The 71,365-nt window shown below is 37.2% G+C and overlaps 5 protein-coding genes and 2 pseudogenes across 7 annotated transcripts; 4 read left to right on the top strand and 3 right to left on the bottom strand.

Annotated features, from left to right (window-relative positions):
• The first annotated feature begins 24,458 nt into the window (after positions 1–24,458).
• Positions 24,459–27,386, top strand: LOC143615536 (uncharacterized protein At2g24330-like). The gene is made up of 5 exons (XM_077088639.1): positions 24,459–24,699; positions 25,718–25,859; positions 25,926–26,035; positions 26,106–26,511; positions 26,585–27,386. Exons 1-5 carry the CDS (start codon positions 24,466–24,468, stop codon positions 27,358–27,360), a joined length of 1,668 nt encoding a protein of 555 aa, XP_076944754.1. The 5' UTR covers positions 24,459–24,465; the 3' UTR covers positions 27,361–27,386.
• A 1,890-nt stretch (positions 27,387–29,276) lies between these two features.
• LOC143615538 (transcription factor IIIA-like) lies at positions 29,277–31,039 on the top strand (annotated as a pseudogene). Its single transcript, XR_013150495.1, has 5 exons — positions 29,277–29,470; positions 29,824–30,106; positions 30,193–30,428; positions 30,513–30,654; positions 30,746–31,039. The product of XR_013150495.1 is annotated as a transcription factor IIIA-like (transcript).
• A 4,318-nt stretch (positions 31,040–35,357) lies between these two features.
• LOC143615535 (pentatricopeptide repeat-containing protein At3g49240, mitochondrial pseudogene) lies at positions 35,358–37,429 on the bottom strand (annotated as a pseudogene).
• Positions 37,430–38,764: 1,335 nt separating this feature from the next.
• LOC143615537 (protein DJ-1 homolog B-like) lies at positions 38,765–41,723 on the top strand. The gene is made up of 8 exons (XM_077088640.1): positions 38,765–38,816; positions 38,894–39,094; positions 40,083–40,232; positions 40,338–40,520; positions 40,607–40,687; positions 40,767–40,967; positions 41,057–41,197; positions 41,295–41,723. Exons 1-8 carry the CDS (start codon positions 38,796–38,798, stop codon positions 41,493–41,495), a joined length of 1,179 nt encoding a protein of 392 aa, XP_076944755.1. The 5' UTR covers positions 38,765–38,795; the 3' UTR covers positions 41,496–41,723.
• Positions 41,724–44,005: 2,282 nt separating this feature from the next.
• LOC143615532 (uncharacterized) lies at positions 44,006–47,655 on the top strand. 2 transcript variants are annotated; one of them, XM_077088636.1, is made up of 5 exons: positions 44,006–44,103; positions 45,275–45,425; positions 45,529–46,465; positions 47,085–47,203; positions 47,295–47,655. In XM_077088636.1, exons 2-5 carry the CDS (start codon positions 45,339–45,341, stop codon positions 47,466–47,468), a joined length of 1,317 nt encoding a protein of 438 aa, XP_076944751.1. In that variant the 5' UTR covers positions 44,006–44,103; positions 45,275–45,338; the 3' UTR covers positions 47,469–47,655. The 2 variants fall into 2 exon arrangements, with proteins under 2 accessions (XP_076944751.1, XP_076944752.1); XM_077088637.1 differs by having other exon boundaries at positions 44,007–44,103; positions 45,347–45,425.
• Positions 47,656–49,992: 2,337 nt separating this feature from the next.
• On the bottom strand, positions 49,993–53,386 carry LOC143615540 (transcription factor GTE4-like). The gene is made up of 6 exons (XM_077088641.1): positions 52,426–53,386; positions 51,189–52,380; positions 51,069–51,114; positions 50,865–50,963; positions 50,677–50,748; positions 49,993–50,435 (listed from the first exon to the last, which is right to left on the bottom strand). Exons 1-5 carry the CDS (start codon positions 52,929–52,931, stop codon positions 50,708–50,710), a joined length of 1,884 nt encoding a protein of 627 aa, XP_076944756.1. The 5' UTR covers positions 52,932–53,386; the 3' UTR covers positions 49,993–50,435; positions 50,677–50,707.
• Positions 53,387–56,417: 3,031 nt separating this feature from the next.
• On the bottom strand, positions 56,418–57,442 carry LOC143615533 (protein IQ-DOMAIN 10-like). The gene is made up of 3 exons (XM_077088638.1): positions 57,085–57,442; positions 56,898–57,011; positions 56,418–56,778 (listed from the first exon to the last, which is right to left on the bottom strand). The coding sequence occupies exons 1-3, from the start codon at positions 57,142–57,144 to the stop codon at positions 56,563–56,565; spliced, it is 390 nt and encodes a 129-aa protein (XP_076944753.1). The 5' UTR covers positions 57,145–57,442; the 3' UTR covers positions 56,418–56,562.
• Between the last annotated feature and the right edge of the window lie 13,923 nt (positions 57,443–71,365).

Below are 71,365 nucleotides of genomic sequence, written 5' to 3'. Positions count from 1 at the left end.
CGTTATCTCCGGCTGGCTCGTTCCCCGTATTATCTCCGGCTGGCTCCTTTCTTCATCAATTAACACCGGATGTCTCAATCCAAGTCAAGTCAATACTCCTCGGGGTCACCTACCAAGCCTTCCCGTGCAGACGACTCTTGTGTGAGATTCCCATGTGGCGTCGGGACATGTTACCGGATATCCAGGACCAATGCAAACCCGGGTCGTCGATTCTTGTGATGTGTAAGTGTTTAATTACTCACGGATTAGGGTTCTAGTCTGTTAATCGATGCTGATTCCTTTATGGCTTAGGTCGATTTTAGGGGTAATTGTTCTAGTCTGTTAATCGAATTAGGGTTGTTTGTTTTAGTTGATATATTAAGTCCATTACAAAAGGGGAGTTGTGGATGACTAAAATGGGCTGATGATCCCACATGCCCTAGTTGTGAAAAGGTAATTCAAGCAATGGTGAAGATGATGAACAAGAAAGATGAGTTTTCAAGAATGAAAACCAAAGAAGTAACAAGCTTGAAGATGTTGCTAGGATTTAGTTGGTTTTTGTACTTTGTTTATGTTTGTGTTTATTGATTAGTTGTTAACATTGTATTTGTAGTATGGGATAATGTAATCTTTGTTGTTGTTGTTATTCTAGTTTATGTTAAATGTTTAGAGTTTCTTGTTTTGTCTATTTACTTTAAATTTATATTCCACATTATCAGTCATGTTGCAGCCATGATGAAACTGAGAATGATGAAATTGAGAATGTTGAGTTTGGGAAGGATGTAGTGCAGTTTGACAATGAAGCAAGTCAAATGGAAGATAAAGAATGTCAATTGGGAGAATATGAGTTGATGGTTTATTTGGTGCAAGAGGGTGAATTATTTAGACCAAGTGAAGAACATGAAATGGACCTGGGTGATGATTATGACCCTGAGGTTTTCAAAGCAGCTTTCGACTACACCAGTGAGCCGGAGGAAGATTACTATCATGATCCATATGAGACGATCCAGTGTGGGACTCTAACTGGTCAAATGATGATTGCCATTGGAAGTAGCATTGTACTTGGTTTGCATTTGAAATGTATTGTAATGTGTTACTTGAAATTGACATGATTAAATGTATTGTAATGTTTGCATGATTTGAGTACATACTACAAGTTTTAAAAGCATTAAACACAAACTGTCAAAATAACATACAAACCATCATATCCCAAATCAAACATACATGCCACAAGTCTTAAATTGTTTCAAACACAAACCATGATGGTTGACTTAAATTGTCTTAAAACCACACCATCAATCTTACTCAAACACACCATTATGGTTGACTTGGTGCCCTGCAAGTTCTGATGTTGTGTCCGTAAACTCCACATCTTCAACAACTCTCTTCATGCCCCATCCTAGTAAGTCTACCTCCTGCAGAAAACACTTCCTGAACCTCTTCAATCTTCATCTTCCTCTTCTTGCTAGCTGCCAATTTCTTCTTCTCACTTAGTGCCTTCTTCCTGCTCTTCTTCGGTCTGCCAATATGAGTATGATGTTTATGTGGAGTTAATATTGTTAGGCATTTTGAGGGCGTTCACATATCAGGGCCTGGTATGGGTCTGATTTGGTGGTTATACACCTTCTTCCAAGTGTCTAACCAGTAAGCTTCATCAACCCACTTCTCCAATGGACCGATAGGCATGTTATTTTCTACCATGTCATATAGGGCTGACACCGCATGTTTGCATGGCATACCTGTCAAGTTCCATCTTTTGCATGTGCAAGTCCTATCCTCCACATTCACCCACATTGGCTTCTCATACTTTTAACCTATGAACATAATTGCATATTAACAAATGTTTGGTTGTAATATCATAATAAGGTAAGTCAAGATACCTGGTAAGTCACTTCATCAACCATCATAACCGACAATTTGATTGCTTCTGTTTGGATTTCATCCCATGCTTTTGTTGCTTGCGGTGTTAATGGGCCCCTGGCAGTGGCTTGCATCTTCTTCACATTCACAATCCCCATGGTCAAATTATCTCTAATATACTCCAAACATGTAATGATTGGCTTGTCTCTTGCTCCAACAAGTTGCTTGTTGAAAGATTCACAAAGGTTGTTCAGCAGCATATCACTTTTTGCCCTGCCTGAAAAATGTGATCTTGACCATCTTGCTGCCGGGATGTCACTAAGCCAGAGAAACATATCAAGATTTGTTTTCTTAATCTCCTCCATTGCCATGTTGAAGTATGGAACAGAAGTGGCCAATGCTGCCCTATAAAACAAGCCTTTATACAAATCTCCCCTCCAGGTTTGCCTCAAGTTCTCATGGATGTGTCTACAACAAAACCGATGCTCAGCCCTAGGGAAAACCCTCTCAACTGCTTGAATGAGTCCCTAAAATAGTCAAATCAACATAATTAGTGTACATGAGTTAGCCTATAAAATATATATGCCAGGTGTACATACCTTTTGTCGGTCACTTTTGAAAGTGAAATTGGCATCATGAGGCAAGTCAAGATCATCTCCAAGGAGATCTAAAAACCATTTCCATGAGTCTGTGCATTCGGCTTCCACTATTGCAAAGGCAACAGAATACAAGCAATTGTTACCATCCGTCCTGACAGCAGTCAAAATTTGTCCGGGGTATTTCCCTTTCATAAAACAACCATCCAACCCAAGAAGTTTTCTACCAAGAAATTTAAATCCTCTAACCAAAGCAACATAACACACATATATTCTTTTAAATTGCCTAGTTTTAAGGTTAGGGTTAGCACATGGTTCAACATCTAATTTAATGGAACTACCTGGGTTTGCTTTAAGAAGCTCATCAATATAGGATTTGAGGTTGGTGTATTGTTTGGTGTGGTCACCATCCTTCCTTTGCTAAGCTATTGTCTTAGCTCTTCGCATCTTGGATTCAGAAAGTTGTATTTGATGCCTCTGCTGGAATTTGGCCTTCAATTTGTTGATGCATAAATGTCAGTAGTTCATATGTCTAATGTCTGTAATCGAGTCTGTAATATTGTTTATGTATTTGTTTGTATACAGCGAAGTTGTTGACAAGTTCGCTTAGGCGAACTTGTTAACCAAGCGAAGTTGTTGACAAGTTCGCCTAGGCGAACTTGTTGAACAAGCGAAGTTAAGGACAACTTCGCCTGAGGCGAAGTTGTCGTGTATTTATATAGTGTACGGCTGATCGTTTTAGGGTTGGTTTTAGAGTTCGAGTTACGTGTAATTCAGTGAGTCAAGTGACGTGAGGTCGAGAGTCTGTAAGTATCACGTGTTGGGTTATTAAATAACGTGTGTTTGTTCGTATCGTATTCGTGTGTTCGTGTGATTGTGTTCTACGTCCGTAACGATCTACACAGGGATTCCGCACCTGTGTATATCGGGATATCTCGTGTGATCCGTCCAGGGAACCTACAATTGGTATCAGAGCTTTTGCTCGATTGTGTGGTTCGGGATATTCACGCGGGTGTAGAATTCGTCCCATTTCGGGTATTCACGGGACGAGTTTTTGGTGTTTTTGCACATTCTAGCCTCCTACCAGTGTGTTTAAGCCTTTAAACCGTCAAAAACGTCGTTAAAATCCGATTTTCAGATCTGCAGAAAGTTTAAGTTCGTCAGGCGAAGTTGCTGTTCATCAGGCGAAGTTGCCGTCAGGATACGTAGGGTTTCAGCGAAGATATAAGGAGAAGCGAAGTTATTTACAACTTCGCCTACCTCCTCAACTTCGCCTAACTCAGCGAAGTTCTCCTCAAGTTCGCCTAGCTCAGCGAAGTTTTCATCAAGTTCGCCTACTCTCTAAGTTCGCTTACCCTAAGCGAAGTTATTCTTAACTTCGCCCAGTCACGCGAATTTAAGAAAGATCCAGCGAAGTTATTACTTAAGCGAAGTTATCCTTAACTTCGCCTACAGTACTGTTCAGAGGAATTTTTTTAACTTCGCCTACTCATAATTTTTTGGGTTTCTTAGTCTTCAAGAAGGATGTCGTCGATCAACATTTCGGAGCTTGTTAAGATGGAAGTTGAAGCGGGGTCAGCTACAAAGGCCCCAAGGTTGCTGAAGGGAACCGATTTTGTCGCGTGGAAGGATCGGTTCATACAATACGTTAAGTACCAGGATGCGAAAATGTGGGTATGCATCCAAGATGGATATATTCCACCAGTCATGGAGTATGAGGGTCGAGACCAAATCAAGAAATACAGTAAAATGGAAGAGGAGGAGAAAAAGATGTATGAAGCCGAGAGCAAGGCTCATGCTACAATCACAATGGCTCTTCCACAGGAGATCCTCCATACGTTCAGAAAGTATACATCAGCTAGAGAGCTTTGGGAAGCTCTTGAGAACAGATTTGAGGGGAATATAGGTATTCGGGCTTCAAAGATAAAGTTGCTCAAAACTCAATTTTCAGTCTTTAAGTACTTGAAGAACGAATCTCTTGATGATATTATCACTCGATATTATCATCTAATGACTGAATTGAGTAACTACTCCATTTCCTACCGAGAAGAAGAGATTGTGGAAAATCTTCTCGATGCCCTCCCACCAAAATGGGAGATGTATACTGTACTGATGAGGGAAGACAAGGACTTCCCTACTTATGATCTTGAAACCACTGTCAACAAGCTCAGAACTTTTGAGCTTAATATGGTAAGAAAAGAAACATCTATGGATCAGGTTCAAGATCCAGGCATGTACGGTGCTAAGGTAAACTCCAATTCAAGTTCAAAGACTGATTCTGCCGCCTACTACTCGAAGGGTGAGTCGGGTGCCAATTCTTCACAGGAGGGGCATGTGTCAGTAAACTCAAATGGGGATGTTTGCTTTGTTGCGGGTGGATCAAGTGGTACTCAACAGACAGCAAGCAAGAGTAATGGATCTTCAAGTTCCTCAAGCAATAATTACTCTAAGATGCCAATGAGCGTCAAATCTGCTGAAGAGCAGTTTGGCCTCTATGCTTCGTTTATTGCTTCATATGAAAACTACATTCAAGGAAAGGTTGTTGATCCAGCGATGCTGGATGAAGACTATGACCAGATCGATGCTGATGATCTGGAGGAAATGGATTTACAATGGCAGATGGCCATGATAGTGAGGAGAGTGAAGAAGTTTATGAGAAAGACGGGGAGAAAGTTTGTTGGTGGCAGGCCAGGGTTCGACAAGTCTAAGGTGAGGTGCTATAACTGTCAACAAAACGGGCACTTTGCCAAAGAGTGCAGAAACGAGCGAGTTGAACGTGGTCATGGACGGTCTGCACAGCACACTGGGAATAGTAAGGAAATCAATGCCATGATGTCCAGAGAAGCAGGTGAATACAACTGGAACCTGCATTCGAATGAAACTAGTGAGCAGGCAAATATGGCTAAGGTTGAGAATGAAGATTGTGAGAAGATTAACGGAGAAGAGAAAGCTACGGGTAAGGAAAAATCTTTCATGGCAGATAACAATGATCAACTCTCCGAGGTAAGTTCTAAATCTATTTGTACTAAATGTGAGAATTTGTCTGAGCAACTTGCTACCATAACTGATCAGTATGTTCGTTTAGATGCTGAATTTAAAACTCTTAAAGAAGATCATCACTTTATGAAAGCAAGAGAAAACAGTTACAAAGTTAAAATAAAAGCGTGTGAAAAAGATGTTAAAAGCTTAAAAACAAAACTTGCTGAAAAAATTGAAGTAATTGATCTAAGTTATGAGGTTTTAGAAGAAAAGACTAAACTGATTGCTGAACGAGAAAAGCAGATGCTGACCACCAGGTGAAAGTGGTGGAACTGAACCGAAAACTTGAACAGTTCAGAAATTCCTCGGCTATTCTTGATCACCTTGTTAGTGATCAAGGTACCTCTACAAAGAGGGGAGGAATTGGTTATCACGAGGTTCCACCACCTTATAACCACAATTACACTTTTAACCCTAGTGTTCAGAAATCTGTTGATTTTGAAGTTCCTCAGACAGTTCCAATCAAGGTTACGAGTAAAGAACCAAGTGTTAGTAGTGGCGAAACGAGTTCGCCTGTTTCAAGTGAGAAAATTTCTGTTACGAGTCCAGTCTCATCAGATTCGGATAAGTTGTCCGAATCGGGTAAGACAAAAGAGAAGGTAGTGTTACCCACTGGTGGAGAAAAAGATAAAACTTATAAAAAGAGTACTCCACTCAACCCGTACGTCCCACCTTATGTGAGACGAACGGCCGGTAACACAGCCTCAACATCCAAAACAACCTTTGAAAAGAAAATGGAACATAGGTGTTGTTTTAGGTGTAATAAGTTAGGACATCTTGTTGCAGATTGCCCTCTGACACCGAAATTCAGAGGTGTGAGGCCTATTAAAACTGAGCACAAGCCTAACGGTAATTTTAATACTGCTAAAAATGAAAACCCTTCAAAGTTCCGAAATGTAACTAATTCAGGTTTTCACAGAAACAAACCTCAGTTTAACAATGCTAATAACCAAACCACAAGATATAATACTTTCAATGTACATAGGTTTGGAAGGCCTCACACTCAATTTCCAAGGAGATTTCCTAATAGGACTGACAGGAATTATCCAGATGCTAACTTTGGAAAGCAGAAGTACGGGATGTATAGATCCAAGACCAATTGGTCTTGGGTCCCTAGATTCTAATCCTTTGCTTTATTGTGCAGGAACAGTTGAACAGGGCTGCCCACAGTCTTTGGATTGTAGATAGCGGCTGTTCCCGGCACATGACGGGTAACAAATACTTGTTGCACGACTTAAAACCTGTTCAAGGAGCGAGAGTTAGCTTTGCCGGTGAAAGTGGAGGCATAATTACTGGAAGAGGAACGGTGTCCAATGGGAAAATAACTCTTGAGAATGTGAACTTTGTAGAAGAGTTGAAGCACAATCTACTGAGTGTGTCGCAGATTTGTGATAAGGAGTACACTGTTCATTTCACGAAGAATGAGGCGATCGTGTTGAAGCCTGGTTTTCAGATACCAGACGAGTGGATAGTGATGAAAGCTCCACGTGATACAAATACTTATGTGATGGATATGAGGTCTACTGAAATGGCCACGGAAGAATCATGTTTAATGACGAAAGCAAGCGAATCAGAATCCGAATTGTGGCACAGGAGGATGGGGCACATTCATCTTCGGAAGATGAACCACATTGTCAGGAATGGACTTGTGATGGGCGTTCCCTTGAAAAGTTTTAACTTTGAAGACAAATGTATTGCATGCAAGAAGGGAAAGCAACACAAGAAATCCCATCTCACCAAGAAGGTCAACTCAATTGCCAGTACTCTAGAACTGCTTCACATGGATCTCTTCGGTCCCGTGAATGTAAAAAGTCTAGGAGGTACTTCTTACTGCTTAGTGATCACTGATGACTACTCGCGATATTCGTGGGTATATTTTCTGAAATCGAAAGATGAGACGGCTCAAATGGTGAAGAATTTGATTACCAACGTTGAGAACGTCATGGGTAAAACAGTTAAGTTCATCAGAAGTGACAATGGGACGGAGTTCAAGAATTTTGAAATGGAGATCTTCTGTCTTCAGAAAGGAATTGAACATCAATACAGCGCACCGTATACTCCGCAACAGAATGGAGTGGCTGAAAGGAAGAACCGAACTTTAATTGAAGGAGCCAGAACTATGCTGGCAGATTCGAAGCTTCCTGTGATGTTCTGGGCTGAAGCAGTTGCTACAGCCTGCTATGTTCTGAATAGAGTGTTAACCGTTAAGAGACTTGGTAAAACGTGTTACGAGCTTATGCATGGAAGGAAGCCCAACTTGAGTGGTCTTGAACCATTCGGGTCCCCTTGTTCGATCTTGAAGACAAATTCTAAATTTGGCGAAGTAGCCGATGAAGGAATATTAGTCGGTTATGTTGTTGGTACTCCCAACAGACGTGTCTTCAATACTTCGACTTGCAAGGTGGAGGTGGTGTGTAACACCGACATCACAAGTTACCAACCGCCAAAACCAAGCAATGGACCTGCTGAGCTTTTCGACTATGTTAAGCTTTTTAAGTCGTTTAACGTACCGGATTTGGAAATTTCTGAAGAAGAAGAAAGAGCTGCGACGAAGATGATACTTGATGAGGAAGAAAATCTATTGCAAAGACAGCTGATTGATAAATGTCAACCTTCCTCATCAAACACTATCGGTACCCCTGCTGCCTCAGCTGAAGAAGAATTTATCAATCCTTTTCACTCTCAGCATGAAACAACCATTGATGAGATCTTTTCTAATTTGGAAGATAATTTGCATGTCGGTTCTGTTCCGACCACGAGTATTCATAAAGATCACCCTTTGGATAATGTGATTGGTGATGTGTCCTCAGGTGTACAAACGAGAAGTAGCTTGAATGAACACACCTGTGTTTATACAAGCATTAAGGAGACAGGAATAATCAATGAATGCCTGTACATCTGCTTTATAAGCCAGATTGAACCGAAGAATTATCAAATGGCTTTAAAGGACAGCTCGTGGGTCGAGGCCATGCAAGAAGAGTTGGCTCAATTCGAGAAGATGGAAGTTTGGACTTTGGTTGAAAAACCAAAGAATGTGCATGCGATAGGCACAAAATGGGTGTTCAAGTGCAAGAGAGATGATAAGGGGATTATTATAAGAAACAAGGCGAGGCTAGTCGTTAAAGGTTTTAATCAACAAGAGGGGATTGATTATAACGAAGTGTTCGCTCCTGTCGCCAGGTTGGAAGCCATAAGATTGTTTTTGGCGTTTGCTGCTTATGAAAAGATGAAGGTGTTTCAGCTAGATGTGAAGAGTGCGTTTTTGAATGGGAAAGTTGATGAGGTTGTGTATGTTGAGCAACCTCCGGGTTTTCCTGACCCAGACTTTCCAGATCACGTGTACAGGTTGAGCAAGGCGTTGTATGGATTACATCAGGCACCTCGTGTCTGGTATTCAACTTTATCGGATTACTTGCTCGAGAATGGTTTTGAAAGAGGGAAAATTGATAGCACGTTGTTCTTCAAAAGAGATGGAAGCGACTTCCTGCTGGTACAAGTCTACGTGGATGACATTATATTTGCTGCGTCAAAAGTCTCCATGTGTCAGGAGTTTGAAGCCGTCATGAAGAAAAGGTTTGAAATGAGTGCTATGGGTGAACTAACTTTCTTTCTAGGATTGCAGGTTGATCAGAAGAAGGACGGGATGTTCATTCATCAGACGAAGTATGTTCATGATGTGCTCAAGCGCTTCAAGATGGAGGACAGTTCTCCATATGATACTCCAATCTGCGTCAATCACAAATTGGGTGCTGAAGTAGACGGTGATGCAGATGTGGACCCAACTCAATATCGGGCAATAATAGGTTCTTTAATGTACTTAACTGCATCTAGGCCTGATATAATGTTTGCTGTTTGTCTTTGTGCACGTTTTCAGGCAAATCCAAAAGAATCTCATTTGAAAGGTGCAAAGAGGATACTGCGGTATCTCAAGGGCAAGCCGAAGCTGGGGTTGTGGTACCCGAGAGGAGGAGACGTGGAGTTGGTCGCTTACACAGATTCTGATTATGGAGGGTGCAATCAGAGTCGGAAGTCAACAACTGGAGGATGTCAGTTTCTTGGTGGCAGATTGGTGTCGTGGCAATGCAAGAAGCAGACTTCAGTCGCAATTTCAACCTGTGAGGCAGAATACATGGCAGCATCCAACTGCTGCTCTCAGGTTCTTTGGATACAACAACAGTTGCGCGACTATGGTCGGAATTTCTTACTTACTCCTATTTGCATTGATAACACAGCTGCTATCTCAGTAACTAACAATCCCGTGAAACATAGTAAAACCAAACACATTGACATACGTCATCATTTTATACGGGATTGTGCTGAGAAGAAATTGATTGTGCTTGAAAAGGTGGATACGCTTGATAATTTCGCTGATTTATATACTAAAGCGTTTGACAAATCCAGATTTCAAAACCTTATTGAACTGAATGGGATGATCAATCCCGAGTAACCATACTTTACTTGTGCTTTAAAAAAAAAAAAAAACAACGTCACTAATCGCTTAAAAATATGTCGGTTACATCAGTTTGAAGGACTTGTCTTCGGATATGTTTTGGTCCTCATTTTCTACTTGTAGATTTTGAGGATAGCCATTAACCAGATTACTGATAGTGACCGGGGCGGTTTATGATGAGTTTTTCTTTCTTTCGCTTAAAATTAGTCGATCATACTTAGTTAGAAGAACACATACTAGTATGTGGTCGGTCCAGCTGATCCATTGGATCTTCGGGATAGCCGTTTACCTGAAGACTTTGTTTTGGTCGGGGCGATTAATGTTAAAATTTTGAAAGAAAAAGGGAAATGAAATTATTTTTCAAGTCTGTTACTTCGTAAGAAGTTCGTTAGCTATGTTTAACAGAAAATTGATCCAACCTTAGAAAATGATAGATATACTGATTCTGTGTGCTTAACTAGTGAAGTTATTAGGCTTAAAAGGCTTTAGGACAGTCATTGTATGTCATGGTAACTTTTTATGGTGCGTAAAAGTAGATGTGATACAAACTAAATTTACTTGATTTTACGTGGAAACTCCTTAAGAGTTTTGCATGTCTTCAGATATATCTTTCCGAATGATAGGCAGAAAAGCGATTACCCAGTCGTACACGAGCCCATGTGTGTTCTGATTCCCGTGAAGATAGCGTCTCAAGATACTGCAGTGATCCAGATTCGGGACTTGCAGTTAATTTCTACTTTGAAGTCTATGTTTATTTGAAAAAAAAAATAATAATAATAATAATAATATTTGGAGTTATTGAAACATATTAGAGATGACAAAATCAAGACTTCACAATCATTGAGTAAGAGAGAATAACGGGAAGGAGATCAAGAATACTTACAACTTAATCAGACACTATGGGTCGAAGTCAATTCGGGGTGACTTGGGGAAAGCCAAATATGCTTTGAGGAGAGATAGGAGGCATCAATATTTCTGAGTTGTTGCCCACTTGAATTTTGAGGCATAATTGAACCTAACTCGTATCACAGAAATGATGAAAACCATCTTAAGTATATTACCTGCTTACAACCTGTCTCTTTATGTCATAATACAGCTAAACACGGATCTATGTGACAGTCACATACTTAGTATGAACCTGTTCGGATCTTTTCTAAAACGTAGCAGTCCCTATCGAGACTGAAATTTGATCCCTTATACTTTAAATTTTTTAAGTTTTTGTACTTAGATAGTTTTATGATTTTTTAACTGGTTACTTAGAATTGATCATGTCATTTATTTCTTAAAGGAAAGTTTTATAACTTAATTGGAAAAATGTTCAAATTATAAGGTTTAATTCTGTAAATATACAGGCGATGTTGTTGAACAGGCGAAGTTGTGGATAACTTCGCCTAAGCGAAGTTATCCGTAACTTCGCCTGTATAACAGAGCCCCTATATAAAGGATTTTAAGGGTCAACAGTGTTCATTACCAGCGAACTTATTCAATCTTTTCCGGCGAACTTACTGATTTTCCGGTGAACTTATCGTTTATTTCGATTCCGAGTTATTTTTCCCAGATTTCATTAAGTTCAAGGTTCGAGATGTCGATTTATCGTCTAGATAACCTTAACATCATGTTTTCAGGATTCCTTAATCACGAAAACATCAACTGCACGTTGTTCCATAATCCTCACTGTCGCCGATTCAGATTCAGGCGAAGTTAGGGTTTAGGCGAAGTTATCAGTAACTTCGCCTGAAACTTAAGTTCGCCTGAGGCGAAGTTATCCGTAACTTCGCCCGAAGCTTAAGTTCTCCTGAGGCGAAGTTATCCGTAACTTCGCCTGAAACTTAAATTCGCCTGAGGCGATGTTGTGATGAGGCGAAGTTAACATTAACTTCGCCTAAGATCATTTTTACTTAATATTAATTAGACGAACTTAAAGCTGAAGCGAAGTTGTTCCCAACTTCGCCTCAACTTTAACTTCGCCTATACAGAGTTTATCACAACTTCGCTCATGGTAACCAGCGAACTTGTGTTATTCTTTAACGTTTATCTAACTTGGTTAGTTTGTTGCAGATATGGCTGCGGTAGCTGGTGCTGGAGGTGCAGGAGGAGACGATGGTGATAACCAACGTCAATTTTTCCCGGGTCACAATATGTACATCACTTTAGACCCGGAGGCGAGCAGTGTGGACGATTATCGCGAGATCATAACTTTCCTCCTACGCTCGAGGATTTTTCATGCCATCACAAACACTCTGCCGATATCTCTACCAAATATCGAAGACTTCTGGCAGACGGTCGAATACGACTGTCGTGTTGAGCCCCCGGTCATGCGAGCGACTGTGAACAATCAGCAAGTTCAGTTCAATTCTGAACAGATACGGGTGGCTTTACGATTCGGTGAAGAGACTAGGGATGACCCTACAGAGTTTGTGGCTCCGTTCCGTGATGGAGCGTTTCTCCGAATGGGCTACTCTGGTCCATTAGGTGATACCCAGAGGAGGAAGGGTTTCCTTCTAGATCAGTGGCGCTTCCTCATGCACGTTATGATAGTTTGCATGTCTGGGAGGAAGGCGGGCACTGACGGTATGGGTGCGACCATGCAGTCTGCAATGACTGCACTGACTTACAATAAACGCTACAGTTTCAGTCAGATGGTCTTTTACGAGATAGACAGACAGAGGAGGGCGATGTCTCGGGAGCGGTTCATTATGTACCCACGTTTTATCTAGATGATATTGAACCATGTGGCTCCGAATCTACCTCAGAGACGCCCGATAAGATACGTGGAATCTGTGAGCAAACGTATCTTTGCTCAATGCCGCACTTCAAGTGCGAGGAGCAACCCTGAACGTCGTCCCAGGCATACTCCACTGTTTGGGTTTTTAATTAACCCAGAGTATGTTCCTGCTGGTGGGGACGAGTTCAGAGATCCTCAACCGCGACAGGCAAGAGCAACTCAAGCTGCACCTGCTGTGCCTGTTGTGTCGGCTGCAGAGGATATAGATCTTGACGCTGTCATTGGAGGTCAAGGTTATTTTGATATGGATCAAGTTGAAGAGGTGCAGGTCTCGGCTGCACAAGGTTCGGGTGTAAGTGTTACTAGATCAGCAACTTCTATAGCTGACTCAGATTTGGATGAGATCATGGATGAGGGGAGACGGTTGATGGTGTCTCGAGAGAGAACGTTTGGGAAAAGAAAGAGAACGGAGGATGATGAAGAGTCAGAAGAGGAAGAAGATATACATAAGCTGATAAGAAGATCAAGACGGGAAAGGACAGGTGCTGGCATGGGAGCTGGAGAGACTTCAAGGATGGTACGTTTTGCTCCGGCCGCACTGTCTGGTATGTCTATTGTTCCTTCTTCTGTACTGGTTACAAGTACAAGCGCTGCGGATGTTCCCGTGGTGGCTACATCATCTGCTGGCACTCCATCCATCACTGCTATCCAGACGTCGACTCCGGAGATCGTGTCTCTACCGCCTCCAACGCTTACTCAGTCGGTGGTAGCTGCACGATTTGTAGAGTCAACGGTCGTTACTACTGCAGGGTTATCAGGTATGGTACCACCTGCGGTTACGCCTGCTTCTGATGTCTCGCCTACGCCTATGTCAGACTCAGAGAGAATAGCTTCACTAGAGCGGATCGTGGCAGAGCAATCGAAGACTATTCAACGCCTAGTGGAAGCAAATCAACTACAGTCATCCCTCCTGGTTGAGCATGGGAAAATTATAGATGCCTTGAAGGAGTTCTTGGCATCTCAGGGGGAGATGAGCTGTAAGGGCGACGAGCTCAGGACAAAAAGAAGAAATGACCGAGACGATGATCCCAATGCATCGAAAGATGCAGGTGGTGAGCTGCCAAGAACTTCTGAAGCTCTTGGTACTTCCACAGCTGAGGGGGAGTCTACCGACGCGGCTGGTGGTGATGATGTGGTGTTGGTGGAGGATGACGTGATTGATGCGTTGAAAGAACTTGACGATGATATGTTCAGCGATGATGTGTTGTTTGATGAAGATGTGCTGCCGAGTGATGTGATTGAGAAGATCGGTGAGCAGATTGAGATTGAGAGTGAGATTGAGGAAGGAGAGATAGTAGTAGAAGACGTTGAACACGAGATCCCTGATGTTGAGAAAGCCGACATGGGTACTGAGATGGATGAGACTGAGTGGGAGGAGCAGCCTAGGTGGAAGGAAGGCTGTGCTCATTGGTTTATTAAGACCAAGAAGCCTGCTGTTCCAGCCATGTTCAAGAAGAATTATAACATCAAAGGCTATGCTGAGTCGAAGAAGGGAATTATCTGTTGGATATATGATGAACAGATAAAGTTGTTTGTGGTGAAGCGTTATGATGGTATTCAATACTTCAAAAGAATGTTGAGATCTCTCAATACATTGCCGGAATGTGAGGTGAAGGATTTGGCCAGGTTGGGCTTGATAAATAGAAGTGACGACAACATGGCAAGAGTGATTGGGAAGATCGTGTGGAAAGAAAGCATAAAAGAAAAGAAGTTTGAATTATTAAAGCCACAGAAGGGAAAGCTCGTGGAGGATACAGAAAGGGGAATGAGAGCAGATGGCAAGCCATGGATGGTGATGAAGTACAAACCGATCCGATGCATCAAGGAGGTTCCAATGAAGACTATGCCTCAAGATGTGTTGAAGAATCTAAAATGGTGGTACGTTGATTGCCAGACTGCTGAAGCCGTGATGGAAGACGAAGACGAACAAGAAGTGCCGAGGGTGTATGATCCGATGCATCTTGTTAACTTATCGAAAGCTGATCTGCAAGTGTTGAATGAAAAGAAGATATTCTATATTCCTGCTTGGAAGGATGAAGCAAGGAAATATCAGCGAGTAGTCACGGTGTGTGTTAGAGAAGGAGTGCACGCGTGAAGATACAGGATTACGAGACAAGAGCTGAAAGATCAAGATATGAAGCTACTGCCAAGGGGGAGTCTGTTGATGCATAAATGTCAGTAGTTCATATGTCTAATGTCTGTAATCGAGTCTGTAATATTGTTTATGTATTTGTTTGTATACAGCGAAGTTGTTGACAAGTTCGCTTAGGCGAACTTGTTAACCAAGCGAAGTTGTTGACAAGTTCGCCTAGGCGAACTTGTTGAACAAGCGAAGTTAAGGACAACTTCGCCTGAGGCGAAGTTGTCGTGTATTTATATAGTGTACGGCTGATCGTTTTAGGGTTGGTTTTAGAGTTCGAGTTACGTGTAATTCAGTGAGTCAAGTGACGTGAGGTCGAGAGTCTGTAAGTATCACGTGTTGGGTTATTAATATAACGTGTGTTTGTTCGTATCGTATTCGTGTGTTCGTGTGATTGTGTTCTACGTCCGTAACGATCTACACAGGGATTCCGCACCTGTGTATATCGGGATATCTCGTGTGATCCGTCCAGGGAACCTACACAATTCCTTGGCCGCTATGTTGGGGGTGGTTTGTAGCTCAACCTCAATCTCTTTGACAATAGTAGACATTGTGTACAGACCAATTGATTTACTTCTGAGACACTTGTGTTTTTTTGGAATGGTCTTCACACACCAATTATCCTCAACAGATGATCTTGAGATGTGCATAGTCCAAGGACAAGTGGGTTTCATATCCCTTTTTCTTACCTTCAACTTTTCCTGACTTGTCACATTTGACCCCTCACCAGCAACCAACTTCGGATTGGTCCCCAAAGAAATCACCCTAAACCTTAAAGGATCATTCTTCTTGATATACAAATCTCTTCTGCCATGAAGAGCATAACTCTTAACCATCTCATTCAATGTTTCCTTTGATGGTATTAACTGGCCAACAAAAAATGGACACTCATCATCATTATTCCTTTCCTTCCCCTTGAACTTTCTTAGCATGCTATTCAAAACACTCAAGCCCTCATCATTAGAGCTCTCATAGGTATCCATGCAAGGATATAAACCATCATCATCACTAATATGATCACCTACTACCTCATCCACATCAGAATCTACAATAGCTTTATACAACCTCATGTCAACTTCTACATCCTCCAAGGGTGTTTGAAAGGCAGCCGTATACTCAGGATCACTTTCATGTGATCGATCACTATCATAACTGTCATCATCTTCCTCTTCATCACTACCTACACCCTCACTAGAACTCTCTTCATCAACACTCACTTCATGAACACTTTCAAAACCAGGTACAAATCCATAATCATATACCACACTTTCAGTACCACTAGTTCTGCCATGTTCTACAAAAATCTCAACAATGTGACTACCTACACCATCACTACCTCTAACCATAGCACAAACATCTTGAAAATGATAATCTTCAATCAATGGATTTAAACCCAAATCCAAACTGACAAGCGGATGTTTGCAATGAAAACAACATGATGTACCACAACCGTATTGTAACTTACAAAGTATTCCAACCAACAAACTTTTACAAATTTCAGAAACTTGAACTTCATCGACGTAAGTTATCTTCCCCCTACGTATCTTCGCTCCCAGTCGGTAGTGAAATACCCTCCATGGAAAAGTTTTATGGTGAACGCATATGAATAATTTTCACCTATAATAACCGTCCAGCCAGTTAACAACATACAAGAAAAAACCCAAAATGTTTGAGCAAATAGTAAAACCTTACCCTGTAGGTCTTCCGGGTCAAAATACTCACAGTCCGGCCTAATAGAATACGAGCTCGCCATTGCGATTTCTAAAGATTTGTAGTACGATCGGAAAATTTTGGGGGTTCAATGATATAATGTATGTTGCGAATTCAAAATCTGAACACAATTGCCCTAATTCGGGGGTTATAATGGATCAGGGGATCAAAGGATGTACAAAGACGAGTTTACCTTTCACCATTAACGATCAACGCTAAGTCAACTGACGGCATGAGTTAGAAAAACCCACCAGAGAAACATAGGTGCGCAACATGCGCAAATTCTTTTTCAGTGGTTATTCCATCTCGCGACGATATATTATAGGGAGGCAAATTGGAATTTTCTCTTCTAAAAATACTTCCCCTCTCTACATTTATTGTAAAAGCAACTCTTAAGATGTTGGAGCGCTCAACCTTCGAAGCTAGCAATTCAGTGATGGAACCAGGAGTTTTTTTATCGGAGGGTTAAACCAATTTTCTTTTACATATATAATATTTAAGTTTACTTTTTTCTACGCTAGCAATTGGTTATTCTAACGCTACTCTTTTCTACGCCCCATGCCAGTGTCAATATTACCAATTTTACTATTTACTAAACAAAAAATAATATTTAAGTTTACTTTTATTGATTTTTTGTTTCAGTTTAGCTAAAGTTAAAATATGAAGTGCAGTCTTCTTTCTTCTTCATTTCACAGCAAAACTTTGCAACACTTAAAAACACCATCGTCGGAAAACTAAAACTTTAGGATTAAGTTGTTTTTCTTCCTTCTCTTCACTCTAACTACTCTATCAAATATAATTTGAGGGTCAAAGTACCAAAATATGGCAAACTTGCATACCTTTACTAATAAAGAGTTCCGGCCGCCGGAGGTTCAGATGACCCCCTGACCCTCCTGTGGTTCCGTCTCTTTCTAGCATACTCATGTTGCTGAAGCATCACCATGGTGCTTGGAGCCAAGTTAGTTCTTTATAGGTTGATCCCTATTTCCTTGGAAGCGCATGAGTTGTTTGCAGCTAGCCCAAACGATCTCTCGCTCTATGATCCTTACAATATATATATGTGTATATATATATTAAAAACCAAAATTTCTCCCTTTCACATTTCTCACTATTCATCAAATATGCCTACTTTTTGAAAGTCTCTACTTTAGTTCACTAAGTGTTGTCACTCAAGTTTAATGAATATATTTATTAGCCCTCTACTTTAATTAATCAAAATTTACTTCACTAAACTTTTACTATGTAAGTTTAGTAAATATGATTTTTTGCTCTCTACTTTATTTGCGAACTTTGTTTTATTACACTTCTTTCACAAAAAATTCATATATATACTTTTTGATCTCTCAATTTTGGTAATATATAGAAATTTCACCATTTCAACTTAAATCTTTACGTTTTGGACCATCGACTTTGATACTGAAACTTTTGTCACAATAATTTTAATATAACAAACCAAACTGATTTCGATCAACTTTACGATGCGTACCGCCACAACGCACGATAATTTTTGAATATGCATGTAATACATTTAACCCGTTCCACCGCAATGCAGGGACAAAAATACTAGTTAATATATATATATATATATATATATATATATATAGGGAGATGTTATTGTAAAAAGAGGTGTGTGTCTAAAAAGTGTAGGAAGGAATGTGAGTGGTAGGATCTTGATAATCAATGTCTAAGATTGAATGTAGGATGAAATAGAGGAGTGTTTTATTTTAAAGGCTAAAATTGATGTGTTAAAGGGTATTTATGTCATACAATATTTGGTAATAATCATGGAAGCTCCTATTTTTATGCAATTTTTTTTTAAACTTCCAAAATATACTCAACTACCTAAAATCTTTTAATTATTCAACCCAATTCACATGCCAATATATGAACAACATTATGAACTAAAACACAATAATTTGAATACGAAGAATTAAAACACACTATCTTAAACATTATAAACTATATTCCAGCGTGCTTTTGATCCAAGAACAATGAACGCAATCATATAAAAAACACATATAAAAAAACACGATTATTCAAGAACTAAAACACACTATCTTAAGCATTAGAAAACTAGATTAATTAGAAATTATATTATTTATTTATGCACACATGAATACATTCCATTACCCACCACGACCAAATCACACCCACCACCGTGAACCAGCAACAAACACCACCACCACTCTTCCTTCTCCTGCCATCATCTCCTTCTCCGATTATATCTACTGATTTCTTGTCCTGTGGGTAGAAAAAAAAGCGCTTATCGCCTAAACCCACAGATCTGAAAACCTACTCGACCCTCGCCGCCACAAAAATATCGTGGAAGGTGAGTTATTGGCTCCGATTGATGAAAAATGGTCTGTAATTTGAGCAAATGGCCTGTAATTTGATAACCCTAAAATCTAAAATCTATCTTGGGTCGCCGTTTTCTATGGAAATTGAACGTGTGGTGGTGTTTGTCGAAAACTACGGTGGCTGGTTTGGAGGTGTTCACCGGAAAATGGGGGATGGAGGGTGGACGATTGATTGAGCCTGGGACTACAAAAACACATTATTAATGCAATCTCTTTTGTTTCAAAAACACACTTAATTTCATTTAAGTGTAGTGTGTTATAAATTCCAGCAAAGAACTCGAATATGTTAGGACACACGTGACTAGTGTCATAGTTCATATGTTTGTAGTGTGTTATAAATCCTCAGTTTTTAGAGTTTATTTTGTTTTGATTCGATGGGTTTTGGTGTTTTCTTGACTTTGAAACAGAAACATGTTATGAAAGCGATCTTGTTTGTTATAGAAACACACTGAATTTTGATATTCGTTGTGTTTCTGAAATTCAAATTTTATGCCATGCTAGAAGAAATAGGTAAGGATGCATTGTGTTATGAAAGTTCAATTTGAAACAAAAACACACTAGAATAGTGGTCTCCTTTGTTAAAGAAACACTCTATTTATTCCGAAAATTATGGTGAGTTAGTTAATACAGATATTTATTCCATAATTAAAACATTTTATAGATGACGATCATACCCCTGTGTGTTTTATTAAATCCAAAGGTTCATATCTCTTCCTACACTTTTTAGGAAATATTAGCTTTTTATTATAACCTTGCTCTCTCTCTCTCTCTCTCTCTCTCTCTATATATATATATATATATATATGGTTGATATCGTTTAAGAACTCTAAAAAAGTTAAGAACTTTTAGGAACTCTAAACAACCAAACATTTTTTTTAATTTTTTTATATATTAACATTATTTAAGAGTAGTTTTATCATATTTTATATAAAAATTTTTGATTACATATATTAATCACAAGTTTACATATGCGTAAAATTTATGAACTAACAAATTTGCATATGTCTAAAACAAAACATAGATATGTATAAAAACTAATTTTCAAAATTGTAATCATAAATATAGATATAAAAAATGATAAAACTACACTCAAATGACATTAGCATATAATTTTTTTTTATAAAAACATTAGTTATTAAGGGTTCCTTCAAGTTTTTAACAGTTCTGTAATGATACTAATCATATATATATATATATGTATATATATGTGTGTGTGTGTGTGTGTGTGCGTGTGTTGTGTATTTTAATTATATACTCATATCATATAAATGATTCATGTTGAGTATTGGAGGGTGGTTCCAGTGCCGTCTCAACGTCCTTGGAGGTCTAAAGCGAACAAAAAGTTGAGGCTTTTTTTAAAACAATTTGATATAAACCCTCCTCCATTACCCGAGTTTGGGATCGACAATAATAGACTACTAAGTTTATAGTTGACGAAGTTAAATTTTTTATTTTTATTTTTCTTTGTTTGTAAATATATTCATATGAAATTTACTTCTGAGTTCTGTCCATCAGTCCAGTCCTTTTGTTTTGTAAGGTTTTCTTTTATTATTATTATTTTTTCCTATCACGCTTACATAAATCATAATCAAAGAATTAGGCATGATTTTAACCTTTTAAAAACATATAGTACATAGCTGCAATAATTTGGAGGCCTAACAAAGGTGGAGGCCCAAGGCAATGGCCTGACTTGGCTAGCCCATGGGCCGGGCCTGGGTGGTTCAGATACTCTGGTCTTTGGTCAACTTCTAACTAGTTCCTTTATGTTAAGAGTTTCAAGCGAAGGAGGTTACGAAGCTGAAAACCTCTCGAACGTTGGACCTCTCTTTTGTTCCATTATATGTTGTAGCAACAAGTAACGATATCGTGATGTACGGTTTCAGTGTTTCACACTCCCATGGCAACGTGAGTCGTAACACCTGGTTATCTATCTATTCTAATAAAAGACTACTATTTTTGCCACTTGTCAATCTCATAGCCCCCCTCACATTTTTTTCAACCAATTTCAATATATGGTCCTTATCTTTTATGTAATTTTAATATGTGAATTCAAGTTTATTTTTATTAAATGTAAATACTAATTGATTAATTCATTAACATTAATGGTGAAATAATGAAATATCAAAATTAAAGTTGCATGTTAAAATAAAATTTGAAAGCCACATGTAATTGCAAATAAAAAAAGGCGCATCATTGTCGAAAAATTTGGATTTGTATGGTAAACTACAAATTGTCTTTAAGCAGGGATTCGAATAGCAGTGCATAATTTTTTATATAAGATTGGTTTCAAATTTGTATTTTAAATTTTCTTGTATGGATTTGAACTCTGAAATGTGTATTTTTTTAATTTTCTACAAACATTTTGTATAAATATTACAAACATGGAGAATACATATTATATATATGTTGGTATTTAGCATTAAATCATTGAAGTTGAATATTATAATTATAATCTATATGTATAACGATTTACTATATGAACTATCTGTCATATATAATATGACTCTTTTGTGTAGTATAAAGATTTTTAGCAGTAAGAAGATTAATATTTAGTTTTCAATATTTTCTTCCATAATTCAGACCAAAATGTTTTAGAAACATACGTTTTATGACTTGATTTATACTTTTCTATTCATTTAAATATATTTAATTTTATATCCCTTACAAGATAAATTATTTAATTAAAAGCATTTGATATTTTAAACCAAAAATTTGTTCCCATTCTATTATTTTCGTTTTTCAAAAATCATTTAGGATTTTGAAACCTAGAATATCGTTTTCATCAGTTATTTATATAATTCCAATATTATATTAACTTATTAATTTTATTTTTATAGAAATACAATGAATTGAGGTTATGTATGTAACGTTATGTTAGTGTTACATGTTTGTTAGTACATAATTAAAGTGTTTATTATGGTTTATATTTATAATAATAAACAATAACCAATCAATTAACGCTCGCATCGCAGCGAGCCGCCTTAGTATTTTTGGACAATGGGAGTTAGATCCAGAAGTGACAAGCTAACAAAAGATAAGGGACCAAAAGTGAAAATTTTGAATTCAGGAAGCCATCGCGCTACGCGATGAGCCCAGGACAAAGGTCATCGCGTATCGCGATGGACCTTGATGAGTCAGTGGACACGTGTCAACTTGTAGTATGGCGGCGGAGAAAATACGGCGTCGCGATACGCGACTGGATTACCAAGACCCATCGCGTATCGTGATGGGCTGCGAAATCAGCCTATAAATAGGAGGCTCACGGCCCATTCATCTCTCACACCAAAATCCTCTCTCTCTATAATTACTCTCTCTACCTCGATTTCCGTGCCACGACCCAACAACCGTCACCTCGTAATTCGTGCCATATACCGACAATACCTCGAAGTACGTGCCACCCAAAAATAACCTGACGCTCTATCTCGAAGTAAGTGCACGACACGACGACCACCATATGCCGCCTCGTTTTGCGTGCCGAGCATTGTAGTGCGTACCAAGCTTTGAGGTTCCGACAGTTTAAGCTCTAGAACGCGATAGAGAATTGAAGTGTTGCTCGATCAATCTTAGTAATAGAACTTCGAATACCCGTGTAAGGTAGGGGTTATGCCTAAGTCATTATTTTATTGTTATATTATATAGCTTAGACCATAGTCAGGGGTATAGCCCAAACCTTGATCATAATTATGTTTACATAAGCTTTAAACATACAAAGAATTATAGTAATGTTTCTTTACAATTAAGAAACACGTAATTTTTCATTCATAAGGATATAGTCAATATAGTTTCTTCACAATTAAAAAACATAACATTTTATATACATGGAATATAGTTAAAATATTGTTTATTAATAATTAAGAAACATAAGATTTTACATTCAAAGCTAGCAGTCAATGAATGTTTCTTCTTAGAAGAAACAGATTATAGATGTTTCTTCATGAAGAATAAACTCAACATATGATTAGCAAATAACCAAAAAGACTACAAGTCTAAATATTTCATTCAAACAAATGATCAATCAAGGTTTAAAGCTATTCAAAACCAGACTAAAGGTCTGTAGCTGGATCAATAGACGATCCAGATATTTATATATAAACCTATTTTATAGGTCAATCATCAATCAATCAATCAGTCAATCATTCACAGTCAAGGTTTCAAACGCACACCGACGGTACAAGTGAATGCGTTAACCTTTTTAATTTGTCAAAACATATTTATACTCAATAAATATGAACAGGTGCTTGTCTTAACGAGTCAGTCAACGTTTACATTAGACTACGTGTTCTCTAAAATGTTATAATACAAGACAAAAAATAAAAGCAACTCAGACCGATTACACATGTGTCTGGATCCAAACATACATGTTCAGCCTAATCAGTCAAAGGCCAGGTGGCCGCGGGCTAAAGCTCATAACTAGTTCTCCATGCAGGGGCTACATGGCTCGGGGAACACTGGTGTGTGTGTAGGGTAGTGGTACAAAGCCCAAAAGTAGCAATACTTCTGATGAGTGTACAGAAAACTATAATTGTATTGTAATCGTCATTCAAATATTTTATAGAGTCATACGTGTTCACCAGCATATCACTGATGTATTTTTTCCCACATTTCAGGGAAACAGATTAGCACATGTAGCAGGGAATATAATCATTCATGAAGATAGACGCTCGTAAGGTAAAGATAGCTCAGTTTTAAATTATTAAAAATATTATAAACAAGATTCAGATATGATTTATAAATCAAACACTCGAGCATTTATTATCCGAGCAAAGTTTCAAATAAAGTAATACTTTATTATAACCAAAGTCTTCCGCTAAAATAAACCGCAATTCTGATATTTTTACAAAACAGATACCAACTAATGGTCATACGCCTAGACCCTAAGCCGGGGTGTGACATTTTTTTTGTCACACAGACAACTATGCGTGACTATATAAAGAGTTATAAACATATCTATATGTTACCTTATTAAGAGTACAAGCAGACATGGACTAAAGATTTTGATTTTTTTAATAAACAATGTATATCTACTAATACAATCACAAATGTAGTGTAAAATGAGGTTTTTACTTATTTGTAACATATTTATGTAATTTATGTAATTTTAATGTAAATTGTAATTGTATTAACAATTTATGATCAATTTGTTGACTGTATTTCCCTTAATGATTGAAATTTAAAATTTTCATCAATTACCCGTGTAATACACGAGCCTCAAACTAGTTTTATAAATAAAAAAAATACTATTTGTTTTATAAAATAATAAAGTAGTTTTTGCAAATTGAATTGAATTGAATATCATTTCGAAAGAAAGAAAGACTTGCAAACGAAGAGACGGAGATACGCGTTTCCTTCCCCCAACGTACATGCCTTTCTTTCCGACCACCAACTTCCATTTCCCTCTTTAATTAATCCACACATTTATCTGCACATCGTGTTATTGAATCTCAGGTAACGTAACGTATTTCAAAATTATTAGGGTTTTAATAATAATATTAATAACGTGATCCGGGTTCGTCTTTATGGGTTTAATTAATTGAGCAGGATACATTATTATGGCTGAAGAGAAAGCCATAGACGGAGAGAATAAGAATAAGAAGACAATTACAAAGAGGGGTTTTTGGTCTCGAGTCTGGAATGCGTTGTTTCGCTCACATGGTGATGATTTAGAGAAGAGGTTGCAGTACATTTCTAAAAAAGAGGCCACTCTTCTTGATAGAATGAAGAGGAGATCCTTCAGTTGGCGGGCAACTGCCCTCAATTTGATCGTTGTTTCGGTCTTTCTCGAGGTAATTTTCAATGATTGAATAGACTTAATTGTTATTTGCATATTCATAACCTAATGCTACTATTTGTTTGGAGTCTGATCATACTAATGCATATACATTGATTATTAGACATGTTTATTAACTTAATTTTAGTTTTATTGCTATGCTTATGTAATTAACTTAGGTCAGTAGGATATGACCTTTATGGATAGTTACTGTTAACGTTTGGCGGTTTATCACAGCCGTTTACGCATAGTTGTTAACAGCGAGAATAGCGCACGTCGTAGCAAAGCGGTACATTTCCAAGCTATCTGATGTAAAGCCACTTAATAGGGTGATATAGCGGTAACTAGGGTTGTTTCTCTTTCTTTTATTTAAATATCAATAGCCGAATTTTTTAAATATCAACAATAGATTAAACAGCACCAATCTGAACCAGTTCCACCGTAAAAACTCAATTTTGAATGAAACCCCTATTTGAAAAATCAAAAATTTCTAATGCCTTATCGCTAAACATAAAATAGTGCCCGCTATTCCATCGCTATCGCTACGTAGTGTATAGGTAGGTTGTCGCTATTGACAGCTATCAGTTTACGCTTAAACATGCATGTATGTATACTAAGCAACGGTGGCTGGAATATGTCACCAGGTTAATTGGTATATATTTTTTAACCGAACTTGCGAGTGTTATCTTTCTTTTGTTCATATTCAATTGTGTGAATCTTGTGTTTGGTATCCAATAGTGATAAGCTACATGTTCAAATTGTGTTTTTTGTGTTTAGCAATTAGCATCTAAGCCATGATTGTAGTTCTCTTAGCATTTTCCCTCAAGTCGACGTGTTCTTTGTGCACATAATGAAGTAATTTGTTTAGCAAAAAACAAAGCTGTATGGTAGTGGTCGGTATGAGGGATTGGATGTTACAAGCATCTTGATGTACATTATTTGCATTTTTTATGTTAATGCTTAATTCATATAATATTACGATAGTAACAAATATATATTATAATATAAAAAAAATCCTTTTTTTGTGGTTACAGGTCATGGCATTGGCTTATGCTATACTTACAACAAGAACCAGCTTAGACTGGCAAATGAGGGCGTTTCGAGTTTTACCAATATTTCTTCTGCCTGCTTTTTCCATCTTTTTGTACTGGGCGCTTTTTACCTTCATAAGAATGTGTACGTTGTCAACCTAACACAAATGTTATGTTTATTCGTTAAAACGTCCTTAACTTTCTCTTATAGGTGATAGCAGGGATCAGAAAACCTTAGAACAACTTCGGGATGAACGACAAGAAAAAATTGACGAACTTAAAGAACGCACCAATTATTACATAACCCAACAACTCATTCAGGTATAGATTAAAGCTGCTTATTATCACGCGAAATGGTCAAACGGTGAACACAGCTTTTACATGGTTGCAGAAATATGACCCGGACCCAGCAGCCAAAGCAGCAGCTGCATCTGTACTCGCATCAAAACTGGGTGCAGACTCGGGCCTGAAACTGATGCTAGGAAATGAGTTACAGCAACATTATTCTGAAGCTACAGGCAAGAGCCATGATGCTGAGCCGGTCAAATCTAGTGGTTTAAGGAAACGAGTTAACTCAGAAACTACATCTAACGGAGGCAATGACATGGACATGACGAGTCAGCATGTGGAGAATGACGTGTCAGAGGTTTATCCACATAGTCAGGTGTTTGTTGAGCACCATAAACCTGCAGAGGCTCAAGATGGCGGTTGGTTTGCTCGACTAGCACAGTTGCTTGTAGGAGAGGACCCGTCACAATCTTATGCACTTATATGTGGCAATTGCCATATGCATAATGGTAACTAACAAACTAACTAACTACTTTTCGTCTGGTAATTAATTAAATAATTATCATTTGTGAACATTTTCAGGTCTTGTTAGGAAAGAGGATTTCCCGTTTATCACATATTATTGTCCACACTGTCACGCTTTGAATAGACCGAGGAACTCGAACCCTAGTTCTCCAAGTACTAGTACTGTTGGTGCTACGTCTCCAACAATTGGAAGTCTTGATTCGGTTGGACCATGCTGTGCGTCCATGAAAGTTTCCCCTCTCGGTAGTCCTGTGGGAGATACTGGGCTCACGAGTGAGAAAGTCTCTGTTACTGGCAGTCCTGTTGGAGATACCGAGCACCCGAGTGAGAAAGTATCTGCTGCTAGCACTAGCAGTCTTGTTGGAGATACTGAGCACCCGAGTGAGAAAGTATCTGCTGCTAGCACTGGTAGTCTTGTTGGAGATACCGTGCACCCGGGTGAGAAAGTATCTGCTGCTAGCAGTCCTGTTGGAGATACCGAGCATTCGAGTGAGAAAGTATCTGCTGCTAGCACTAGAAGTGTTGTTGGAGATACCGTGCACCCAAGTGAGAAAGTATCTGCTGCTAGCACTGGTAGTCTTGTTGGAGATACCGTGCACCCAGGTGAGAAAGTATCTGCTGCTAGCAGTCCTGTTGGAGATACCGAGCATTCGAGTGAGAAAGTATCTGCTGCTAGCACTAGAAGTGTTGTTGGAGATACCGTGCACCCAAGTGAGAAAGTATCTGCTGCTAGCAGTGTTGCTGGAGATACCGTGCACCCAAGTGCGAAAGTATCTGCTGCTAGTAGCTCCGTGGGTGAGGCAGAAGTGAGTGACAATATAGCTTCGGAATGATGCTTCTAGTCAATAGGGTACTTGTTAATGTGTAATTTGGGGGTTTTTTTTGGTTTTGTGAGTTTTGGATATATCTTTATGGCAGGATTGAATAGAGGTACTGTTAATATACACAGGTCAAACTGTTGGGTTTATACTAAACGCATACCACGATATTATCACTTTGTTATGTTTCTGAGCGCGATGTTGCCCAGATTTCATGATGCATATAGACTACTAAACTACACATATATCGGCATAGGTGTATGGCAGAGATGACGTTTGACTTAGGATATTAAAAAAAGGGGAGGGGGTGCGAAAGTCACAGACTTTGTTTCGGGCAAGGGGTGGGGGACACCGGGTTCCTTAGAAGCTTCGCACTTGGTGTAGGGTGGTTTCGCAATGTTTTGTTATCAATTGTGCCCTGATTTTGTTTTCCATGAGATGAATAATGAATACTATTTTATTTATTATGTTTGAACCTCATTACAGGAAGATATGATTTGATTTCCACAAAAAAGTGCTGAGTAAAAGTGAATTTAACATAGGTATCAAATGGAATTTATAGAATGAATTGCAACTAGTTGATTGTGAAAGAGACAATTAAACGTTAGATTCTAGGTCTAAAGTAATTTAATATTTTGAAAAACTGGATTTTAATATTCTAATCTATTTCGCTCACATTGATGGTGGTTACACGGGAGAAATATACTTTCTTTAATAGCAAAATTGAGTAAAAATTAGTGCAAGAATATGACTATGTTAGTATGATTGTTTTCGTCAATAAAAATGAAAATAGAAAAGTGTTACTATTATTAGTACGAATATCATCAACAAATAGCTCGAAAGTTCAGATTATTAAAAAAATAATATATTTTTTTGAACAACTTTCATAAAAACTCAAAGTCATCGAGCCAGAGACCAACGGTATACAACAAAAACAACATAGTAGACAATGCTACTTCCACTTATTCCAATCTATATCCAAATATTTCGACCTATTTGTCTTGTAAAAAAAACACATCATAAGATAATATATTTATTATAGCAATGCATTATATTATGTAACTTACTATTGAGAACTAACAAAATAAATTCGAAACCTAATTACTAACCCAGCCCACCCAATTAAAAGTCTATAAATACAACCACAAAGAAACCCTAGCGTTAGTTACATTTACATTTGCGCAGCTTTGCTACCTACTCTCTCTCATAGCTGCTCTGAAGATGGGTGAAGAAAGCATTGAAAGTGGAACACAATCACCAATTTTCAGAGACATAACTTGCGCCTACTGTGGAATCGTACGCTCCAAGAAGACTATTATTCAAGCTCACATTCAATCTCATCATCAGGTGTAATTTTGATGAAGTATTGTAATTTGTTGTTGAATTTGATGCGGGTTATTGTAAATAGTACATAATTGTGTTTGTTGAGGTGAAACAGTACATATTGATGCTATAGGTTTTGATGTGATGAGATCTGTAGGAAAATTTGAGTTCTAATTTTAATTTGACTAATAATATGAAATACACATAAAATAAAATAATGTTATTTGTTACTGAATTTGATGTGTTTTTGTTTGTGTTCACTGTAAAAATAAAATAAAATCAAACCGAAACAGATGATTTGGTTTTGTTTTTTAGTAAAAGCCAAAATATCGGTTTTGGTTTGGTCTTGTGTTTTGTCGAAAACCTAATAACTCGAACTAAGCTGAAGGACCCGAGTTAAACCAAAAAATAACCGAGTCTAAAAGCTTACTAAACTTGAAAATTCCAAATCGAAAAAACCGAAATTTTTTTTGGTTAGGTTTCAGTCCCAAACCGCACTGGGCACAATTTTGCTAAACAGTTTTGATGATTTTGATGATAGTGCTTAGGTTTTTGTTTGTTAGTGACTGGTAGAAGATTTGATACTGTGCTATGGATACAGTTGTATGTTATGGTATATGTTTTGTTGTAGTTATTGAATTTACAATATTTTGATCTTGATTTTGTTGTCTTGTAGGATGAAATCGAAAAGAATTGAAGAAGAAGAGCTAAAAGGCACGAAGATGAATGTTTGCGAGGATTGTGGTGCTTCATTTAAAAAACCTGCGCATTTGAAGCGCATATTTTAAGCCATTCACTTCAGGTACGGTGTAGTTTTTACTTTTATAATTCTGTTTGATGCTGATTCTTAGATTATTGACCATTTTTAGACTCCACACTTCTGCAGGGTATAAACTTATTTTAGGGTTTTTGAAATTATGTGAAAACAAACGGATTATGTTGCGTGAGGCATTGGATCCCAACAGAGAACTCCAAAATGCGAGACCTTGATTGGAATAGTATCAGGCAGGGGGACCTCCTGAGAAGCTCCATCAAGTTATCCTCAATCACGCGGTCAAGTATGTGGTTCAAACGTTCTTTTGTCTGTGCATCAATGAGTCATTTGATCATCAGAAGAAATAAAGTCTCACTAGTAACTTAATTATATTTTTGCAGAGACCTTTCACTTGTCCACTTAAAGACTGCAACTCAAGTTACCGAAGAAAAGATCACTTGAATCGCCACATCATTCAACACCAGGGTAAAATCTTTGAGTGTCCTAAAACGAACTGCAAAAGTAAATTTGCGTTTCAAGGCAACATGACAAGACATGTGAAAGAAATGCATGATGACTCGGATGATAGTACAAACAAGCATAAGCAGCACGCTTGTTCAGAGCCCGGGTGTGAAAAGGTTTTTAAATATCCATCGAAGTTAAGAGCTCATGAAGAATCTCATGGTGAGTTAATGGTTTTATGTTTTTTTTAACTTTAAAGATACTGTCTTGTATTTACGGTTTATAACTATTTGTTTTGAATATTGCAGTTAAACTGGATACAATTGAGGCTTTTTGTGGGGAACCTGGCTGTAAGAAATATTTTACCAATGAGCAATGTTTAAAGGTTCACATTCAGACTTGCCATCAATATATAGTTTGCAAGATTTGTAAGAGTAAACAACTAAGGAAGAATATAAAACGCCACCTTTGTACACATGAAGCTGATGTTTCCAAAGGGAAGGTCAAATGCAGCTTTGATGAATGCAACTTAACATTCTCAACGGTAAGAAACATCTTATTTTGACAGTAAATAATCCCAAAAAAAATTTCTACATTTATATAATTTAAAATTTGTATGAAATTACAGGTTTCAAATCTCAAGCAGCATGTAAAGGTTGTCCATTTACAAGAAAAGGTTTGTGTGCGGTATTTCTGGGTGTGGAATGAGCTTTTCATATAAGCATGTTAGAGATAACCATGAGAAATCTGGGAAACATGTTTACACCGTGGTAAGAACTTAGGCTGTTGAAGTGTTGATTGAACTGTATTTTGTTTAGTCATATTATATGAAATTAAACGGATATCTGTTGGTTATATTAGGGAGATTTTGTTGAAGAGGATGATGACTTTGAGTCAAGGCCAAGGGGTGGTGTGGAAAGGAAGTTGCCAGCTATGATCGAAACACTTATGAGGAAGAGAGTACAACCGCCTTGTGAATCTGATGACATTCATGGTTCTGAATACGTCTCTTGGCTTCTGTCTGATGAGAATGAAGATTGATCGAGGGTGATATTTTATGCTTATCTAACACGTTGTATAATCTTGAGTCTTGGTAGTTGGTAGTAATGCGAGTGGTTGGGTATGATATTAGTAATTAGCATATAATAGTTTTGTTAATATCTGGATCTGGTTCCTATGTTTAAATGTCCTTAAGAGTATGATACTACTAATTAGCATATTATATTGTTAATCTTTAAATGTGTAATTTGTACTTGTGCATCAACAGTTGAACCCCATTGCCATTCACATTTCACAGTAAAACCCAGATCCCTATTAATATAAGTGTGTTACACGTGATTATAAATTAATGATAATACAATAAAACAATAATAATTATAATGAAAATTTAAACAATACATTTCAACTCTTCAAGGGACACACTGCCTGCACATTGTTGGGTTATTTGGTGACCTTATATGATAAGAATCCTGAATGGAAAGCCGAAGTAAACTTCTAAAATAATGAAAAGTGGTGATAATTTGTATCAAAAGGAAGGTATATATATTGAAACTTAAAAAGAGTGTGCACCATTGGTTGGTTTTGTTTTCAAATCAAACTAAAACTGGAAATTTGGGTTTAACCGAGACTTGGCTATTGATTGATTTTCGGTTTTACATGTAGACTTGAATTGTTTGGACCTTAAATTTATAGGATATTGGTTTTTAATACTCCTCACTTTCGCCCGTTGGTAGATAACACTCCCAACTTTCACTTTGTCTCCCACTACTCCCAACTTTCACACTAATTGTTTGTATCACCCCCTCGTTAACTGAAGGCTAACACCGTTAGTGGAGTGACGCTGACGTGGCTTTTTTATTATTTTTTTAATTAAGTCAGATGAGGTGTCATGCTTACTTGGATTCGGCCGGAAAAGCTCACATGTCGCCGGATTTAACAAAAACACCCAGGTCGTCTTGTTTACCAAAGACCGCCCTTAACCACCACACTTACCACCGTCTGCCATTGCCATTCTAACGAGATATGAACTTTGAACCGCCACCGTTGCTGTCGTTACATTGTCGGAGAAACGTGTGGTAGCAAAACCCTAATTGTTCATCCATCTAGACCCACCGCTGGTTGCTACTGTGAATCGGGATCCTGATGCATATAGATACAAATGGTCCACTGGGAGCAACTTGACTGTCCACGGTTCCATTGTGTGTGCTCGGGGTATTATTTCTTTTTCTTCTTTTTTCGATTCATGGTGTATCGCGCACGAATAAACCATCAGTATGATTCTTTGATAGAAAGAAATCACAATCATGATCTAAAGATATCATAAAATATAGACCCCTCGCTCAGTCAATTCATTCTAATTTCTAATTTATTGATTTAATCCTGAGCACATTGAACTATCCATGTGGCTGATAGCCCTCACAACTCAGGCACAACGACGCAATTATCAGGGGCGCGCTCTACCCACTGAGCTAATGATACGTATAAAAACATTCAGAGTTGGAGTGGTCATGACAATTACAGTAATGACCGTGGAATGTCAACGCCGTTTTCCGACTAAAACCACAGTCTGGTTGCCACCCACAATGCTCGCCGGGAAATCGAGTGCGGTGGCTAAAACCGAGTGCCACCACCTGCACTTTATCATTGCCTCATTGGCGAGTTTCAACAGGGAGACAACTAATTGGATGGTTGATGAGAGTGTTGTGTTTGTATCTTCTTTACTTTGAATGGAGGAGAGCAACCGGACTTCAATTTGAGCAGAGGAGAGTGCATAAATGGAGGTACTGATAGATAAGGATTGCGGCCGGAAAAGCGGTGGCAGTGGTGGTGATGTCTGGAAGTGGTGGTTGTGGAGGGAGGTTGGAGGGTGGAGAAGATGATGGCTTATAAAGATTAAAAAAATTAATACAAAGTTAATTTCCAAGTGGGCATGACACCTCATATGATTTACTAAAAAAAACAAAAAACAAAAATACGTCAGCGTTTCCACTAACGGCGTTAGCCTTCAGTTAACGCGCAGAGTGATAAAAACAAATAGGGTGAAAATTGGGAGTGATGGGGGGACAAAGTGAAAGTTGAGAGTATTATTTACCAACGGACAAAAGTTGTGAGTATTAAAAACCTATATCCCTAAATTTATTAATTAAAATTAAATCATTTTTTTAAACGACCAATCAAAAACTTTATTCAACAGAAAAAGAACCAGCCTAGCAAGGTGCTAGGCATACATCACTGTAACAAACATACATACCACCATTGCCACAATTATAACCCCCCATTAGCTCCCAGGTATATAAACAAGACCCAACTATATTAAATGCTAGCCACCTCTCCCAAGTCACAATTAACGACTTTGATCTATGATGAACCCATAGATAACTTAACGCTTTTTTCTTGCTTAATATGTTCCAAACATTCGCCGGATTTTGTTGGAACACCTCATCATTCCCAGCTTTTCATATACGCACATTGTCGTAGCGCGTGGAAAGCCTTTGCACTCCGTTTGGTCATCCGATAAAACTTGTGTAGCTCCAAGATATCTCAAGTCGAAAACGCATAAACAGTCGGCACTCTACACCAGCTTGCCACGCCGTTCCAAACTGCTTGAGCAAAACAACATGACACCAAAACGTGCTCGGCCGTTTCTTCTGAGTCACCACATACTCCTTTTAGCCAACCCCACTAGTACCGGGATTCTCTCTATTTCCGCTCTCCACCATAAGATTTCAACCTTTTTTGGCACGAAACTATTCCACTCGCATAATTAATGATGAATTTGAGTATGAAAGTTATGATCTAAAATATTGAATTTGACCGATAAATCAAATAACGAATATCTAAATAACTTCTATACGGTTCAAATTCATAACTTTTTCTAACATTTGAAAATTGAGATGTGCTAAATAGAACACTGCTCTTTTATTTAACTACATTTCGATAATTTTCCTTATCTCCCATCAGGGGTATCAGTCGTGTCCGGTTGACGGGTTGAAATGTGCAACCTAAACCCGACCCATATTGTTATTCGTGTCAAATATTTTAACCCTTACCCACACACAAACACACTCAGGTCGACCCGAAACAACCTGTTTAAATCATTTATAACAAACAATTAAAAATATTTTTCTAAAACAAAATATATATATATTATCAGTAGAGCAAATAGTAATAAAAAATAAATATTTTTATTTTAAATAAAAGAAAAAAAATCTTTAATTGAAATGTAATTTATAAGTATATCCTCAGAGATCCTCCACTTGTGGTATTCAATGGAGATCCAAGTTTGAATCCCACTTGTGTCACTTTTTTGTGGATATTGGTAGGCCTTAGGCAATGGTTGTTAGTTTGAACCCAGGGCCCACTCGGGTTTTCGTCTCACCGGGTGTTACGCCAGAGAGTTCTGCTTGTTGTGGCACAACGATTGTCAAGTGACAGTCGACGGTATGGTTTCCCGGGGAAACGCCCAAGCCAAACTCTGAAGTCAGCGTGAACCCGGTTAAGACAACATAGTCTGGCCAGAGTGAGGTATCAGGACTCTCCTAATTCGGAGAGTGCGGTAACCTAAGTACAAGAAAGTCGTCGTTCTAAAAATAAGTGTATCCGAAAATAAAATGAAAAACGGATAGATTAAAAACAAAAATATAGTTATAAAAGTTTTTTTCAAATACTTAGAAGGGTCAACACGTTTTTATACGTGTCAACCCGACCCCCTCTCGTTTTAAATGGGTTGTATTATTCAACCTAAAACCTGTTTTTCTCATGTCAGGTTCTGGTCGTGTCAACAATCGCCGCCCCTACTCACATTTACATATATCCAACTTCAAACGGGCACCACTACTGAACCTGAACCTTGGCCGGGTCGACTCAACTTAACCCCAACCTTCAATTGTAGACTATGCCTGTGATTCTAGATGCACCCAGCGTCCAATAGAAATGTGCCTACGCCACAACAGCTTAATGCCGATGCTTGCCGTGGTATTAAAATTATTGCTGATGCTTTTAGTTTTGGTTTCCCCGACTGTGTATGAAACTGTTTTTGATCTTGTCTCGCTTCCGGTATGCTCTTTGTTTTACTAATTTAACATTGCTGTCAAATTTATGTGCAAAGTTTTGAAGTGGTATATGAAATTAAAATGTTTGTTGGGTATTCTCAACAGAAAACTGGTTAATTGCTGTTCTGACTAATGGGTGTTCTGACACTTCACTGGCTTTTTATGTGGAAAAGGATTGTGAATGCTCTAATGAAGGTTTAAATTTTGAAATGCTTATATATATGGTATCCGGTAGATAAACCTCAATTGCAGCTAAAAGTTTCAGCCTTTTTTGGAATAACAGCTAAAAATGTTACTTAAAACCTTACGTTTGGTTTGTTACTTTCGTTTAGTTCAAGCCACGAGCTATTTGAACACTCGCTACAACACTCGGTAAAAAAGTCTATATATGTAAAAGCCAAGCATGCAAATCCAGTAATACTGTAACAGTAATAAAATTTCCATGAACAAATCATCATATGCATGATTTCATGTTATAACATCATACTCAACTAAAAAAACAACTCATCAATCCATTTCCTTCCTTAAATATAAAGAAACAACATGACCATGTTTATTGAGTTACCTGCTCACCACCATTCTCTTCCACCTTCACCTCACCATCACCGCCACCCGACTCAACCTCACCCTCACCCTCCGCACCACCCTTATCAGCAAACAACTTCGATGGTAACAACGAAGAAACCGCAGCTCGTGCACTAGCCTTCGCCCTCTCCGCCTCTTCCGCTTCCTTAGCAGCTGCTTCCGCCTTCTCCCGCTCAATCTCCGCCATCAAATTCACCAAATCATCCTCTCTCTCTTCCTTCCTCAACTCCTCCCTCACAAACTCCTGCAACTCATCCGAGAAATCCAACGGATCCTCCCTCAACATCTTACCAATAATTTCAAGAACCTCGTTATGTTTATTAACATCAAACAACGCCTTCATTATAAACTTATAACTATCATCATCCATCCTCAGCTTCGGCACCATCATATCAAAAAACAATTTTGCATCATCCACCTTCCCAACTTTCACCAAATTGTCCATCAGCCGGTTATAAACCACCAAATTCGGCCTCAATTTGGACTCAACCATTGTCTTGAAATAAGCAGCTGCGTCATCGGGTCGGTTTTCTTTGAAACAAGTATCCATTAACACAACAAAAGTGTACTCATCTGGACTCACACCTTTCTCACTCATACTGTTATACAGTTCTTCTGCTTTAACCAACAAATTATTGTTACACAACTGTTCGATCAGATTATTATACGAAAGAGTGTCGGGATGACACCGTTTCTCGCTCATGCTATTAAACACATTAATAGCATCATCAAACCGGTTTTCCGCACAATACCCGTCCACCACCACATTATAAGTTCCCAAATTAACCGTCAGCAGCTTAGGCGGATCATGCAGTTCAAGCATTTCATCAAACAACTTAAGCGCACGCTCAAATTTCCCATTTTTAAACAACGCGTCCAGAATCGAATTATACGCAATCGCACTCATCTTAACCTTCGAATCCTTACCCAACACTTCTTCATAACACTCCATCGCTTTATCCTCAAACCCCTTCAAGAAATACCCTTTCATTACACCGCCATAAACGACACCATCCCGCACAAACCCCCCTAATTTATCCTTCAATTCTTCATACAAATTAAATATCTCATCATGGTTTTCAACCTTCGCAAACCCGGACATCAAATAACTATAAACAATCGGGTCCGCTTCGACCCCTTTTGCCAGCATCTCATCTTTAATCTCCAACGCCTTCTCCAGCTTATTATCATCCACAAGCCCTTTAATTACAATCCGATACGTCGTGGTGTTGGGATCAAGCGGGGCGCTATCGATCAACTGCTTATAATGCTCCATAGCGGTATCGATTTTCCGACAATCCATATACGTATTAATAACAAGATTATAAGTGACAATATTCGGCGCAATTGCGGCCTGGGTAATAAACCGGTGGAGGTTAAGCAGCTCGGCGTACTTCGACTGACGGAGACACGCGGTCATGACGGCGTTACATGTGAAAATGGTGGGTTTACAGTTGGAGTAAACGGAGTGACGTGTTAACAAAACGGCTTCTTGTAAATCATTTTCTCGGATTAGTTTGAGGATGCAGTTGTGGAGGTTGAGGCGGTTGCCGGTGAGGGTGGACACGTGTTCTGGGATTTTGGGGGCGTTAGGGTTTGAATTAGGGTTAGGGTTTGGGCGTGGTTGGGACTGGGTGGTGGAACGGAGGGCGTTGAGGGGTGGTTCGATGCGGAGGCGGCGTTTGCGGCGGCGGCGTTCGGCGGCGGCGTCTTCAGGAGTGGCGAAGGAGAGGTGGCGGAGGGAGGTGATGGTGATGGTGGGTGGGAGTGGGTGGTGGTGGTTGAGGAGGAGTTTGAGGTGGGTGAGGAAGGATGAGGGTTTGGAAAGAGCCATTAAGGTAGGTGGGAGTTAGGGTTTAAGGGGAGAGATGATGAAATGATTCGAAGATTTTGGAACTCAATATGGGTTTTGGATAGATGAACATGTCCTAAGTGGAGTTGGTTTGTCTAGTTAGCTCTTATTTAGTTAATCAAATGAAATTATTTGTTTATGTTCGTTTATTTATTTAACAAACGAACATAAACGAATTTCTCATCGAATAGTCATGAGCATTTCACCGAATGTTTGGTTCATTTACAATAGTACTTGTTAATAATTGATATCTATACATGGGTTTTAAAAACGGATTTATGTTTTGAATTAATTTTCATGTATAATGTTATGTTTAAAGTGTGAAATTTGAAACATTGTATCTATACATGTATGAAACTATTAATGTTTGGTATCTTTTTATTTTGTTTTTATTTATAGGTGGGTTCAACAATATTAGATATCTTTTTTTCTAATATAAGCCTACATTTAACATTTTACAAAACTTAACATAACAATTGCATAGGAGTTAGCATTTCACATTTTCAACATACGAAAGCTAAAGACCTGGCCCATCTAAAATCGTGCACCTACCGGTGCTCCATTGACGGTTTGATTCTCGGTCCATGGATTTGAGTTTATCGAATTCGGCTTGGTTACAACTTACGAGTGTGTCCCAATTATTTCACTTTAAAAAAACTTGCATAATGCGTTAAGTTTTTATGCCTTTGTAACCCTAAATTTTCATTCCATCTCTCTTTTGTACATACAATTTAGGAGCAATGTTAAGATTGATCAAGATCAAGAGAAAGGTCGATTATCAAGAACTAAGATGCTAAATCCACCAAGTTGGATGCCAACTTCACCCATTCTTTAGTGTTTTGTATTTTTGTTTCTTCTCCCGAATCAACATTTTGTCATGTTTATATATTCTCACTGTACTATTGATTTTTTTAATGTCTATCGTTTTAAGCGTTTCTAACATTTGAACTAGACTTGATATAATGCAACATAACCCTTTAATCCAACTTTCTTAGAATGACGATAGTCTACGGTAAGACTAGGTGGTCACAGGTCGGCTTGCAGCTGACCCCCGGTTCGAAACCTCCAGAGAGTTTCTCAGAACCCCTAGTTCCATTGCGTCATCATTAAAGTCGAAACCCTTAGACGTAACGCATGCAGAATAAACCCTATGTTTAAGCTCGGAATTGAACTGACTAGCTCATTAACACATTTGATAGTTGTGGTTGATTCAGATAATATCCAACTTGTAATCGGTACCAGTTACTGGACCGGGTCGACTCATCTTAACCAACCCAACCCAACCCAACCTAACCCCGACATCCGAGCCGACTGTGGACTGTGGCAGTGACTCTAAGAGACATCCAATAAAATAAAAATGGCAACAGCATTACCACTACGCCACCTCACTTCTCCTCGTCACAACCGATTCTCACTAACAACTATGGCCTCCGCATCACGAAAGGTAAACCAATCGAATATTATTAATCTCAAATTAGCTTACAACTTATTATTATTCGGATTAATTCTATTCAATTGCAGGTGCTTGTTCCGATTGCCAACGGAACGGAGCCCTTGGAAGCTGTGATTACTATCGATGTCCTCCGTAAAGCTGGCGCTGACGTCACCGTCGCCTCTGTTGAACCACACCTTAGGGTTGATGCTTGCCACGGTGTCAAAATTGTTGCTGATGCTTTGATAAATGACTGTGTTGACACTGTTTTCGATCTCGTTTCGCTTCCGGTATGTATCCAATTAGAATATTAGATTGCTGAACTTGTTATAAATTTAACATGCTTGTTAATTTGATTTTAAAAGAATAAGAGTAACTATTATGTGCAATTAGTTATTTAAATTAAATTGTTTAATAGGTATTCTCAACAAAACAGTGATTAATTTAAGCGACTAGCTGACACTTCACTGGCTTTTTATGTGCGAAAAATGGATTAGTGAAGGTTTAATTACTCCTCGGTGGCATGTCCTGTATCTCGTATTGTCTTTTCTCAGCTTGATACTTATTTTGTTTCATTTTCAACAAGATTTTTGAAATGTTTTTGAACTATGATGTGATTCATATGCATTATATGCGTGTATGGTTTATTGGTATTTGCTAGCTTACAAGAATGCGAGGCAACTAAAATGTGTTTTTAAATTTTAAGATGCTTTATATATTCGGTATCCTGTTAGCTGTACCTTGATAAGTTCTATGTGCTGCTTGTTCAATTCAGGATAGCTTCTTTTGACTACCGACTTGAAATCTTACTCAAATTTGTTTTGAAGAGGTTAAAAGTGAAGCAAAAGTTAATAATAACTTGATGAACAGAAATATAATCATCAAACTTTGAACGTTAGGGTTCCATGGTTTGAATAACACAGGTCCATGTTTAAGGCCAAATTATCTGCCTATCGTTAATAATATTGATGTACATATAACAAGTAAACTTTTTTGTCTATCACTGCTGATCAATACATAGTGTTAAAGTTTATTCAGTGTAAGAGATAGTCTATTTATCTGAAGTTGCTGTTTTGTGCTTTCTTTGTCAATTGATGTTCTAAATGTGTCATAATCATATGATTGGATGAAAATTGACTGCCTGTATAACTTGTTCTTTCTTGTTATATTGATCATGCTTTTGCAATAAAAATATGTTTGGGGGACGGTAATACAGTATCATAGTTGTTTATCATAAGCCCATGGCAATTATTTTGTCCTCTTTTTAATTATCTACAGGGAGGTATGCCAGGTGCAACTAACCTTAGAGACAATACCACGCTGCAAAACATAGTGAAAAAGCAAGCATCAGAAGGCCGTCTGTATGCTGCAGTATGTGCATCTCCTGCTGTTGCACTTGGATCATGGGGCCTACTGAAGGGCCTAAAAGTAATAACCATACTACATATCTATAACAATTTCTTTTATCATAAGCTGTTCTTGTTATTGACAATATGTTATATTAATACAATTACATATTAAAAATTTTTTCAGGCAACTTGTTATCCAGCTTTCATGGAGCAACTATCTTCCTCTGCAACCACAGTTGAGTCACGAGTCCAGCTGGATGGAAGAGCAATCACTAGCCGTGGCCCGGGAACTACCATGGAGTACTCTGTTGCATTGGTGGAGCAGTTGTTTGGAAAAGAGAAAGCTGATGAAGTTGCTGGACCACTGGTTTGTATTCGGGTTTCATGCTTAATACTGTTATTACTAACCATTTGATTTTAGATAAATTTGAATGACTGTTATATTGTGTTCAGTTGATGCGTACCAAACATGACGATCAGTTCATTGTTACTGAACTGAATAAGGTGCAATGGACATGTGGCTCTGTACCTAAGGTGAGATTTCTTTCTTTAATGATTTGGTTAATTTACATGAAATATATCATTAATACATTTGCTTCAACACGTTTTTTAGATTCTAGTACCGATTGCTGATGGATCGGAAGAAATGGAAGCTGTTATAATAATTGATGTTCTTCGTCGTGCCAAAGCCGAAGTCGTGGTTGCATCAGTTGGTGACAAGCTTGAAATTTTGGCTTCACGTAAAGTAAAGTTAGTCGCAGACATGCTTCTTGATGAGGCTGCTAAACTTTCATACGACTTAGTTGTGTTGCCTGTGAGTTCTATTTTTAATTAATTTTTATAATTTGTTAGCTTAGTTTACTACTTTGTTGTCTGATTAATGTCTTCAAAACATACTTTTAGGGTGGACTTGGTGGGGCTCAAGCATTTGCAAACTCTGAAACAGTTGTTAATTTACTGAAGAAGCAGATCGAGTCTGACAGATACTATGGAGCAATATGCGCATCCCCTGCTCTTGTGTTGGAGCCCCATGGATTACTCAAGGTAATTAATATTCGTAATTACTAAATCTTTATACGTGTACTGTAAAATATCACTTGTAACTGCTATAACTTTGTTTTGTTTTTATGTATGTAATTAGGGGAAGAAGGCGACGGCTTTCCCAGCAATGTGTGAAAAACTGTCAGATAAAAGTGAAATTGAAAACAGAGTGGTGGTTGATGGTAAACTTATCACGAGCAGAGGCCCAGGGACTTCCTTGGAATTTTCATTGGCTATTGTGGACAAGTTTTTGGGTCATGAGAAAGCGTTAGAAATTGCAAAGGCGATGCTTGTTGTTTAAATCTGCGGAGTGTTTTGTTAAATATAGTCTAGTTGCATGTTTTGTTTACAATAAACATAAAAATCTTGGTAATAAATGTTCTCATCACTTGGGATGGATAGGTGGCATCATCTATGTCTTTTGTTATATACCCACTGCCGATCTGTTTTCTCAATGCAGTTCAATTAGTGTAAATTGTGTAATTAATGCTTATGCATTTTTGTTTTTGGTTTTTGCCGTCTTCGGTTATGCATTACCATCTATGTTTGTGGAGTTCTCTCTGTCTATCTGTTGGGTATTGGACAATCGGTTGGGTTCGGGTCCAAGTATTGGTTTGAAAAACCATACCGTGTCACCGGTTATAGATAGGGTATGAAACTGGGTATTTCAATATCCTATTTTTAGGTATAAAAAAACTCCATTTTTTAATGTATTTTTCAGATATAGATTGAGTTTTCTAAGGGGCTGTATTTATTGAAGTATTTTTTGAGTATTTTTCAAATAATTTTTAGGTATAGGGCTGGTATTTGAAAAAACATGGTTTCGGGTATGCAAAAAATCTGGGTTTTGGATAGGGTATGGATTGGTTATCGGGTATGGATTAGGTATGGGTTTAGAACTGAAAGTCATACCCTATGGATACTCTTTTGGAAGGGTCGAGTCCGGGTTTTCAAAAACCGGTTTTTCTAATGTTTGGCTTCGGGCTTTATAATTTTCAGAACAAGGTTTTTGATGCACTTCTAGTTGCAATGAATAAGATCTATGTTTTACGGGTCACACTTTGTCTTTATATAATAATGGTGATTGGCTAGCCGATTTGCTTTGGAAATCCTATTAGCTTTGTTAGTGGGTGACTGATAGGTAGTCGATTCGAGATGGCTAATCTTTCAAGATAGTAACCATTTGAGCGGGTTAGACTCCAAAGAACATAGACGAGAGAGAACGTGACATTGTTGCCAATTTTCTATATTTTCATTCATAACAAAACATTAAACAAGCTTGACTACTTATAGGCTAAAAACAAATAACTTAACCAACCCACTACTCTAGTAATTAGGAACAATAATATAATAGCATAAAAAGAAAGTTATAAAAACTAAAGGAAAACATGCAGAGGAGCCAAAACCACGTTTTCTATCATGTATATGCATAGTTGGATTGCATGGGAACGTGGGTACGTATCAGTGACAAAGGTATTTTATTTATAGAGGGCGATAGAGTGGATTAGCATCTCGTTCCTGCGTTGTCACGTGTCATCATTCTATTGGTTTGTAGTGTGTTGTGCATCGCCACGTGTTATTCATAGATTTACCTTTTGGTGTTGGGGACTCGGGTGTTGCCACATGTCAAGATTTGATGGTCCCTGGCCGAGTGGCCGTTATCTATAAGTTACACTGTCAGTTTTAAACAGTTTCGTGTAACTTGCTATATTTTGTCAAATACGGAACCAGGGTTGGCTTTACCTCTTTCTTTCTTTATTTCTTTTTTTTTTCAAAAAGCATGTCGCAGTGATAGCAGTGTCTCTCTCAAAGGGTCATAACACTTGTCATCCCCAATACTCGAGTTCGAATCCCTCTAACAGTTGTGTTATGTATATTTCAGAACGCACACATGAGCCCAGAATCAAACATGGGACCCTCTAGAAGAAAACCTAAAGAAAACCTTCTGGCCACCCCACCAACTAGTCCGATTATGTATCTTCTTTATTTGATGCTGGCTCCAGAACCCATCTTAACCTCCATGCTCATTTATCATAAAGCTTTCAAAAGGTACTTGAATAAACTCATATATCATCCACCATCTTTCAACATCCTCTCTTTACGCCTAAACCCTTTTCTAACAACATCAAGCGACATCGATGCTTGATTCTTCTTTCATCTTGATTGCATGATATCAAATCAAGAACATATCATTATATTCCTCTTTTCAGCCACAACTAAATAATCCCAATACAACATATATGGAACTATTATAAATTAAAAGATCAAAATGAAGAAAAAGCGTTCATACAACACTCACCTCCAATAGCTCACGAGAATCAAATTTAAACCGTCCTTTCATTCATCATACTTTTAACAAATATTTAAGATCTAAGGTAACTTCAAAGGATTCTCGTAAGACTTACGTAACATTTGTAAAAGACTTCACACGTTTTTTTATTCCTCATCACAAGGACTAAATATGTAATGTTCCAATAAAAGGTAATCAGAAGATGGGACTATCCATATAATATTTTCTAAAATATAGTATTTGTAAAGATCCAATACCTGAAACGTGTTATAATTCCTCAACACCAAGACTAAATGTATTATTAGTTTCTAATTTAAAGTGCACCACATGAGAATTAAATTAGGGATTAAAAACGTAGATAATATAAAGATATAATATCTTTAAAAACATATGTAACCCAAAATAAGTCCATATATTCCAAATATATGTATATGTGACGCACAATAACGGTGCAACTACTTAATAAAATCCATCCATCCATCCATCCATCCATCCATCCTATATAAATACTATCAAAGTCTTGTTAATAAAGTTAAACACATCAGACGCCTTACAAGTATCGATCACCACCACCGTTAGCTTCTTCTTCTTCTTCTTCGTTCGTTGGTCTATTATTCCGGTAGGGTTTCTTTCTTGCTAACTTGTCATCCGTACTTACTTGTTTACTTCTTCCCCAAACATATACTTTTTTCTAGCCGGTTTTTCCGCCTGTTTTCTAGTTGCTGTTTTCAACTTGTTCTCTGGATTGATTGTGCTAGAAATTGAATGATCGGTTAAGTTTAGAGAGTTAGAATTCAGCTCTTGTTATCGCTTATAATTCACGCGATTATGATCATCATCTAAAACCTAGTTAATTTGTTTATAATCGTGATCATCAGGGCCGTCTCCAAGAATCGTTAAAGGCGAGAAAAAAATTTAAGCTTTTAAGTAAAAATTTAAGCATGAGACATTGTGTTTGGAGAATCAGCACGTGTTCATTCCATTTGCCTTTGACACTTTTGGATCCCTAGCTCCCGAGGCGGTTCGCTTCTTGGTCCAGTGACTCGCAGAGCCCAAGAATAGGCTTTGCGATTCAAAAGGGGATATCGGCGCAACTTGTTGCTCGCTTACCCATTATCCAGATGTAGTTCGGTTTGTGTTATATATAAAAGGATCTATATTTAGTTTTTAGTAAAAAGGTTTTTATTTTTATTTTTATTGGGGTTAAAAAGTTAAAATTTTATATGGCTTATGGGTTATGATTCGGGTTGTGCAAATTTTTCTTTTTTTATTTCTAAAAGATATATTATAAATAAAAAGTTTTTCTAAAAAAATTCGGGTCTACTGGGAATAATGATTTTTAGGCTGCGCCGAGTCGCTGCCCACCCTCAAAGCGGGCAGTGGTGATGATTTTGTTAGAAGAGTATGTGATAATACTATGGTTGGGTTTAATGTTTATGTGAATTAAATCTATAAGAATCTGCTGAATTATGTTATGGCTGACTTTTCGATGTAATCTATAAGGATGAATACAAATTTAGGTTGTAGATGATATTATTAAAAGTTATAATATTATTTCTAAAGCTTGGATGTTTCATGAAGATCATATCTTTTGTATTGATTTTCTTTTAATCACCATTGATATGTTATATGCTAATTGAATCGCGTGTGCTTATGTGTTAATCTTTACTATACTGGTATATTAAGTTGTGAATTTTAAGGAAATATATGTGTAATATGGAATGTAGAGTGTGATTTTTCGTTGCCACGAATTTGCGTAATTGGATCCCGTTTTCGTTCTTTTGAAGCAGATAACATATCTTAGGAAGTAAAGGCTTTCTTGATTTCAATTTCTTTTAGTAGTAAACATTCACAATGAATAGGCGCAATGGAACTTGGGTTACGAACATACGCCAGAAGTTAGAAGATATATGCACGGATATTGATGATTTTGTAAGCAAGGTATGGTTTCATGGTTCTATTCAAGATATTACTGTAATAATATTACTTTCCTTTTCGGTTAAATCTGCAGGATTATCATGTAGTTTTCATGTTTTACTTTCAGGAGCCGGTTTCATTTGTGGGGAATCAAATGGAAACTGTTGGCACGAACGTGAGGAACTTTTTCTCTGGTTTCGTGGACGAGTTTGGTTTTACTCAGAAAGCGGATCCTTCAAAATCTGTTAAATCGGTTGAAACTTCTAGAAAGACCGTTGTTTGTAACACAAATAACCTGAAAGACGCTTCTTTTGGTCAAATTACCTCTGAGATTGGTCAACGTGTTGTTAACGAAAGGGACAGTCTTTTAAACAAGACTTCAGATAACAGCACTCAAGTTAACACTATCAGATTTGAAGACAGAGTATTTTATGATGATAGTTTTCATAGTGATGCTACGGGATTTGAGTATTCAGATTGGGGTATAGAAAATATATTGGATCTGGATTTGAATATTGATAATAATGTGATTGAAGGGGAGCCGTCGATGAATCTGGAAGAAAAGAAAACAGAGCTGAACAATGAATTTGATTTAAATACTCCAATCACTCATCAGTCATCTGATATGAAAAGTTCTGTTACTTGCAACGAGAATCAAGAAGAGAATACCGAACATGTTATTGCTGGCGGGTTATCATCCGAAAAGTTATACGAGCCGTTAAACTCATCATTGAAAACGGATCTGAACAATGAATTTGAATATGATTTAAATACTTCAATCGCTCATCAATCATCTGAATTGGAAAGTTCGGTTACTTACAACGAGAATAAAGAAGAGAATACTGAACACATTATTGCTGGCGGGTTGTCGTCCGAAAATTTTCAGAACTCTTTTTACTCATCATTAAAAAACTTCACTTCAGAAGCGGATAAAAACGACTGCAATCCTACAGAAACAATGGATGATTTCTCTGTAGCATCAGATGTTCTCTCATCTTGCGGGTCGTTTACAACTCTTGCGTATGATAGCAATAATGAAGCTGATGTGTCATGCTCTGGAACTGGTATGTTTCTGATTTACACAATTAAAAAGAACTTTATCATAATTTTTACTTGATTTTCTTTCTATTTTTCATCTGTTTCAAAATCATTCTACAAAATCTTTTTTTGGTTGTAAGTCCTAACTGCTGAAGTCCCAGAATATAGGCTTGTAAACAAACCGAACAGGCTATTTAACTTTAACCAGACATGAACAATTAAACGAACCAGGTTTTCTTGTCTATGTCCATTCGTTAAGAAGATAGTGTGTTTTTGTTTGTTTATGTTCACTTGTTAATAGTATAAACGAATGGTTCGCGGACTTAAACGAATGAACATAGTTGAAGATAAATGAATAACTATAATTGAGCAAACACCAATTAAAAGTAAACGTGATCATCAATATATTTTAAAGAACATAAACGAACGTAAGCAAACATTTATGAACATAAATGATTGTGCGAGGCATATGTTCATGCTCATTCATTTAAATAAATGAACAAAAAAAAGTTCTTCGTTCGTTTGTTAAATAAGCGAACTGCCCATCGAACGTTTCACTGCACGTTAGGTTCGTTACATTCAAAAAAATATATGAATTCAAGCCTCTTTTAGTCTAATTTCTAACCAAGGGAATATTTTCAACAGGATTAGCAGATGGTGTCACAGTTGACTTTGAGGACGCTAAAAAGGGTGCAGTTGATAGTAGTGTCATTAGCGGAAAACTTTCTTCGTCTCCCAAAACATCAAGAAACAAGTCTTATAAGGTAAAATATTATCTGTTTATACGAAACATGATCTAATCCATGTAACTATGACTGGTCTTGTTTTAATAATTAATAATAATTGTATTGGCAGAAAATGATACAAGATGCCTTTATGTCAAGAAAGAGGTTGGCTAAGGAGTATAAGCAGTTGGCAATTTTGTATGGAGATATTGATAAAGAACTATGCCAACCAACAGAGTCTCAGAGCAGCAGACTACCGGTTCAACTTCAAGATGGACCTGACTCTGAATGGGAGCTGCTGTAGATAATAATTTTGCTACCTACAAATCAATGCACAGATCTGATGAAGATAAAGATGAGATAAATTGTGTTTATGATGCTTCTTTTTTGTTTAAAAATATATAACTGTTGTTTCTTTTGAAGGTTTCATTTGGATATATTTTGAAGAATAAATTTTAGTATATGGATTATGGGTAAGAAGTAGATAATAGATTATAGTTGGTAAAAACCTATAATCATCTGCTGTGAAAAGTTGCAGTGCAGATTAGTCTGTTCCCGAAAACCATAAAAAAATTTAAATCCGATAAAACTTTGTTGGCAATCGACGTTAATGAAAGTTCAACTTAGTGTTCGGGACGTTCACGGTTTTGATATCAAATCTGGGCGAAACTGGTACTGCTGATTTTGAAAAATCTTGTCCAGTTATAGTCAGCTAGATCGGCCAAAATGGTTTAGTTTTAACGGTTTAAAAAAAAAGCTAGATCGGCCAAAACGGTTTAGTCTTAACGGTTTAAAAGAAAACGACCGAATGTTAATGGTAGGCTTATAAAAGAACCAAAACCTTTTGAATAAAAAAGGCAAATAATTAAAATAAAAAGAAATAAGTATAATATCTGTCAATCTAATAATCGATACCTAGTATGATTTAAATTTATCACATGAAAAAGTTATTTTATTTTTATTAAACTATATATAATATTAATTTTTGTAATATCTCGGCGGGTTAGTTAGACATATAATATGTCATTTAGGGTTTAGATGTGTTGGTTTGAGCCATTGACAAGCATGTCATCATGGGCACCTCTAGGCTTTCAATGCATCGGTGTATCTTGTGTTGACATAATGTTGATAGCTAGTTAAAGAAAGGTCTAACTAAATAATCATGGCAAGACCGGGAAAAGTTTTTTTGAATAAACTCTTTCATGTCATCTATGTGATTAATTCAGTCACATCCTAGATGAAAAAAACAACCAATAACATGAATTTCTTTTAAACTTTAACCTTTCTTCTGGCGACTATAAGTGAGTCCAATGACATACCCAGAATTCTTTTTTATGGGAGCGGAAAATTTTCAGAGGTCGTTCTTTATCATTTAATGGTAAGCAAAATTTGGGTCGGGTCAAGTCACATGATAATTTTTTTTAAATGACCAACAAAACTTGTACTATAACGGGTCACATAATAATACATCTTTATCATAAACTAAATAAAATAACACAATATTAAAACTAAAAAAAGTAGGATATTAATGTAGGAAAACAAAACAAGTCTAATGGTTTAAAAAATTTGACATGTAAATAGAAATTATGATATTTAGGATAACTTTACATTTGTTGTTCCTTAATTTAATTTCACTTGTTTTACTTTTACTTTTTCTGTGTGATTATCCTTTCTTCCCCATCTATCTGATCTTCAAGAATCAAGAAAGCTAATAAGTAAGGTGGTCATCACATTTGATCAGAAAATTACACAGCTGATTATACTTGCTCTTCTCGTTTCAACTCTCCACAGGTGAGTGTTTGAGAAGGGGTCAAACCACGAAAAGACACTTACTATAGAGACCACCGTAGTTCCACTAGTGTGTAGTTGCCTACTTGTCGGTTGGAAAAGGCTCTAATAATTATAACCTTCTCTTTTCACTGAGATCCTCTTGTAGTTCAGCCAATGGGGGTGGTGTCAAAACTCATTGGGGGCGGTTGGAATAATCGCATATACATACTTAACGAATATAAAACTTATAGCTGACCCCCCCCCCCCTCTTTTCCGCCCATGTTAACCAAACTCAACATATCGAGTCCACACACTTACGCTTCAATTTATGCTCATGTTTCTTTGTTAAACACCAAATTTGAGATTCTTTACAATTAACACCAACCCATGTGTATGCAAAAACCAACTAATATTTAGATGTTCAACAACATTTTCACCAGTGTTTGTAAATAAAGAAACTTGGATGGGAACAAGGTTGCCAAGGATAACTAAATACCAAGCACAACTTTGCATATTGTCTTTTAAGGGTTTTGTACCTTAATCTTTGTGAAGCACTAGTCATAACTCATAAGTCAACTATGCACCACTATTATATTATATCAACTTTGGTGATAAAACTAGTGTTTCTTAAATACTGCTGATAAAACTAAATTCCTTTTGTAAAATCATCATCATCATCGTACTCAGTATATCCCACCAATAGCAATGCTATGGTAGGGTCTGAGGAGGGTAAGATGTAGACAGCCTTACCTCTATCCCATAGGGATAGAGAGGCTGCTTCCGGTGAGACCCCCGGCTCGATAGTAGTTTTGCATCAAGCCTTGGACATAAGGCACATAGCACTCAATCATCGGGACACCGGCTGATCGGTGCATGTGCCCTTGTCTTTCGGCTATCAACGCCACCACATGATGCCTGATTAACCTTCCGCCACTTTTAACGTTATTTTCACGAGATTAGTAAAATAACGTCAAAATTAGTGCAATTTACCTGTTGGCTGCCCATTTTGGCACATTCAACAATCATTAAGTCATACAACATGAAGTTAACAGGATATAAAAACAAGAGAAATGAAACAAGCACAAGTAGCAAAAGCAGATAAATGCAACACTGTACACGCTGCTACCTATGTTTATCATCATCAAGCATGTCTCATGCGCGTTACAAAGAAAGAATTGAACGACTTATAATGTGGGGCGATGTTAACATCACCCGTTCAACCAACTTATGAAAATGGTCAAAACACAAATCAAAACCTAGCTTCATTCCTCACCTGGCAACCTGACATTTGCCACACCAAGGAGTCCCATATTCCTAAAAAAAATCTATTTCATATATCCTAACCTTCTAACAGAAACCGTCACCTCAACCAACATCTTCAACCAAAATTTCAACATCAAATCACTGTCTCAACCGTTTTCCAGTTTACTCATCATGCATCGTATATGCCTTTTCACAAGTATTTTAGGAATTTCACAGGATAGCATCGGTTTCTGCCAGTCTGCAAAATCAGGAGATAAAAGTTACATATAACTATCGTGCAGTCAAAAAACACAGAAACCATCATATTAAAGAATATGATAAGATAGCGAGTGCCAAACATATTTCTTCAATTTGAACATTAGAGATGCTAATCAAATACAAAATTCAAAAGTTGTGGACTTTTATCACTTGGATGCATACACACATTCACATAATATATTCACTTTTAAAACTAGTTTGTATGGATCATGTAAGCTTACCTTAAAGCTACTGCTCTTTTTAAGTCCTAGATTATTGCCCACCATCTGCAGAGGAACTGTCACTATCTGAATCTGCATGAAAAGAAGCAAAACAATCAACATTTCACTTAGTTTTAATTAACAAAACACCAGCAAGTCTATTAATACCAGTAATTTCAACATGAAAAAGTAACAATATAATCAATTACCACTTGAAGAGCTGCCAGAATCACTGCTAGAACTGCTTGAACTACTCATATTATCACCTCCTTGATTAGGTTGACTCGCTACAGGATTCTGCTCATCTGCTTCACAAAACAACAGCATTTGCAAGAGATAACATATCAGCACAATGATCATATTCATTCAAAAACACAAGCATATGAAGCGTATAAAGTTTATTATAAGGTTACCTGCTCTCTTTTCTGGTAGTACCTCTGGAATGGGTGCTACAGGGTTCTGCAAATAATATCACATAATCACAATCATGAATCTTAAACGTAAACTATAATAAAAAAGATACTGGTTCATACTTGAAGCATTGCTCGATTATTGTTATTAGCTAAAGCTCTAGCCTTTTCGGCTTTCCTTTTGTGCTTGCTCAAATTCTTCTTGTAATTAGTGACAAATCTATCAAGCTCCCATAAAGTTTCAGCATCAACACTGTCGATATCAACTTCAATCTCGTCATCGTTTTGAGAAAGTGAAGTATTACTCTTGTTAATAATCTGCACAATGCTGTCAAGTTTTTCAGACGGTAAACTCTGAAGATTTGCACTAAGCTTCTGCTTTTCTTCAATAGTCATATCCCTCTTATTAGGATCCCTCGCTTTTGGTTTCTTCGGGACAGGTGTCCTAACAGGTGCAAAACTTGGCGGTTTTGGCCTAGCCATAAAAGGCAAACCCATAGATTGCGACCTATCAAGGGTCCTGGGATTATTATTAACATTTCTTGCAACCGGTGTCTGATGAACCGGTCCATAGTTCCAGTCGGACTCAATCACCACCCATCTTTCTTCAAAGATGTCTGACAACTGTTCCGCCATAACATGCACGTCTTGACCTCTGGGATTATACGTCATCGCGTTATGAAACGTGAGTCTGACGTCGTCTGCAAACTCACCAGGTGTCTTGTAAAAGTTCTGTGCTAACCGACTCTTAACCGTCCCCAAATCCATTGGATGTTTAATAATGTCATGGTAATCATGAAGCCCAAGAAGCTTTGCATTCACAGGCTCATTAAACACCCAACCGTGCTTGTGCTTCATTAACCTCTGCAACAAACTACTACAGCTTCTAAACACCTGGTTCCTATGCCTTTCAAAACTAGAACTGTAGTCCGATTTTCTACCGCCATTCGACTTCAGTTTCTTGTTACTCTCGGGCGGTAACCGATCTTTACTTAAAAGAAAATCAGAATTCCTGTAATACTGATTCGCTTTTGGTGTTCTTTTCTCTTTCTCAACATACTCACCAACCGACACACTCAACTGTCTAAACCTCGACATATCTTGAGCGACAAAAGGACTCATTTCCGAATGTACTCTCGTTAAAGCTCTTCTGTCAATAACATCCAAACCTACTTCCGAATGAACCCTCGTTAAACCTCTCCTATCCATATAATTTGTCCCCATTTCCGAATTAACCCTAAGCAACGACCTCCCGTTCCCGTCTAACGCAACATTACCCGAATGATACGGCAACTGAGTATACCCTTCATCGTTCCTGTCTACAGCAACATTACCCGAATGATACTGCAACGGAGCATACCCTTCATCGTTATCGGTAACATCACGAACGTCCGAATACTGCGTAATTTCCGCTTCTTTATCTTCCAGCTTCTGAACCAAACCCCTAACTTGACCCAACTCTAATATCAGCTTCTCCCTAAGCTCAATAATCTCACTCTTCGACGTCGAGGCCTCCAAACAAATCCTCACCCGGTCATCAACCACCGTCGCAATCGGTCTAGGTACGACAACCCCATTTCCAACATCCACCACCGGCTCATCCTGTTGACTCTGACCAGATGGGTCTGGGTCTTCGTTCCTAAAGGTATTCTCGTAATTAGCATCTGGGTTTTCTAGGGTTTGCTCGTTATTACCGGTTGTAACCGGAGAACCGGCTGCCGGAGACTCTACGCCGGCGGTGGCGACGGCGACTGTGGCGGCGTTATTGAGAACTTGTTTACGTCTTCTTGTGTAGACTTTATTAAACTCACCCCACTTACTCTTGTCTTTTCTTATCTTATCAGCGTCTAATGTTCCTGAAGCCATACATATACGAACCCAACACTCAAATTCGATAAATTAGAAGCCCTAATTCCATGAACAAATTAAAACCCAGAAATGAAATCGAAAACCCAGAAAAAAGATGACTGCTTTCTTCAAGAAATCGAACCGGGTCGTCGGAGCTAGGGTTTGGGTCAAGATTGAAGAAACCAAACCAAACCCTAGAATTGAGAAACTAATCGAATAATCCTATAAGGAAATAGGATTAAGGAATTGAATACTGAAACCAGATCTGGTGAGAATTAGGGTTTTGATTGAAAGAAAATGGAGATCAGAAATAAGAGGGAACTAGGGTTTTTCAGGTTGTAACATGATCTTGATTAGTGACGAAAGGGGGGAAAAATTAAAAATTAAAATGATAATAAAAAAATAAAAGGATGGAAAATAATAATAATAAACATAAAATGATAAAATTACTCGGTGGTCGAAAGGTTGAAATTGATAAAAGGAGTATAATGAAGCATTCCACTTGGAGGATATAAAATTGGCTTTTATGTTTATTTATTTTTATTACTAGTTTTTGAACCTGTGTATTACACGGAACTTGTCAAATAATAAAGATAAAATGATCCATTATCTGAAAGAATGAACAAAATTATAGATAAAAAGAAGATAAAATATATAATACAAACAATAAGAAGTCTAGAATTTTAAATTTACAAATTTGATTTTTTTATATACAACATTTGCAAAAAATGTTTTGACCAATTACTCGTGGATAACTATAATAATGAGATGAGAGATTAAAGAATTAGAAGAGAAATTATAACCCATTTCTCAAAATTGTTTTGTCCACTGACCCATGGATAGATGAGATAAAAAAGATGAGAAATTAGAGAATTAGAAATTAAATTATAACCTATTTGGCAAAATTATTTTGACATATGACAAATTGATAGTTATGATGAATGAGATGAAATGTTAGAAAATTAGAAAAAAAATTATAACCCATTTGCCAATTGGGTTTGCTCTATAACCCATGGATAGATTGGATGAATGAGAAGAGAGATTAAATCAAAAATGAATGTGAGATTGCCATATCATTCTCACTATTTTCTTTTATTAGTATAGTTAGATAGATTATTGACATTTTGACAAATTATTCATTAGAAAACAATATTTAATTAGATAATTTATTGTAAAATGAAATTATATCATATGATAAATTATTCATTAGAAAACAATATTTAATTAGATAATTTATTGTAAAATGAAATTATATCATATGATAATGATATTATTGGTTTTAACTTTCAAGTAATTGGATGGATAGATATCAGCTAATTCCCTGACGCGTATTTGGTCTCGTGGTTTTTTATAATGGATAGATATCATATCAAAATTTCAAATTTTATTTTTCGGTACAGTTTAACCTCCATTATGAAGTGTTATTGATAAAATATTCAAAACGAAACACACAGTCTATAAAAGATTTGATATAAAACTTGAATTGCCTCAAAGGCTTACGAACATGATATACATAACGTAAAAATCAGCAACAAAGTATAAACTACTAAAACTGATATTGAAAACGAAAAATTGATGATCTATTACAAAATGAAGAATACAAGAACTAGGGTTTCTTTGAGAAAACAAAGAACACTTTAACTCTACGATTAGTTCTTAAATGAGATTACTTCTAATTATATAAAATAGGTAAGTCAACTACATCCAAGCCCTCCAAGGTACTATATATGGCCTTCTCGACGAAGTAGTCATTCGACAAATGATCATTGAAGCTTAAAAATTTAAGTATACAGCTCTTTTTTCTTAAACGTGAAGCTTTAATTTATCAGCACAAATTTGGATTGCAACTTTTATAATTTTTGCTAGGAAAAAATTTCGACAATGTATATGACGATGAATATCGTATTTATTTGAAAAACTGTTTTTTTTTTCTTTTTTCTTTTTGAACAATGTTTGAAACTACTTCTATACTTCCAATGCACATAACTAACCACGTGAGCCTTCTTGAGACATGATGTTAACCATCCATACTTATTTCCGTTTACAACAACTTTTCTTTTATTAGACGCGAAGTTTTAGTTTATCAGCACAAATTTGGATTACAATTGTTATAGTTTTTGTAGGGAAAAGGTTTCGACAGTGTTCGATTATGATGAAGAATCTATCTTTTAATTTTTACAATTTCACAAATAAGTTTTAGAATCATTGTTGTATAATAAGTTAATAGTTTAAACTTTGAAGTGTTATTTATAGGATGATGAATATCGTATTTATTTGAAAAACTGTTTTTTTTTCTTTTTGAACAATGTTTGAAACTATCTCTCCACCTCCAATACACCCAACTATCCAAGTAAGCCTTAATGAGATAGGATGTTAATCATCCATACTGATTTTAATACTTTAGACTTACTCATCCAAGAACATCATCATGGAAGAAACCCCACCATTATAGGAAAACCCTGTTGAGTCAGATTTCGAACCTGAGACCATAAAGATCCCAAGGCTAAGGCGCTAAGCAACCTTATAAACATGCCGACTCCTCAAAGGGCAATGGTTTACCAGGCCATATATTAAAACCAAAAAAAAAAAAACTCTCATACTAAGAGTATTCTCATCAGCTCCTCTATAATTATGTGAGGGTGTTCTCTAAATTTTTTTAGAGATAGTTAAGTGGTTGTAAGTGGATGAGAGAGAAAAATTTAAGAAGACGGGTAAATTTGGAGGAATACTATTCATCCTCTGTTTATATTTTAATATATTTGAAAGTGTTTGTGAGTTGAGGAGAGAGAAAATATAATGATAAATATGTAAAAAAATATTATTGAATTGTATATGAGAGAGAATATATAGTTTTTTAGTGTAATTATAGAGATAGAGATAAAGAAACTAGCATGAATGCTCTAAGATATCATTGTTTACATCTTTGTCTATGTAATGTTGCATACCATTTGCATTGTCTTGAATTACTAAGCTTCATTATAGATGCAGTTATAATTAATCAAAATAGAAAAGATACATGTAACAAGTAATTGTATTAAACATACATTTTAAGTTTTATCTTAAAACAATAGTAACATGTACCAGCTGTTACGTATCTTCATGTATTCGAGATTTCGGGGTAATGTGTTTTTAATCTTATTAGTTCTAAGAGCACAAAAATTACTTGGTTGAGTGTGTTCATTATCAGACCCGCTTTTTGCAAATAAATTACTTGGGTTGCATGTGATTTATTTATAAATTCTAATGTACAAGTCATTTTAATACAAGACAATACTTAAAAACCAAAATTTATTATCTATTATAAAAACCAAAGTGATAAAATTAATCATACACAAAATTTAACAAAATTTTTAAAAACCAAAGTGATAAAATTAATCATACACAAAATTTTTGAAATATACATTACATCGACAATCGAACTTGATTAAATAAAAAATTAATAAAAACATAAATGAACCAATGCCCTTATGTATACACATTAAATAATAAATTATTTGATTTCCGGTCACCATGCTTTTTGATTTTCCATTTGAACCAAACCATATTTTGTAAATTTAAAAAAAAAATCATGAAAAAATTGCCAAAATGTCAATAGTATGTCAAAACAATGCAAAGTTAGCATGATCGTTTTTTTTTCTGTTGATATTTTTCACTTACGGAAACCAACCCGTTTTGACTTGTTACTCAACACGCCTAATCTTGGCTTTTCTCGTTCTCTGGCCCGTGGAGAGATGATGGGTCGGATCACAACATGACCCTCCAATTTATAAACCACAATCCGTGGCTCGGTCCAATTCCAACCCCAGCTTTCTTTGCTTAAATCATAGTAAGCTTGACCAAAACATCTAGTCGAATTTGGCCTCCACTTCACAAGAAAAACCATCACAATCACAATAACAGTTTCAATCACATCAATCTTAAAAGCACAAATTTTAGAAAATATGTGTAAAATATTGTTCATTTATTTGTTTGTGTGCAACATACTTGATGAGAGAACGCATATGCTAAAGCCCGTTCATGGTTGTTCGTTGCTTTCTCTATTTGTTGCATTTTCAACCCGCTTTCGTTCTTTATCACGGGCCCACTCCACCATTTCATCTATGACCATGTTTCCTAGTTTAAAAAATCTCATTTTATAGGGATATAAACTTTATAATCAATAGTTCAATACCTCAAGTTTATGCATTTTGGATGCAACTCTCATCCGATCTTGAAGCTTCACTTGCTTCATCCGTCCCTCTGCCACCTTGCAGAGGCGTCGGCCACTGATTTCCGTTTGGATTTTGCTCCAAAAGTGTAATCTTTCAAGAGCCGGTGGAGCTTGCTTTGTAAGATCATCCACCCTTTTGGTCAGTTCCTGAAATCTGGAAACCTTTTTGAGGTAATTTAGTGTTTTTCTTGCCTGTCAATTGTTCATAAACAAAACAAAAGTATCATCAAGAATTTTACATTTAGAACACCATTAGAAATCGCCTACGTTTGGTGGGTCCCATCTACATTTCAAGTAAATGGGACCAACGAAACGGACAGGTGAACATGTACGTATTATACCTTATATGCTCTAAATGCAGTTTGGATTTGGGTGGCTGCATATTCTCTATTAGAAGTAAGAAACTTTGGTTTGTTCACAGTAGGAGCGGTTACCTTAGCAACTTTTGAATCTATGGGATCCTGCTTTGACTTTTGAGGTCAACCGGACCACTTTTGAGCATTAGCAGTCAATTTATGTAGTGTAAACTTAAAATAAAAATGTGAATAAGAGCGTATATTAGTAAATCATTACCTCAAACTTTATAGGCGTGTTTTCCTTTTTTTTCTTATTTTTGTCTCCTCTTAAACCAATCACAAACACCCATTCGTACCGATCAAATAATATGAAAATCTAGCGCAAAACCAAACCATCATTTACATTATCAATAAAACCAAGAACTTATAAAAGATATTGCACCCCCCATGACCAACTTTACAAAAAAGTATCGAAATAACCAACATAGATTATCAAGAAAGCAAAGATTTTGGCATGCCCACATAAAACAGTTAGCATGACCAATCCTAATAGCAACAAAGTTTATCATGTGTAACTTAGCACATATAAACAATAAATAATATCTAGAAAAACATGATTTAATGCAAAATTTGACACACCCTCATGAAGCATTGAACAAAGATTATGTGAAACAAGTGACAACTCCTATCAGTTCCAAAAGTTAATACTAAAAGCAACAAAGTATTAATACGAAGATCGTATGGTGGGAGTTTCGGGTACCTGAATTGCAGTGATGGAACAGAGAAATAAGTGAAACGGGTGTGCACATAGCAGTCTGGTAACAGGGGAGATTGAAGTTGAAGGTGTAATAGTAAGTGACAAGTTGGAAGGAAGGAGAAGTGTCATGATCCATGACCAATTATGGAAGGAATTGAATGAAGGCTGGCTTTTTAAGGTGAGCAAGAATTCTCAGACACTGACACACGGACAACATTTGTAGGTGCAAGTCTATGATCTCCATAGACTTACTAAATCTGAATGTTTGGAAAGTGAAACCTCATCTTTAGTTATTATTTCACAGTTTTTCTTCTCTCTATTGTTAAAAGGTGTTACAGTTTTTAATCTTACTTTGAAAGTGGTATAAAGAATGAATTACAACTTTGGTTTCTATAGTTTGGGTTAAACTTTGCATTTGTTTGCTTTCATAGATAGTCCTTTAATTTAACAATGATAATTTAGTGGTTGATTACGGGGACATTTTGGTCATTACAGATAATAATAATAACCCCACGTCCCTTCCTATCATGCATCATCCATAGTGAGTGTCTAGATTATATAAATGAGGTTGTGTTTGTGATTAATTGAACTGAATTTTGTGTCTCTATGTTCTAGAATCATTGACAAGTTCGGTTCGTTTAGATGATCGTGTGTGACGTTAGGCCATGTGTAGTGGAGGGGCTACAAATTGAGGCGATTTTTGACGTGTGGCTAAAAGGGGCGATATGTAGCCCAGAGGGGCGGCGATGTAACCCACATATCGCCTCACCCTCCAATCATTGATCGCCACATCATCATCATCATTACACAACCTGGCGAAAAACACCCCGCCCCCAACTTATCGCCCCTTTGTCGCCTAGGGGGGCGGTGTTCTCTCTCTCATCGCCCCTTGTCGCCCACATTTGTAGCCCCACTGCATATGTCCTTATAAGCTCTTTGATACCATCGATGTTTTGTTTTCTTTTTATTATGTCTACCGCGTGTTGCGTTCTTATTTTTGCATCCACGATCTTTTCCCGAAGGGCGTGTTTTTTTTGTCGGTTTCTGCCTATTTCTTCTTATTGTACTCGTCAATGATTTCGGTGATCCTTTCTATCCCTCTGTATGATTCGGCCACTTTACATTGCGTCCTTGTCGGTGTGGTGCCTTTGTATGATTCGGCCACACATTCAAACTCTAACCCCATCAACAGTGTGTGTTCCCATCAAGAAAGGTTTCGTACAACCTCCCACGAATTGTAGTTCAAGAAACCTTTCGGGCTGTACATTTCCTTGTACTTGTTTAGGGCCGCCTTGATAATATCAGCATCTGAACTTCCACTTAACCAACGTTGCCACTATTTATAATTTTAATATTAACAAGACTAAAATTTGTAATAACAAATTAAAAAAGATAAATAACTTAGATAAGAAGAATATACTGATTGAAGGTAGACTTCATTGAATTGGGTCATTTTATTACTTAAATCATTCCACTTCCAATTCACTTGATCCATGGTTCAATTGGTTCCATAGAGTAAAGGTGTTAAAATGGTTGAGGACCCAACGCCAAACGATTCGCCTTTTTGTGAATACGTAGCCAAGCCTTGCATAAGGCTACTTCCTTGGTGTCCGTCCATCCACGGCTTTCTAGTCGCCCTTTTGAAATTGCCGTGCATGGTCAATTATCATATTAAGTGTTAAATACCCGTGTATACACGGGTCAGATAAACTCTATAAACAAAAGATAATACAATGTAAAATACTTATACTAATTTGATATTAGATGAATGAATAGAATATGTATTACAATGTTGAATAAAATAAAATTTTCATAAATAAAAAAGAAAAGAAAATTGAATGGTAAATTTTCATTAATCTCTAAAAATTTCTTTGTATACAATATTTGTAGTTACCTCTTCATTGAATATTAGAAGATTGACTCCATCTCTAGTATTAATTAGGGGTGTGCAAGAAACCGAAAAACCAAACCGAAACAAAAATTGACGGTTTGGTTTTATGTTTTTTGTAAAAACCGCACTAACGGTTCGGTTTTGGTTTTGCATGTAAAAAAAACCAAAAAAATAAACTGAACTGAATTCTTAATTTTTTTTTATATTTTATATTAAGTAATTTATTAGAATTTAATAAATATGTAACTCAAATATTTTTGATCAAATGTATAATAGTCTATTATTTTACACTTAACAAAATTATTTATGCCTAAATTCACTATTTTTGCCAACTTTTTTAGGCCTAAAATTTTCAAGCTCAAATGGCAAAAACCGAAAAAACTAAAACCGAATCGAAACCAAAACGAAAACTGAAACGGAATGGTTTCAATAACTCCAAAAATTGAAGTTTTGATTTTCGGATTGGTTTTAGCCAAAAACCGAACCGCACCACGCACACACTCCTAATATTAATATAGAAAAGTGCGACATAAATCTCAAAGCTTTCCTTATATATAATGTTTAAAGATTATTTAATTAACTTTTCTTACTTCTAACACATGGTTGTTACTAAAAGCATAAATCCTTTAGTACTAATATTAATTTGATATAAGTATTTATATTTTTAAGAATAATAGTGTTTAAAAAAATATTGAAGCAGACTCATACAAATACGTAAATAAATAGTACTCAAAGTTTAAATAAGGGTGTGTTTAGGATTTCTTATTTAAGTGGAAAAAGACTTTTTTGTAAAAAGAACGTATTAATTTATGAATTTTTTAAAATAATTTAAAAAAAAATGTTTGGATTAGCTTATGTGTTGAGAAAAAACAAAATGACTAAAAAGACACTCTTTTTTAAAAGGAGTGTAATGGGTTTTGAGGGTTAGAGAAGTGTAATAGGTAAATTAAACCCATTAAGTTAATAAGTTACATATTCCTAACTTTTCAAAATCTCTTTATTTTGCCTTCCCCATAAGTTAAAATTCATAAGGCCTTATGGTTTGCCAAACACCTTATACACCTTATTAACTTTTCAAAACGTTTATAAGTTATAAGTTGATGAAAATAAGAAATCTCAAACACCCCCTAAAATATTATCTTATAAAGCAATATAAACTAATACTTGTGTTTAACATTCAAAAATATATATAATCAACACCCGGATACTAAGACTTTAAAACAATATTAATCCACAAAAATTGAAAAAGTACTTTAAAACATAAAAAACATTATCTTAAATATAAAAAGCCGCTTCATTTTTCCCAAGCAACAAAACATCTCAAATAATATGAAACCAATATAGGTTTTGAATAACAACGACCATAAGATATTTTGGTCATATTCACATTTATTTTCCTGATATGTATTTATCTAGATTTAATGCATATGAGTATGTTGCATGGCCGGCAATGAAAATTACCGTTGTTGGATGGTTGTGCAAAACTTGTAACATTTAAGTATCTGTTTTTTACGTGAAATAAACCAATTTTAATAAAACACATATGATAGTAAGATTATATATAAATTACTCCATCAGTTCCGGTTAAAGTGTCTTAGTTTGAAAAACACAAAGTTTAATGTAGATTAAATTATTGTTTTCTTTGCTTACCAAATGACAATGATGCCCTTGGAAAGTGGGCTAATCAATATTGTTTATTAATGTTAGTTGTGTGTGTTTAAGGGTAAACTTGGAAATTGACTAATAAGTTTGAAAGTGGACATTTGTAATGAGACAAACAAAAAAGAAAATGTTGACATTTTTAATGGGACGGAGAGAGTAGTTTCTAAGCTTTTGACCATGCTATCGTTATAATTTTTTTGAAATATAATAGAAGTTATAATTAAAATCGAAAAGTTAAAGATTTTAAAAATCATAAATGGTTTTCAAAAATTAAATGTTAAATGTAGTTTATAGTTTAACTTAATAATAAGGTTAAGTATAAATTTAAAACATTCACTTTTTAATATGAAATTGTTAAGACTATTATTTTGTATAAATCATTAAATTGTATTCAAATTTTAAAACAAATATTAAAAAGGGAGATCATTAAGAAACATTTCATTTTGTTAAAATTAAACATTATGCGGAAAACATATTATAATTTTGGTGCTTTGATGTCATAGGGATAAATAGATAAGTTATGGAATGTTTTAAATCTTTATATTAATAAAATAATTAAGAATTCAATATGAAAAGACAGGGGTGCCATTTGGCAAAATATTAGACTAATTAAAGGATATATGGTTGAACTATCATTTTTGTTTATTATAATAGTAGATGTGGGTCACGATACATGATTAGTTCAAAAGTGAATTGACCTAGCACAACTTGGGTTGGCACATTTGGCATTGGTGGATGTTGGGATAGTGTTGTGAGTATTGCACATGTTGGCTAGATGGTTTGGAGGTTGTCTATTTTGGACATTCGGTCTGAATTATTTTCGCTTTAACTAACTCGCTTTCTTGTATGAACCCTCCATTTGAGTTAATATATTTTCTTTCTTTGTTTTTGTTTTGTTTTGGCTTTTTTTCTTTTTTGTGTAGACAGAAATTTGGATATGAGAAATTTGTAAAAACAGAATTGAAGGTTGTTGTCAATTACGCTCTCTCTCTATTAATAATCCTCAAAACTTGAATAATGAGATTGGTTTAGTTTCAACACGTTGACGGTTGAGGTTGAGGCTGAGGCATGTGTTCAACACGCTTTTCTTAAAACAGATTCCGCGCCTCTACTTAGACAACACTTCTGTTTCTCAGGGTACAATAGCCGAAGCAGTATGATGCGGTTCGGAAGCAATCAATGGCTCGAGAGACTCATGATTAACAAAGACAATAAAACGAACCAAAGTTCCAAGAACAATGTTCTTTATAAATAACTTAATCAAAAACTAATTAAAACAATAAACCGTAACATCCAATTTATACTAAAGACTATCTTACTAAACAAGAAAGATAAATATTAGGAAACTTGAATTTTAAACGAATAATAAAAGATATTAAAAATATGATATTCAAATAAGGAGATATCCTGTATCATACTCCCCGTCTTCGAAAAAACTCGTCCTCGAGTTTTGCCTCCAGGGTCAAACGGAACATCAACCCGCTTCTCATCTATTTTTATTATTATCACAACCCACTTAAACATTCCAACGTGATGGAGTGCATTGCCCAACTTTAAACTTGTACCACCCGGGTCAAAGGGGGTGTGGATTCGCGTCCTATCCACCGCCGACGTTACTCGCTCAAATAGTTCAGCTCCCACTTCCGTTATTTTTATTATGATGAACCCATATTGAATCCATGGTTTTGCTCCAACTTTATTCTTACACCCTACATTTAATAATTCCCGTACAGAACTTTCATGCAATCTAGATTTTATTTCCATGTATGCAACTTTAGTAATATGCCTCACCATATCTTGTGTATTATTTAAACAAATTTTATTGACATGCAAACCCACATTAGAATCCTTATCACCAATTATCGAAATCCTTTTTTCACTTTGATTTTGAGTTTCCACTAAAATCGGGGCAAAAGTCAAATTACCTACTATTTTAATTCTCGTGATATCAGACATGAAGAAAGGGACTGCTATGGAATTTGTTTGAGCCCCACACGTAGTAAACGGACCTTCGTTCACCCCCGTACGAGTTAAGGAGTTAAAATATTAAATATTTGCACTTTAGTCATTGAACTAAGGATGAGGATACATATAGAGGTTAAAGTAAGGATAAGGGTTAAAAATGTGCATATCTCAAAGTTGCTTTGCTAATTAAATAAAAATAAATATATTAAACACTAATAACATAATAATAATAATAATAATAATAATAATAACTCGATAAATTGCGGTATTTTATTGATAAAATAACCCGAACATAGAAATGGGTCGGGTAAAGGTTACAAAGTATTAAATGAGACTAATTGTTACAGTATCCCCTACTTTTGAGATTTTCGTCCCAAAATTAGAGAATTAGCGGTAACAAAGAGATAAGGGTATTTTAGTTTCATTTGGTCTTCATGCTCCCAATTAAACTCTGTGACTTGTTTAAAATTCCAACGGACCTTAATCAAGGGTATGCGACTTCGTTTGGTTACTTTGTCTTTGTGGTCCATGATTACAACGGATTGTTCAACGAAATGCATAGTCTCATCAATACGAACTTCATCGAGGGGATTGCGGATGATAGGAAATACCGAGATCCAAACGAGTTCCCAAAGCAGATTGGAGAGACTTCCAAAAGCGATAAGTAAACGACCATCTCGATCAAAGATGTAAAACGAATTTTTTTAAGAGAATTCCAAACAATTCGGGTGAATTGTGCGCATTTTATACAACTTAGTCCATATAAAACGGAAACGAACACTGCAGCGAATCTGGATATCTAAACCCTAAATTTCTTTTAGTTTGATTCATTTTATCAAATAGTACTTTTACTCAAGTTTTTGTGATATTACCTATTTTCAAAATGCTTAAACGACCAACTTAGTTATGCACGTGTCACACCCCCATCTAAGGTCTAGGAGTGCGACCAATAGTGGGTACCATAATTATAACTAAATCAGAGTTACGAGTTAATAGCGGAAGACTTGAAAATATGTGGATTAAACTTGTAAATATTTACAATACAAAAGATGAGACAAAAGTCTCATATAAGTTTACTTGTTTATAATTTACAAAACCACCGTTCATTAATAATTAAGTTTTAACAAAATATCCGAGCCATCAGATACTTGAGCCCTTCGTTCTTCAAGCCCTAATCTTGATTACCTGCAAAATGTTAAAAAATACATCAGCAACGAATGCTGGTGAATATGATGACGCTAAAATATTTTTCTTTACTTGATTACTCCTCGAGACATAACTTAGGTCCGGCCCATCGTGGCTTAGGATTAATCAATTTAAAACAATACAATTTATAAACTTGAGTCTACCCCAGCAAACACCGCAGCGTTCGACATTACTTAGGTACCATAGATATACACATGCTCATTACTCCCCGCAGGCGAGCGTACTATAACCAAGTGTGGTGCGATGTGCCCACCGCATATTACCACATATGTAAGGATCCAGACAAACGTATACTATAGCCTGAAGGCTAGTGTTTTTACTCTTGTTTATAAATGTTTTAGAGACACGTAGTCTCATGTAAACCTTTTCATATAACATGTTTGACTCGTTTCAAAACAAGTTTAAAGTTTGGGACGTATTCACCTTTTTCAATTTGGATCGACTTCAATCACCGTCTGAGGGTCTTTCCCTAGCTATCTCGCACCTATAGTACGAGCATAACTCTTTGTTAGTCGGATATATAATCCGGCTTAAGACCTTTAGTCTCGTTTTATAATCGCCACCTCGATTTACTTTAAAACCTTTAGTTATAAAGTAATTTCTTTTCTTTTAAAACCTTTAGTTTAAAAATATATTTCCTTTATAAGATAACCTATAGTATATCTTATTTTCTTTAAAAACCCTACGTTTCTTCTTTTTTAAGAAACATATATCTTTCTTTTCTATATTATTTAAGAATAGTTATTATTGCTTAAATAATAATTTATAACAAAGAATTACTATTACTCACATACATGTATATATATGTATCTTATTCATATTTTCTTTCTTTTCTTTTCTTTGTTATATTTTCTTTTGTTTATCGAGGTATCGAGTATTTCCTCGACTTTGGATTTTAAGCCTTTTCAATATTTTATTATTATTTTATTCGGGCATTATGCCTACCTTTCCTTGGCTTTACAACCCTATACACTTGAGCAGCACTTCGTTGCCGCTTGGTTTCCTTATCTTCGATCAACACTCTTACCTTCGTCACCTTCTCTTTGATGATACTTCTCCACACCTTGGAACGCTTTACGAGGCACCAACACTCCTTGACTGTAACACCCCGACCAAAGGCGGATTATACATCGGGGCGCCACATATTGTTTCATTACTCGTGACACTATTGGTGTCAATATTTATTAATACACATTTTATCGCGCACGCGCAGCGGGGAAAATATAGAACATAAATCAAACATAAATCAATATATTTTAAATTATAACATTCAAACAACATTAACTTGTCTTGATACATTTTAATCTAGGTCCAAAAGTAAAAACGTCCTATGTGTCCACAAGCTCCAAAACAGCTACTGCAAACCTGAACATGTGTTAAAATAAACGTCAAACACTTGCGTGTTGGTGAGAAATCAAGTTTAATACAATACATAGATAACAATAAATCTGCGCGCAACATGTGTATGTCTGGTTTTCAACAAGGGTGTAATCTGATCGGGACCAACTCTAAGAGACAAGACTGCCAGTGCTCACAATTGAGCTCACAAACAAGACTAACTGTGCAAGTGTAACAAAAGAGAAAATCATAAACGATAGTTCTCCCGTGTTCATCTAATGGTACCATGAAAACTGCGGAATAGACCGTCCATACGGTTAATGATCCACACATACAAATAAACAGCCAAGTCTACGTCCTCAACACATGGGATACTGCGCGACTAAAGTTCATAAACAGTTTAAGACTCAAGTTTTGTATGAACACATGAACATCCCAAAGCATTTAAAATAAAAAGGGATTAGATACGAGATAACTCACTTGATAAACGATGCGGTGTAAGATAAAGCAAGAACCAACTTTAAACAAGCACAAGTTAACCTATAAATAAGATTATTGTTTTAATGATTTGTTTTAAGTCTTGATTATAAGTTAGCATAATTAATAAGTAAATTATAATATATATTACCGGAAAAGTAGGAAGAACAAGGAGGAAGACGGAGGCAGAGAGGAAGACGGCAGAGAGAGCAAGGAGCAAGAGAACAGGAGAGATTAAGTGTTTTGTGTGTGTAGTGTTAGGAAAAATAATGTTATTATTTATAGAGAAACCCTAGGGAACACAATCCCTAGGAAAAGGGGAAAAGATCTCAAAAAGCAAAAGATTCCAAAAGCAAAAGATATCAAAAGATATGGCAGCTGCAGGGGGCAAGATAAAGCTGACAGGGAACAGTAAAAAGCATGGGCGGATCAGATAAAGGTACTGGTCAAGCATGGCAAAAGCAGATCTCAAAAGATAATGTCAGTCACTTTTTCTACCAACCAATGGGGGTTGGTACGCATGCTGCGCCGAAAGTAACTATTCAGACATTAGATAGGTTAGGTCAACAGCTCAGAAGAAAAGGCAACACAAAAGCATACAGGCTGGATAAAACAGAAGATACAAGGGTTAAGCGCGAGAAGGCTGAGTGCGCGAGCGCGAAGGCTGGCACAACAATCCTTAGCGCACTGCGGGAAGAATCACATCCTTAGCGTGCTGTGTGAACTAGAATTCTAAGCGCATCGCGGGAAGAACATACATTCTTAGCGCATCGCGGGAAGAACATGCATTCTTAGCGCGCTGCGAGAAGAGTTCTCTTCACGCATCGCAGGAACAAGATGTCTTCACGCAGGCTTCCATGTAAGGAGTCCGGCGCGTGGAGCTGCAGACAACCTTAGGCGGGAAGGAACAAAGGACAAGCAAAGAGAAGAGGGAAACAAGGCGGAAAGAGAGAAGGAGAGGGACGGGACGGCGGAAAGGAAAAGAGAGAAAGAGGCGGGAAGGAAAATATATATTATTATTAAAAGTAAAATATAAGTATAAATATTAAATAATAAAAGAGAGATCGGGTCAGAGAAACGGGTACCTGGGTCGGGTCGGATCAGGGCAGATGTCACAGTCTCCCCTACTTTAAGAAATTTCGTCCCGAAATTTATCTCGAAGTAGGTTGCGCAGAGAACAGGTGCGGGTACTTGATCTTCATTTGATCTTCCCTTTCCCATGTAAACTCGGCTCCGCGCTTGGACTCCCAACGAACTTTCACGATAGGGATACGACTGCGCTTGGTTTGCTTAACCTCGCGATCCATAATCTCAACAGGCTTCTCAACGAAATGCATAGATTCATCAACTTGAACTTCATCGAGTGAAATGTGAAGGTTCTCGTCAGCTAAACACTTCTTGAGATTGGATACATGGAACGTTGGATGCACATTACTGAGCGCGGGCGGCAGGTCAAGTCTGTAGGCAACTTTTCCCACACGCGCGAGAATCTTGAATGGACCAACATAACGAGGAGCAAGCTTACCCTTCTTCCCAAAGCGGACAACACCTTTCCAAGGCGACACTTTGAGGAGAACAAGATCACCAACTTGAAATTCGAGAGGCTTTCGCCTACGATCTGCGTAACTCTTCTGTCGGCTTCTGGCAGTCAGCAGATGATCACGGATCTTGGCGATTTTATCGGTTGTCTCTTGAACAAGTTCGGGTCCTGTGATTTGAGTTTCACCCACTTCGCTCCAACAGATCGGGGAGCGGCACTTACGACCGTAAAGTGCTTCAAATGGGGCCATACCGATACTGGAATGATAGCTGTTGTTATAAGAGAACTCGATCAAAGGCAGGTGTGAATCCCAATTACCTCCAAAATCAAGAACACAAGATCGGAGCATATCCTCAAGAGTTTGAATAGTTCGCTCAGACTGTCCGTCAGTCTGAGGATGATATGCAGTACTCATGTCCAAGCGAGTTCCTAGCGCAGATTGGAGAGATTTCCAAAAGCGAGATATAAAACGGCCATCGCGATCGGATATGATGCTCAAAGGAGTACCATGGCGGCAGACAATTTTCTTGACATAAAGCTGCGCGAGTTGCTCAACACGGTAGTTTTCACGAATGGGCAGAAAGTGAGCAGATTTAGTCAATCGATCCACTATTACCCAAATGCTATCATGTTTGCTTGCTGTCAAAGGTAACTTGGTAATAAAGTCCATCGCTACACATTCCCATTTCCACGTAGGAATTTCTGGTTGTTCGAGCAAACCAGACGGGCGTTGGTGTTCAGCTTTAACTTTAGAACAAGTCAGGCACTTAGCTACGAACACAGCAATATCCTTTTTCATATCGGGCCACCAATAAGTTATGCGCAAATCCTTGTACATCTTATCAGCGCCAGGATGAATAGAATACCGAGATTTGTGCGCTTCACTCAGGATATCAGCGCGAAGATTCTCATCACAAGGGATCCAGATGCGACTGAGATAGCAGAGAATTCCACTCAGATTAGGGACAAAGAGTGCTTCCGCGCCACACGCTAACTCGGCGCGAAGGTTACCATTACTGATGGATGCGCGCTGCGCGTCACGAATACGCGATTCAAGGTTGCTTTGAATCGGCGCGAAGTGAAGCTGCGTGCGCGGCAAAATACAGTTAAGCTGGCAGGGTTTTCGGCTGAGCGCATCGGCTACCACATTAGCCTTACCAGGATGATACCGGATCTCACAATCGTAATCGCTGATGAGTTCGTTCCATCGGCGTTGCCTCATGTTAAGTTCCTTTTGATCAAAGATATGCTGAAGGCTTTTATGGTCAGTGTAGAGGATGCACTTAGTACCATAAAGGTAGTGTCTCCAGATCTTCAAGGCAAAAACTACTGCACCAAGCTCGAGGTCGTGAGTTGTATAATTCTTTTCATGAACCTTAAGTTGCCTTGATGCGTAAGCGATAACCTTGCCTCGTTGCATAAGAACACAACCGAGACCTTGGTTGGATGCATCGCAATACACGACAAAATCATCATTACCCTCAGGTAGCGCAAGAACAGGAGCTTCACACAACAAACGCTTGAGCGTCAGAAAGGCTTCTTCTTGCTTCGAGCCCCAAATATATGGTTTACCTTTGTGCGTAAGAGCTGTTAAAGGCAAAGCGATCTTTGAAAAGTTCGAAATAAAGCGCCGGTAATAACCAGCTAAGCCTAGAAAGGAACGGATCTCAGAAGGAGAGGATGGCGTAATCCAGCTCTTGATTGCTTCAATCTTGGATGGGTCGACATGAATACCCATCTTGTTTACAACATGACCAAGAAACTGTACTTCATCAGACCAGAATTCACACTTGGAAAGCTTAGCATAGAGCTGCTCGGTTCGAAGCTTCTGCAACACTAACCGAAGATGTTGCTCATGCTCGGCCTTGGTCTTAGAATACACCAGAACATCATCGATAAACACGATCACGAATTTATCCAAGAAAGGCCTACACACCCGATTCATTAGATCCATGAAAACGGCGGGTGCGTTGGTTAGACCGAAGGACATGACCAAGAATTCAAAATGGCCATAACGAGTTCGAAAAGCAGTCTTCGGAACATCTTCATCGCGGATGCGCAACTGGTGATAGCCAGAGCGGAGATCAATCTTCGAGAAACAAGAGGCACCTTGGAGTTGATCAAAGAGGTCGTCAATACGCGGTAAGGGATACCGGTTTTTAATGGTGAATTTGTTCAACTCGCGGTAATCTATACACATGCGAAACGATCCATCTTTCTTTTTAACGAACAACACCGGAGCACCCCAGGGCGAAGAGCTAGGGCGGATGAATCCTTTAGCAGTCAACTCTTGAAGTTGGCTGGCCAATTCTTGCATCTCAGCGGGTGCAAGACGGTAAGGAGATTTAGCCACGGGGGAAGCACCAGGGACAAGATCAATACGGAACTCGACTTCACGAGCGGGAGGGATACCAGGAAGATCATCAGGAAAAACTTCAGGAAAATCACGCACAACAGGGATATCGCGAAGCTTCTTTCCTTCATCGGGTTTAACCACATGGGCTAGAAATGCAATACACTTCTTCCGCATGAGTCTTTGGGCTTCGGCGCAAGACATAAGTTTAAGACCACGGGAGGGTTTTTCGCCGTAAATATGAAGATCACCATTTTCTCGAGGTATGCGAATCAATTTCTTGGCGCAAATAACTTCGGCGCGATTATGCGAGAGCCAGTCCATGCCAATAATAACATCAAAGCTTCCAAGAGGCATGGGGATGAGGTCGATCAGAAAATCGTTTTCGTTAAGGTTAAGCGTACAATCTTTAATCACCGAGTTAATTAAAACAGTTTCACCGTTAGCCAATTCAACTGAAAAATCCTCTTTTAAATCGCTGCGCGGTCGCGCAAGCTTCTGCTCGAAGGCGCGAGAGATAAAACTTCGATCGGCGCCAGTATCAAAAAGTACAGAAGCATAAAATCCGTTAAGTAAAAATGTACCATTAACTACGTCATTATTCGCTTGCGCTTGGTGCGCGGTTATGTTAAAAGCTCGTCCACGCGTCACTTGGTTTGAAATCTGGTTTACCGGATTCGCTTGTGTAATCTGAACTTGTAGTCTCGGGCACGCGTTCCGGAAATGACTGGGATCACCGCAGTTATAGCACGACCTG

This window comes from Bidens hawaiensis, unplaced genomic scaffold (genome assembly GCF_021521415.1).
Source record: "Bidens hawaiensis isolate Kalapana, Puna unplaced genomic scaffold, B.hawaiensis_p1.1 tig00043490_1, whole genome shotgun sequence".
NCBI classification, from domain to species: domain Eukaryota; kingdom Viridiplantae; phylum Streptophyta; class Magnoliopsida; order Asterales; family Asteraceae; genus Bidens; species Bidens hawaiensis.
Note: the sequence above shows the minus strand (reverse complement) of the source record. Positions and strands in the feature narration are given on the sequence as shown.

What these genes read in the sequence shown, in the direction of transcription:
- LOC143615533 (XM_077088638.1), bottom strand. Translation starts at nt 57,144, where the DNA reads ATGAAGCAAGTGAAGCTTCAAGATCGGATGAGAGTTGCATCCAAAATG. An exon ending in CCAAAATGCATAAACTTGAG is followed by an intron (nt 57,012 to 57,084) that starts GTATTGAACTAT and finishes ACATGGTCATAG; the next exon opens with ATGAAATGGTGGAGTGGGCC. An exon ending in CATATGCGTTCTCTCATCAA is followed by an intron (nt 56,779 to 56,897) that starts GTATGTTGCACA and finishes TTTCTTGTGAAG; the next exon opens with TGGAGGCCAAATTCGACTAG.
- LOC143615532 (XM_077088636.1), top strand. Translation starts at nt 45,339, where the DNA reads ATGAATAGGCGCAATGGAACTTGGGTTACGAACATACGCCAGAAGTTA. An exon ending in TGTGTCATGCTCTGGAACTG is followed by an intron (nt 46,466 to 47,084) that starts GTATGTTTCTGA and finishes TATTTTCAACAG; the next exon opens with GATTAGCAGATGGTGTCACA. An exon ending in CAAGAAACAAGTCTTATAAG is followed by an intron (nt 47,204 to 47,294) that starts GTAAAATATTAT and finishes TTGTATTGGCAG; the next exon opens with AAAATGATACAAGATGCCTT.
- LOC143615537 (XM_077088640.1), top strand. Translation starts at nt 38,796, where the DNA reads ATGGCCTCCGCATCACGAAAG. An exon ending in CATGTGGCTCTGTACCTAAG is followed by an intron (nt 40,688 to 40,766) that starts GTGAGATTTCTT and finishes CACGTTTTTTAG; the next exon opens with ATTCTAGTACCGATTGCTGA. An exon ending in AGCCCCATGGATTACTCAAG is followed by an intron (nt 41,198 to 41,294) that starts GTAATTAATATT and finishes GTATGTAATTAG; the next exon opens with GGGAAGAAGGCGACGGCTTT.
- LOC143615540 (XM_077088641.1), bottom strand. Translation starts at nt 52,931, where the DNA reads ATGGCTTCAGGAACATTAGACGCTGATAAGATAAGAAAAGACAAGAGT. An exon ending in ATAATCGAGCAATGCTTCAA is followed by an intron (nt 51,115 to 51,188) that starts GTATGAACCAGT and finishes TATTATTTGCAG; the next exon opens with AACCCTGTAGCACCCATTCC. An exon ending in TTCTGGCAGCTCTTCAAGTG is followed by an intron (nt 50,749 to 50,864) that starts GTAATTGATTAT and finishes CTTTTCATGCAG; the next exon opens with ATTCAGATAGTGACAGTTCC.
- LOC143615536 (XM_077088639.1), top strand. Translation starts at nt 24,466, where the DNA reads ATGGCTGAAGAGAAAGCCATAGACGGAGAGAATAAGAATAAGAAGACA. An exon ending in TTTTACCTTCATAAGAATGT is followed by an intron (nt 25,860 to 25,925) that starts GTACGTTGTCAA and finishes TTTCTCTTATAG; the next exon opens with GTGATAGCAGGGATCAGAAA. An exon ending in CAATTGCCATATGCATAATG is followed by an intron (nt 26,512 to 26,584) that starts GTAACTAACAAA and finishes GAACATTTTCAG; the next exon opens with GTCTTGTTAGGAAAGAGGAT.